General features: G+C 33.4%; 2 protein-coding genes and 1 long non-coding RNA gene across 5 annotated transcripts; all 3 read right to left on the minus strand.

Moving 5' to 3' along the window:
- Nucleotides 1-10864: 10864 nt before the first annotated feature.
- Nucleotides 10865-16032, minus strand: LOC129303860 (uncharacterized). The gene is made up of 3 exons (XR_008591548.1): nucleotides 14821-16032; nucleotides 12577-13617; nucleotides 10865-12487 (listed from the first exon to the last, which is right to left on the minus strand). It is a non-coding gene; the product is annotated as an uncharacterized LOC129303860 (long non-coding RNA).
- A 610-nt stretch (nucleotides 16033-16642) lies between these two features.
- Nucleotides 16643-34994, minus strand: LOC129302304 (peroxisome biogenesis protein 5). Of its 3 annotated transcripts, none has more exons than XM_054941081.1 (16): nucleotides 34711-34994; nucleotides 34399-34527; nucleotides 34125-34296; nucleotides 33546-33739; nucleotides 32193-32444; nucleotides 30096-30212; nucleotides 29001-29168; nucleotides 26820-27010; nucleotides 25985-26231; nucleotides 24944-25028; nucleotides 24486-24595; nucleotides 20664-20888; nucleotides 19247-19312; nucleotides 17753-17847; nucleotides 17504-17622; nucleotides 16643-17120 (listed from the first exon to the last, which is right to left on the minus strand). In XM_054941081.1, exons 1-15 carry the CDS (start codon nucleotides 34831-34833, stop codon nucleotides 17541-17543), a joined length of 2256 nt encoding a protein of 751 aa, XP_054797056.1. In that variant the 5' UTR covers nucleotides 34834-34994; the 3' UTR covers nucleotides 16643-17120; nucleotides 17504-17540. The 3 variants fall into 3 exon arrangements, with proteins under 3 accessions (XP_054797056.1, XP_054797057.1, XP_054797055.1); XM_054941082.1 differs by having other exon boundaries at nucleotides 32193-32393; nucleotides 34125-34305; XM_054941080.1 differs by having other exon boundaries at nucleotides 34125-34305.
- A 25773-nt stretch (nucleotides 34995-60767) lies between these two features.
- On the minus strand, nucleotides 60768-67276 carry LOC129302704 (receptor-like protein EIX2). The gene is made up of 5 exons (XM_054941600.1): nucleotides 66073-67276; nucleotides 65598-65828; nucleotides 62634-62815; nucleotides 61864-61992; nucleotides 60768-60776 (listed from the first exon to the last, which is right to left on the minus strand). Exons 1-5 carry the CDS (start codon nucleotides 67274-67276, stop codon nucleotides 60768-60770), a joined length of 1755 nt encoding a protein of 584 aa, XP_054797575.1.
- Between the last annotated feature and the right edge of the window lie 4813 nt (nucleotides 67277-72089).

Consider the following 72089-nt stretch of genomic DNA (forward strand, 5'->3'; position numbering starts at 1 on the left):
AATGGTATGGTAGCCCCTGTTCCTTATAACTGGATGGCCTGGCTCGGGTGTAGAGTTTACTCTACTAAGGGGAACCAAGAATGCATTGCATGAGCATAATGAGATTGATGAGAATGAATTCCTGTATATGCATATGTTTTTATTTTATGACTATACATGCTACTTTGTTGCTTGTTTATGATTTTGCTTACTAACTGGTAACTAGGGTTACCTCTAAGTTACTGGAACGTATGTCTCGCTCAGTTACTTTTAAACATAGATGAAGAGAGCATGAAAAGGTCGAGAAAGGAAGTAAAGAAAGAATAGTCTTGACAGGTAGTGGTATGACTACCTACGAGTAGACATGAATGTATAAATGTATTGATAGAGTTAAATTGCTAACAAGAATGCATAAATGCATGTAAATCTTGCTTCTATATAATATATGATATTGCATTGTGCCAAGGGGCCTTAGTAGAGGGTACGTGGGTAGGCCTAAATGCGAGACAAGCAAGTGTATGATGTTATAACTTGTTTCACTAATGTATATATGTGTTGACTATGATTGATTATGTGAATTAAATCTATGTTGTATTGTGAAATGAGAATTTGACATAAATGGTATGAACTTGACACAAATGGTGAGACGAAGCCCTATGTGGAAGAGTCAAGTACATTTGTAATTCCCAACCATATGATGAGGTGAGGCCCTATATGTGAGAGTCAGAAGGTCAAAAGTGGATCAAGTCTAGTTGTATTTGTAATTATGTGTTGTGTATGTGTATTCCTCATATAAGATTACAATTGTGTAAAGTGGCTTTGAGAGGCCAAAATAGGCTATTGATGTGATTTATGTATATTATGATGTTAATCAGTGTATGTGGTCCTTTTAGACTTGGTTTAAGGCCCAAAGTGGTCTTGTAACATTCGAGAAAATTTAAGCCTGGTTTATTAACCTAATGAGGGTAATTAGTAAGTTAATGAGGTGTATGGCCAGAAGGCCTTAACTTGGCATAATTGTTGTAATTTTAGCCCTAGAAGTGGGTCCAGATCGAAGGCAGGCCACCCGGGCAAGGAAAAAGGAAGAAAAAGTAAAGAATTGTTCTCTGTGCCATATGCTGCAGTGCATGGTTAGTCTATCATAGCACACAGAGACAAATTTGAATAACGAGCTCCTCTGTGCCATGCATCACGGTGGAAGGTAGCATGCGTTGCAGTGTGCGGCCAAAATTTAGATATATCAATTATGTTCTGTGTGTAAAAATAAAAGAAGAAGAGGAGAGGAAAAGGAAGAGCTTGACTTAGACTCTGCTAAGGCATAGTATTGTCCCCCATTGTTGACATTTTGAAGCTCCCAAACACCCAAGGTAAGTAATCTAAACCTCATTCTTCCTTTCTCTCCCTTATTTATGATGATCTATGGTAGGGTTTGATTTGGGAGATGGATTTTCAGTCCATAGGAGTACGGGTACGATTCCATTGGTTAAAATAACTATAATAGGAGTTGTTTAATGTATTGCAACACCACAGTGATGATTTTAGAAGTAGTTGGTCTATGGAAGCTTTTATTATTCAAAAATTAACATAAATATGATAGTTAAGAGAGGTTAATATGCTTTAATGATAGCTTGAGGTGTTGTTACTGATAAGGTGCACTAATGGAATTTACTAAACCTATTGGATATGAATGGGTAGTAATTATAAGTTGGTAAAATAGAGTGTGTGAAGTTATATTTTCATAAAGCTTCAAGAATTAGACAATAGTGATATTCTTGTGGTATGGATGTAGTGAGGTTTATTTTTGGCACCATTCGAGCTTGTTAAAGCTTTGAAAAGTTAGTGTAGTGAGGGGTAAACCTTTGACTTCTCAAAGGTTTGAGGTAATCAGGGGAAACTTAATCTTTATAGCAGAATGTTAATTGTGTTTGTAAAATGTAAATTATGATTTAAATTAGTAATGCATATTGGCAAAGTGTTTGATTTGTGAAATGATTTTTAGAAAGAAAACCTTGATTATATTACCCTTAGTGTTTTACAAAATTGATTGTGATTTATTACTATAGGTGGAGAATTGTGATAAATTATGTGTTGAGTTGTGGAGTATTTGAATTATGTGAGTTTATGTATTATGAATTGATTTTTAAAATGCATATTATGTGAGAAATGTGCATAGCATGATCATTGGCGAGAGTTTGCCTAGGGAGAGGAGTAGATTGGTTGAAATCCACATAGTATTGGGAGTGACCGTTGAAATCGAGAACTAGCCTTGGCATCGACCATTGAAATCGGGAGGTAGCCCTTGTCCCATGGTTGATTTGGGACTGTCCTACTTGTTTTATGAGGGACTCAAACTTAGCTAATCTCCACCGGTTCATGAGGAGGCTAGATTAGGGGTACGACACCTGATAGTTATTAATATTGGGGGAAACTAGATTATATAAGTGAGTGAGTTCACCCTGGCCCAGTAGCTCCTCACAAGTGGAAGGTTGGGCTAGTCCGTGAAGGACGTAGCCACATAATAGCCACCAATTTCATGTTAGAGATACCAGGAGGATATAAGACTGGCATATGATCATGTATATAAGTTCGGCCACATGGTTATTAGTTTTGTGGTCTGGCATGTGTTGAGGGTGCATGGTTGTTATTTTTGTGACCCTGTGTTATGTTTTGCAAAATAATATGTTAGAGTGTTTGGTAGTAAGCCCGGTCACATGGTTGTTAGTTTTGTGAACCATGGCTGAGTGTTATGTGTTATTTATGCTTATTTGCCTAATTACATCTATTTACAATTAATATGCAACTATATGGGTTAAGTGAAACTTGGTTACTGAGTAGTTGTACTTACCCTCAATTCTTAATATTTTTAGGACCTAGCTCATCAGATCCAAGTCAAGGAAAACATTTAGAGGCCCAGGATTTTAGAGTAATCCTCTATATGTCTCTCTTTTGTTACTTTCATGTGTATTTGTTAATGTAATTGCCAACTAGGATTATTTGACATGATTTATGCTCTATTTACATGATTTTGTGTATAACTAGTGTATTTTTTGCCCTGGGTTAGTGAGTTTTGGTTGTGAACCCGTGGATAAAGCCAAAATACTTGTGCAAATAGAAACATATGTATTTTGAGAAAATTGGAATGAAATTGTTGATTTTGTACAACATTTCCTCCCCCTCTATATTTTGTGAAAATCCAAGTTGAGTAGTGATTTTATGGAATAAGTGTTTTTGATTGTGTGTTGTGAGTTGCACGAGTCCACAAGGGTCCATTGAGTGTGGTCGGATGGTTGGTGTGAGCTATTGGCATGTGTGGTTAAGTTGGGACACTCCATTTGTTTAAATTTTATGAAAAATTGGTCATAATGGGTTTTGGTGTCTAACTTTTTATAGAAAATGAGTTTGAGTATGAAATCAGTGCCATTAGCTAGAGCTAGGAGATAGCTCCATGTAGACACCGAAACCACCTCAATCGGACATTAGATAGAGTTTTGGGACACGTCGAAAGTTTGCTCCCTGTGCTGTCAAATGACAACACTGATGCTATGAAATCTCGTGCAATGCACTATGGTGCATGGCACAGAGAAGACACGTCGCAGCACACATGCCGTAAGCCACGACGTACGTGATACTTTCTACACAAAATCTATTTTTGAGTTTTAAAACTCATTATTTTGGGTCCCAATTAATTTTCAAGCTTCCGATTTACTTTCCAAACTCTGATATGGACTTATTAAATAATGTTTAAAACTTGAATTGTTGAAATCGGGATTCCTTCGAAAGAATTTTGAGAAATTCCTTTTATAAAACTTTACATTTGCTAATCCTTTGAGGGTTAAACCCTAGGTTTCCATGATTTAGAGTCAAATGTGGGTTAATAAGGGAGACTTTATGGTTTTGTCTCTTGAAGGTTACAGGTCTAATGGAACAAAGAATGAGAATTAAGCACTTAGGGTATAAGTTTTTGAAAGAAAAAGTGATTTTTTACACTTGGGTGTCCAATTTTAGATTAGACCATCAAATCAAGTCCAAACTTATTCCATTCGCTAGTATACGTGGTAAGCTTCGTGTGGGCACTTGAATCACTCTAATCGAACGTCAGGTGTAAAAATGGCACACGCTAGAAGTTTGTCATTTTGGTTGTCAAAATGATAGCAGAATTTCAAACAGGCGCGCCGCAGTGCATGACGCATTACAAAAAAGAGCATGTGGTTCTTTACCACATGTCGTGGCATATGTGTTGCACGCCATGGCGTATGGCCCTTTTTTAGGGTTATAAAGTTATAGTTTTTTAAGTTGTTTGATGGTATTATGCTTCTATTAGTCTTTTTATTTGAATATATATTTTAAGAAGTTAGGATCCCGCAATATTGAAAATAAAAAAAGGGCTATTACTTTAATATTACTCTGATTTTGATTTGTTAATTGTGTGGTGTGGAATGATAAAGCTCGAGTTGAGATAGGACTTTATAATCTAGATCCATAGACTTTACACTTTTTACTCTGATTTGAATACAATGAAAGTGAATGTAAGTATTTTAAATGATGAAATCTTGGATTTCTATTTGTAAATTGTTAAAATTTGTTTATCCCATTTGTACACTTGTGAAAGTTTAGGAATCCTTATTGAGTTTAGACCTTTGATGACTTTAGTTTTGTTGATTAATGGTGATTAGAGTATGGAAATTACACTTTCACTATGTACTATTTTTACAACTTGAGTATTTTAGAAATGATTTTTTTCCAAATGCTTTAAGTTGGGATCCTAACACTTTAAATAGATTTTAAATTGCCCATTAGATTGCATGAAAGAATGAATGGTAATGTCAAAAAGGGCATTACACTTTATGACTCATGTTCAATGCCTAATTAAGAGAGTTCAAGAAGATCGTGCTTAATCAATCATTAGAAATTTCTCTTAGAAGCCTTCACTAAAGAAATGTTTGAAATATCTATTAAGGGTATCATCGTTTGGAAAGAAACCATGTGGCACAAATTTTAACGGATTGATCACTATTGCAATTATTAAAGTAACATTATAGGTATTTCTGCCCTTTTTTTGACTTTTAGGTTATATGCCCCTAGCCGATGATTTGTAAGCATTTTTGCCCCTTTTTTAATCCACATCAGCAAAAAATATGGTCAACATCTACTTAGGTATTAATTAAAGGGTCAACATTTGAGGGATTTAATAAACTAGTCACTCTTGCACTTAGATAACATTGTGAGTATTTTTGCCTTTTTTCTTATTTTATGCTATTGGATGCTCCGTAAGTATTTTTACCCATTTGTCCTTTATTGTATAATATTGTATGCAAATTATAATTATTAATTAAATGGATTATAATAAAATAATTATTTAAATATGATGAAATAAAATATTAAATCATTAACAGAGTAGAGAGGTGGTGATTCCAAGCTCAGGAAACATCACCTCTCTAATTTTAATTATTATAAAATACAAATTTAGTAAAAAAGAAAAGAGGTGGCATTTCTCCACCCAAATACTAATTTACTAATTTTAATTATTAAATAAGAATATATATATATATATATATATTAATAATTAAGTAATTATGATAAAATAATTATATAATCTAATTAAAAAATACTTAATTAATGAAAAATTAGAGAGGTGGCATTTTATTACTAAAATTGCATTTAATTGTTAACTAATGAAAAACTGTGGCATTTCATTTAAAAAACACCACTTCTTTATAATTACTAAAATTTAAAATGAGAAGAATAATTTATAAGCGGCAGCATTTAATATAAGAAATGTCACTTCTTTGCTTTGGTTTTAATATTAGTGGCATTTCTTTTTTATTGGAACAAAATACATGCTACTAAATCTCAATTCTGTACTAGTGGAAAAACAATTGAAGTTTGAATAATTTATAGACTTATACTACTGAGTTTTGTGTGAATATTATAGTACTTGTATTTAAGTTTGGGCTTCAAACTTTTGGATGTTGTTGTTGTAGTATGCTAAGAGGAGTTTCTAGATTATGTTGAACTATTTTGGGTTTGTATGTAATGACAAAAAACACAAGACAATCCTAGTTGTAAATAAATGGCTGTATAACTAGAAAATGTGTATGCTTCCATAACAGAGCTTTTTGTGTTGGTATTGATGTTAGAAAATCACAAAATTTTGTCACAAGTTAGAAGACATTCTTAGATTTTAAATAACACCTAGATCGTGTTAGTTGGATTTGTATAGCCTCAGTTATTATTTTTCAAATATGCAAGTCTAGAGATGAGATAAAAAGGGTTAGGTCCAAAACATGGATCAAGAATTAACAGGCAAACTGTATTGATTGGGCCAATACGATTCTTCTAAATATTTTTTTTCTAATATATTAGACTCTTCCAGATTTTAAAAAAATCAAAATTCACACAAAAATGAGTTTTTTAGAATTATTGGTGAATTTTCAAAATTTACATAGATATTCTAGAATAAGCTAAGTGTCCAATATGAATATTTAACTTGCTCGAATTAACTGTATATATTGGGCTTAGTTATGTTCAATTTAATTTTTTTTTCTTTAATTAACAAGACTTTGAGTATTACAAAAAGCTCAAGATCATATTATTTGGAGCTCAACAACTTTAGATATTGTCTAAGCCCATTTACACAATTTTTGTGATTGAGGATGCATGTAGCTTTCAAACTAAACTAAAAGCATTTCATTTGCATAAGTATAACTCAAGTTATATATTTTATTAAACAAAGTAATAAAATATGGAAAAAGGTAAAGATAAATTTAATTCTTTAAGTTCATGGAATAAATAATAAAAGGGATATTTATAACCTAGTTTATTATTTGTCCCTTATAAAGAAATTATAGGTTTGTAATATGATGAGACAAGAATCAACTCAATCCAATATTTATAGACTTAGTTATGATTTTTCTCAAAATAGACTAGAAAATTTAAAAGAATTTATGAATAGTATCATGTGATGCTTTTCATTATTTATTTATAATTATTAATTTTAAAGTATAATCGGTTCCTATATAGCTTAGAATTGTTTTCTATTAGTCTAAGGATGCAAATAAAGTCTTTAAAAATGAGATATGACATAAATAGGTACATTTATAAAGATGTCCACAAAAGAGTCATTGCATGATTTCACCGATTCAATCCTCTACCAAATTTCTATGATCATATTTATTGAATTTGTACTTCATTAATTGTAAATTTACTCTCAGAGAGAGCTTTTATAATGATTGTTGAACATATTCTATTCATCCATATTTTTCTATACTTAAAACAAAGGACTTAAGCTTGGAGAGCTTAAGCGGGATATATCATTATCTTTGTACGGGGGAGTAATACAGATTCGTCTATGATTGTATTAAGGCAACCAAGAGCTCTGATTAATCTTGGTGATCTTAATGGAGCAAAATCTCAAGTAAAGCAAATTGTCTACAAAGGATAAATATCATGTGCACAAAAATGCCCCAAGAAGGGGGTGAATTGGGATAATTAAAATTTAAATGAATTATAGTAATAATAAGTGAGATGAAGGAATAAAATCACCAATCACGAGAGTTAGATGAGTAGAGCTTGACACAAGTAATTTATCCTAGTTTGACTCCTACCACTTAAGTCTATGTCCAATCCCCAAGAACCTCCTAAGATTTTCAACTATATTACCAAGATTAATCCGGGCTCTTGGTTGCCTCAGTACATTAACAGACTTCTCAATAAATCTAAAATTCTCCCCTTACAAAGATAATGATAAATCCCCTTAAACTTTTTAAACTTAAATTCCTCTATTTTGAAGATGTAAAACAAGGATAAATAGAGTAAATTCAAGAACAAACTACCATTACTTTTAAACTCTTTCTAAGAGTAGATATATAATCAATGAAGCTCTCTAACAATAAATGATACACAGAAGGCAGGTAAATTTTAATGCTCAAATAAACACATAATATTCTCATTAGTTCATGTTGTTCTTCTCTTTTCAAGTTTCATAAATAAGTCTATTTATAGTTAGGGATCATAAATGATCCGTTAGACTCACAAATGTTTCCGTTAGAGGTTGCTTGTGATCTGTTTCCTTCTTGTTTCATGTTTCCTTGGATATCTGAGCTTTTCTGAGGTTCTCTGGTGGATGAGGCAATGGAATAGTGCTTCACGGCAAAGACTTTCTCTTTTGTACAGTAACGGCTAAAAACATTAAATGCTTCTAATAAAGGTAGTTGAAGCTTATACATTTTAGTATAACAGAAAGCAAGCTCAGTGACATAATCAAAGATTAGCAAACTGAATAACTTCAAGGAAATACTCATGTTTAAATATCATTTGGTAAAGATATAGAGTGAACACAATTAATTTTGGATGAAAAGAATGATTGAAAGATGAGTTATGGTGACCTTCTAAATTGATATGAAAAACAGAGCATGAAAATTCATAGTAGTACCAGTGTTACAATGTCCTAGCACTGGTGTTACAATGATGAGCAGACTCTGAAAGAAGTTCATAACACAGGTGTTGTTCAGATAGTACTAGTATAGTCCAATATGTAAAAGATGAAGAATTTTTGATAATTTTAAGTGAATAAGAATATTTTTGAGAAGATTACACAGTACAGGGGCTAGAGGGAAATAACACCAAAGTAACTTAATTAATCAAATCTCTTCGTAGGAGAAAACAAGGGATGGTACTGGTGTTAAAGTGTTAGTATAGGTGTTACAAAACTTAGTACAGGTGCTAACTAAGTAACACAGGTGTTGTTTTAATTCAAATAAGGATAAGGAAAGACTAAGACTAAAGTTATTTAGATAGCACTAGTGCAATGAAAAAGGTTCGAATAATAGAGAATCAATTGCACTGGTTTAAGAAGATAACACTGGTGTTAGAATGAAAAAGGTTAGTGTTATATGGAACACAAATCAATAGAACAGTGAAGAAAACTGAAGTAGCACCGATGTTAAAGCTTCCACTATCGGTGCTAACAACACTTAGAAACTCTTTAGAACAAGACAGCTTCAAGCACAAGAATTATAGTTAAGTTAAATACTTAACTAATAAGATAGCATACCTTCTATTATGTATAAACTTACACTTAGTCAAATTTAATTAACATTAAGCCAATTAACTTAGGTTCAAGTTAAGAAATCGTAAAACGCACAAAACTTCTCTTTATTCTTTAATCATCAAAAATAGGGTTCAATAGCGCATGCTTTTCATCCTTACTCTCAGATTACTAGGGGAAATTGCTCCTTCCTTTATCTCATTTTAATTAATAATTATTTGCCAAAAATTTTATTTATTCAATTCACCCCTCCTCTTGGGCCTGTTGGAACTTGCAGGTAGATTTATAGTCTAAGTCATACCAAAGATATTGTCTTTAAGAGCTATTCCGCCATACTATATAAATCGCATGGCAGCTTCCTAGAATTAAATAGACTCGTCCTGCAAAATTAGCACAGACACAGAACAATAGAGACTAACAGATATACTCAAAACTCAAGAGCTAGGTTCTAGATACACATCATTTTAATTAAGTTTTTCAAATACACATCATTGCACATTATTTCTATATACTCCTTCAGTTTTGTACGTTTGCCTCCTTACCACTTGAAGACAATTAGAATATCAATTTCTAGTTTTAATGGAAATAATATAATGCACATTACATAAATCTGTTGATAAGGAATTTAAAATTAAATATTCAAACTCTAAGACCTTTGGGAAGGCATATCCAACAATTTTGCAAAGTAAATTCAATAAGTTGAACCCAATGTCTCTTTAACTCTAAATTCATTTATTAGCCCATTTTCATTCCTTAGCATATATACACTAAAAGCTCTCCTCATGTGGGAAATATGGGACTTTTCCTTTTGACACAATCACGCAACAATTACAACAATCCCCCACATGTGTAATAAGGATAACTATCATTTGAGTTATTTACATGGAAGATAATCACTTAGAATCTGGTGTCTTTTGACTTAAACCAGACTTAGATCAATAAAACTTAGCACATAGAAAAGTTAATGTAATTTTATTATTGAACTAACAGATTTTGGATGTGTACTAGAGGCCTTATTAATTAGATTATACCTGCATAGTCTCCAATGTTAATGATAGTTTTGCGCTTTATCGACCATGTGAGTGCTTGATTTTAACAAATGCTCTAGAGATTTTGCTATGATCTCATAGGAACAGCCCCACTCCACATTCATATAGGTATTTTTATCAAGTGTATTTACAATAAATACACCATCCATAAGGACTATAAAAAACATTAAAACCTTTTGCTCAACCTCCAATTAATGCATTCTAGCACTTTCTCAAGCCATAAGAAGGGATAAAAAAATTTAGTGCTAGCAAAACTAACAAGTGACTTATTCTTACCCATTAAACCTTCTTCGTGGGATCTTCAATTACAAAGGTTAGATTGTCATCACCGTTAATTTCAAATTGGCTCAAGTCTCATTCCTCTCAACATTTTAATAATTAAAATCATCTCCAGGCTAGTTAATGAATCCGTCAGATTTACATCTAATATCACATAATCGATTGAGATAACTCCCTTTCTTTAGCATGAGTAATTGTATCTTAAACAATGTCTACATATGCCATTGTTCTCTTTGCAATGACTATTATCATTTGGCATTTACACAAAGCATTGACATAATATGTGCCAATTTTACTCTCAATGCCATATTATTCACTAAAAATTTTTTCAACTACTTAGTCTCATTACTAGCCAACTTCAGAGTAATATACTCCGGCTCACATAATATCTTATTTGGCTACCAATGAATTTTTTCTCATTTGAATATAAAATTCAGTTAACATCATTATATTGTTTTAATACAATGAAAATTCATTATTCATGATATCAATATTTATGGTATCCCTTAAACAATCATTTGTCTCATCCTCTTAAGAGATTATACTTGATGTACTCAATCTCCACACAATATATATTATGGGATTAATATTGATTAATGCAATAAGCTCTCAAAATTTGTACATACTTACATAAATTGAGCAATGAAATCATCTCATTTACATTCTTTTTCAACAACATGGGAATGCTTATCGACACTAAGTGTCGGATTTACACCAAAATTATTGAGGAGATTCTTCACAACTTAGCCTTCAATTTTAAAGTAATAAACTCTATGGTTCTATTATTATATTTGTTTCCATCACCACTAAAGGTGAATAATCACTAGTGGCTCTTCTCACATTAACATCTATATATTTTATACGCTAGGGATCCACTATTCACAATCCCATAATTTAAAAAATATTCTATTTATCTCATATGAATCATAACTCATAAATAAGTTATTATACACACTTATGCTAAGATAATTTAATAGGTCACGCACCTATTTCAAAATAGATCTATCTACAATAGATAAATAATTAAATAATTTAGGGCACCATCATAATGCTTGTTTCAAACCACACAAAAAATGTCATAATCAACAAACTTTGCCCTTATGCAAATAATAGCATTCTCTTTGTTGATTTTTGCCTTTAAATCACAATACAAAACACCTTGACATTCATAAAATAAGGCTCACAATTTATCACAACACAATATTTAGGATAAACCAAAATATATATATATTTTTTTTTGCTAGACACCCCCACACTAACCATAATTTATTCATATGAAAAATATTTTATACCTTAAATAATTTTAATTAAATTAGAATATTACCGCATAATCTCCTCCTATTCTAATTAAATTAGAATTTTTGATAATTTCAAATTCACCATAATATATTAAGACAAGCGTCAAACTTATGGAAGTCCCATACTTGGGATATTTTAAACAATTGAGCATCATATATCACCATCCATTCTACTCAAATTAGAATTTCTGAGGAAGATATATAGTCAAAATTTTTACAATCATAACATTATTAATTCAAGCAATAACTTATTACAATTTGTAGCCATAAAAATCACACAGTAGCTTTTGGAAGCAATCTTCAAACGATAATTTTAATTTCCTTCCATATGATAACGCATTGACATGCACCCCATTAATATTCACAAAATAATAAAACTCATGTATTAATTAATTCAAGAATACCCATGATAACTAAGAAAGCATGCTCCTCATTTATAACCGCCATTGAACTTATAGTAAATAGTTCACCAAGAAATACACGAATGTTTTGACGTAAAATTGCAACTTCTATTGCAATCAAATAATGAAAACCAGCTATCAAACCTTGATTAACACTATACAATAGCATTTTCAAACAATTGACAAAAGGTTTTGAAGACAATAATCGAAATTCATGCATGAACCATTGCTAAATAAATGCCACGTTTATGGCTAACCCTATATATGTTTTTAAATTCCAATATCAAATCTCCCATAGCTTTTCTTATCAATATTCATAGATAACCAAGTAACGGGACTTTACGGACTTGATCCGTACACTTATGTTACCCCAAGAGTCCGCAACCATTTCCATTCTTATATATTAGAATGAATGCAACCTATGTGTTAAACAATCTGCAACAAATGACCTCATAAGCATGAGATAAAGGAATTCAATACATATACAAAATAAAACTTCCTTTTTAGACAGCAAAACAATATACCTCATATATGATCAACTTGAGCTGTGGGTTTTCGCCATATATCAAATGTATGGCACAAAGAAGGAGTGAATCTGGTTATCGGCCAGCCTAAATACTCACCACGGATTATAATAATCATGGGTGGCCTCGACTGCAAGTCCCACACCAAAACATCATATCCACTCCACATAGGTTTAAGCCCTGTTTCTCAAGATATCTTTAGAAATAAAAATGATTTATTATCATAACATAAACTCAGTCAACCCTTATATTAACAACGCAGAGATCATATCTTCCCGCAACTAAATTATACTTCATTTCCTGCGTAGACCACTCATTTGGGTCCAAAAAATCCAGTCATATATTTATATACATACATACATACATATATGTGTGTGTGTGTGTGTGTGTGTGTATTGATTGCTATGGCACCACACATTTGGATACTATATATAATCTTCTTCCCCCATATGTGTGTGTATTAATTTGCATCTCAACTTTGAATGTCAGTTAACTTCTCACGACCAAAAGCAAATTCCAGAAAGAATATAATATCAAAGCTTCCAGCCTTGCTACGATATAATCATGTCAATTTTAATTTACTATCTTTGACAATATTCATTTCGTTAAAACAAATTTGTATCCGTATACTTTTAACTTGTCAAAATAAATAAGCGAAATTGGTGGGTCATGCCTGAAAAAAAAAAAATATTCTTCCCAATATTTTTATAAAATTATGAGATAAACACAACCAAACAAATCAAACATACTGCTTCAAAATCAATGAATTGAATATAGCATACCTCTCCACCCGGTGACATTATGAAGAATTTTTCAATAGTAAATGGCAACGTAAATTTCTATGATGTTTTCTCTTCAACTTCTAATTATTCAGAAATTAAACTGATTCAAACTATGATTTGATGAACTGAATTAATTAAATAAGGATAACTATATGAACTTATCTCATTTCCTCCATGACCAACCAGATGAGTTTACAAGCACCTTGTCAAAGCCCTTTGATCAACTCATCCAAGTACTAGTAGAAAGATAAAATTTTACCTACAAGTAATGACACTTAAGATTGTTGGAACCTGCAGGTAGATTTAAAGTATGAAAAACATTATCCTTAAGAGTTATTCCGTCACACTATATCAATCGCATGGTAGCTCCCCAAGATTAAACAGATTCATCTTGCAAAATTAGCAGAAACACAATACAATAAAGACTAATAGATATAATCAGAACTCGAGAGATGGGTTTCAGATACATTGCACTTCTCAGGCTATACATAGACACGGAAGAGATGAAGCCTTAAAGCACAATTTTAATTAAGTGTTTCAAATACGCATCATTGCACATTATTTCTATTTACTCCTTTGGTTTTGCAAGTTTGCCTCCTTGCCACTTGAAGACAATTAAAATATCAGTTTCTAGTTAATGCACGTTACATAAATCCATGGATGAGGAATTTAAAATTAAATATTCAAACTCTAGGACTTCTGGAAAGGCATATCTAACAATTTGGCAAAATAAATTTGGTAATTTGAACCCAATGTCTCTTTAACTCTAAGTCCATTTACTAGTCTATTTTCATTCTTTACCATATATACATTAGGAGCTCTCCTCATGTGAGCAATATGAGACTTCTCCTTCTGACACAATCACACAATAATTACAACAGGGCCTTTACAGATAACCCATTGTTTTGTCCTTGGAATGAAGAAGCTCTCTCATTTGATTGTTGATGCGATTAAGGAGGGAAAGTGGAAGCCTTTAAGGTTGGGTAGGCAAGGGGTGCCTATTTCTCATTCTCACTTTGTAGACGATTTGTTGCTTTTCTGTGAGGTTATTATGGAGCAGCTGAAAAGTGTTCTAGATTGTTTGGGAAAGTTTGGTGAGATGTATGTGTAAAGAGTTAATGCGCTGAAGACGTGTGTTCTTTTCAGGTAATGTGTCAAAACAGAAGCTAAAGGAGTTATATGACTTGTGTGGGTTTCAAAAGAAGGATGAACAGGGAAAGTATTTGGGCTTTTATTATCACTAGGGGGCGGAATGACCAAACTAAATTCCAAATTCTTATAGATAAAGTGCAGAATATATTGAGTAGGTGGAAAGCTCAATGTTCATCATTGGCTGGACGTGTGACATTGGTTTAGTTAGTTACTTCTCAAATGCCTATTACTCCGACGCAAAATAGCCATTTTTTGAGTCATACAAAACTTCTCTATCAAAATAGTCAAAGGGAAGATCAGTGAACCTTACCCAAGCGATAATCATGTCAATAACTTCCTTCTTTGGATCAAACTCAGGCTTCCATCTCATGATACTGAAGTAGTTATCAAAATCTGTTCACAGCTCACCCGTAAAAGATATCGCATAATCCTCTTTATGCTATGGGGAAAAAAAAGAGAGTCTGACACCTTAATGTCCCCATTCTTCGCCAATATCTGCCAAAGACGCTTACAAAAAAGCTTGATGATTCTCTCCTCCCCTTCTCATCCAAATCAATCTCAGGGCATAACGGATTCGAAAGATCCAGAATAATTCCACCCATTAGGTCCAAGATATCTTCAAACCCACCCAGTAGCATCATCGAAGAACTTAACTGTACATTCATCTCCTTCCTCCAACTTGAACCAATCCAAACCTTTTAGATCCTCACGCATCAGTTATTTCTCGTACAATTTCACGATGTTGTAACCAATAACCCTCCTTGACACCTGCTCCCGACCGTTTCTCCAGCAGTGGCACATGCGAACACTCACCCAAGAAAGCTTGACCAGCCTTGCTCACCTTCTTACTCTGCACCAACGCATCCAGCTCCTCCGTCGATGCCTCCACCCTCGACCCCTATGCCCTCCTAATGCCATTGCAAGAAGCATCAAAGAGAATTGTCTACGATCGAGATAACTTTAAATATTTTTATCATTTAGCCTATAAGCATCCAATATTAGCATTGTATATGACATGTTTATGAAAGCAAATTCATCTGCCAATTGGTTGGCTTGACGGTTGCAACATTGAAAGGCTTGCATCTCCTATTTGAGTACATCTCTTCTTTAATAAGAACACTTGTTTCGTTTTTCTCTCTGTGCCTTAACTCGATGCTTTGATCCATTTCCAATATGATAATTGCATAATCTTATATTATTGTGTTGGTAGTTTTGACTTTGCTTTGCATAATCTTGTGAGTGAATTCTTGATTAAGTCGCAGTGGTTGGCATAATTTTGTAACCTTCCTAAGCACTTTTCCAAGCTAGGCCGTGGCATAGAGAGAGAGGGAACACATTGGCACACTTAAACTAACTAGAAAATCTAGGCAGGTTTGTTGAGGTTAACTAGCTAGAGACTCTAGTTTAATTGAATCTAGGTTAACAATTGGCTAACGAGAGAAATAAATAAGGGAATTTCATAATTGGACAAGGACATCTACACCATCTAAATCCTAGAGGGACTTACACAAACACTTATACTAGTTTTGGTAAGTCTAGTGCCTTTTAGTGGGTTTAAAACGTGAATCATTCCACTTGGGTAACTTGTAACACTTAGAATAATCTCATAAATAATTGGCTAACTCTTTGGGAGAATGAAGTAGATTGCACCCTAGACTATATTTAGGGTTGATCTAATATTTGATTTTGAAGCAAAGCAATATTGCTTGTCATAATTTGATGCCGTTGCCAAAGAGCAATGCCATTGTTTTTTAAGCATATTTTGAGTTTTTAACTCACATTTTCATTGCTTTTAGTATTGTTGATTTTTCTGCCATTTTTACTTCATTTTTCACTTAGTGAAAAACTGAAAATCCCACAAAAATTGCATTATTACATGTCTTTTTTTGGTTTTTTATAAACCACCACGTGCCTTTTATTGATGTATTATATAGAAACTTAAAGGTAGGGGAGTCCATGATGACAAATAAATTTACTAAAGTTTATTTAATCTTTTAAAAGTAAAAAGTCACGCACATCACCCTTGCAGTTTTAGAAGGATTGTGTTTATTTAACTTTAAAAAAAAAACATGGGTAGACGAAAGCCTATAAATTATGCAATAGCCATATGTCCAGAGTAAAATTCACCATGCTAAACAATCTCTCTCAGATGAGAATAATTACTCGACTTATGTAATAACCATTTCAGGTGAAATTACAGACCTCATCTTATATACATAATCAGTCCAACGCAATAATGGAGCTGCTACAGAAGGGCGGCTGTTTTTCAGTATAAAACTTTTGTTTAACATTCAGAAGTGAGTAATTTGACCTAAATTCGATGAACAATTATGTGCATTAGCATTTTCCCCGCTCACCTTGATCCACTCAAGTGTTTGTTTTTAAATAAATTTTATGAGGATTGAGCAGATTTTATTTAAATATAATAAAAAAATATATGTAAATAATATAAACTTTTAACTGTATTACTACACTGGACTACTTCATGGATCCACACACGACTGGATTCAGATCTCATCCTATGTTCAAAGAGTGATAGATTGCCTTTAGCATCATCTATTCTTGTATGCGCAGTCACTCAGATTAATTGCGCGGCGTCCTTGGAGATTTCTGCACATCCAGATATTGATGTGGGGGATTCAATTTCAAAAAATGTAAAATAAAATGATATTCTATAATCCAATTAAAAGGAGGAATAAGGTACAAAATTACTCAACAATTTTTAGTATCCATAAGTCAACAATAATGCATGAATACTCGTTAACTTTATTAAAGATGCCAACATTTCTCATCGGCCATCCCATTAAGTTCTATCTTTAACATTTAACCGTCAACATCATGCTATTTTGACCGATTAAAAAAGGTTGTCTCATTTATGAACATGCATCATTATTCACTTAAAGATACTGAAAGCTTCTAGAGAGTTTTTAGATATTTTTACACCTTAACCTTTGAAAGAAAAGGAAGATACATATTTCAAAATCTAAACCCACCTCAGTAGTTGAAAACTGAACACATTTGGAACAAAATTTACTGTAGCGGAAACTCTTTCTGGAGAAGGTCAAGGTTTCGTGAATCACAAGCTTCAAGCATGTCATTCCTGGAAGCACAACTGAAAAAGTAGAAAAGGAATGAAAATTCAAGAAGATATGTAATAAGTACTTGATAATAGCCCCTCTGCCGATCCATTTTCACACCCACACAACTTTATTTGTGGATTAAAATGAATAAGAAAGTCATACCTCAGAGAGATCCGTAGATATTGCCATGCATTATCAGCTTTAGGGTTCATGGCGAGTGCTCGAACATAATAACGAATGGATTCATCATACATGCCCTAGAGGACGAGAAAATCACATTCAGACAAATTTGAAAGCAAAGGCACGCCCAAAAAAAATCGTAAGCAAAGCTTCATCCAACTAAGTACGTTGGGTTTTGACTTATTTTTTCTTAAAAAAAAAAAAAAAAAAAAAAACCAGCAACTCGTTCTACTCATTGCATAGCCTCATAGAATTGCAAAGTTCACATGCTGAAAGAGTTAAATCATGCTCATCTTATTGAGAACTTTACCCATTTCGTATCAAACGATAGAATACTGTGAACTCACCAATGTAATTATAGATCACTTAAGTGCAGTTTCTTGTATATTTTCTATCAGGTTCTCTAACTAAAACATCAGTTTATGATTCTCCAATAATGCCATGACAAGTGTGAGGTTTTGGAAAACTGCTCTATTTGCAAAATCCATATTCTTGTCCAAGCAATTATTAAAGAATCATCCACTAAGATTTTAATTGAAGAATTTGATTGTAAATATAACAAGAGACTGCATGTAAGTTTTTTGTTCTTAATAATAAAAAGATGCTGAATGGAAAATACAATATATTCCCAAGCATATCCATTACTACATACCAATTCATTTTGAAGTTTGAGTCTTCAGGACTACTGTCTGCTATGGGAAATAAAGACTAATCACCCAGATAAAGACAAGAAAGACTGTGTTTCAGACCATACAGATTTCTTTGACAACACTTCAGGTCACAAGGCTTATGGCTTCTCTAATCAGAGCAAGGCTTTGTTACTGATTTCAATTAACGTAAGAGAAAAATGGACAAGGAGAGAAGAGGATGATGGGGAATCATCTCTCCCTGTACAGATTATTCAAATGTAATGATGGGGTTCCCAGGGGCAACATGAAGGGTTAGACAGTCAAACTTTTCTACCTCATTTCTTGTGGCACGGGGGAAATTTACTGCATCCGATAAAGTCCTTTCATCAGAGGCATCTAAGATTCCTTCGTCGTGGAGCTGTGTCTCATCTGCAACTCTTTTCATGTTTTATGGATGTGCTTACCTAGTTTACTAGCCAGTATATGTGTTGTTTATATTCTCTTGCCGTCAGCTGTGTCGCTTGTCTGTAATACAGGGTCCAAACTTGGGCCTTACTTCTAATCGTTTTATCTTAATATAGTTTGATCTTAATTAAAAAAAAAAAAATGAAATGCCACAATTCTTACATACACCACTTCCTCTTGCTTCATGGTGAACATGGAATTCTAGAGCTAAAACAAAACAGACCAGATTGAATATTTTCAGCTAATATAGCTGTCAAGGATTTTCATTAGTAAGTTCAACCAATAAAAAGAAAAGCTACAAAGTAAAGACAATCTTGAACTTCCTTCCGACATAGTAAAATTTGACAATGATAGCAAGTGAAGACCCAAGCAGCGTACGCACCTGGTTTGCATAACTGATACCCATATTTGCCCATGCACGAACATAATTAGGCTTCAAATCTAAAGCCTGGAAACCAAGAGAATTCATTATAGAATTCAAATTGAGGATTTAGCATATAACAACAAATGAATGCAATATCAATTCATGCTACCCTTCCTCCCATCTTTTTCTGGAGATAAAAGAAATGTGAAAATTCCATCAAAAACAAAAAAGAAAGAAAAGCAAGATCACCAGAGAAAAGGAAAACTACAAAACAGGAATCAAATCAACCAACCCTTTCCGATATCAATCATACAATGATATACTCGAAGGTTAAAGGCTTATAGCATTTGTCAATTTTCTTGTATGTAATCTGAATTAAAATACAGAAAACTATAATAAGCATTAACGGGGCTCTCTCAGAAGTTTCCGGAATTTTTTCTTGATACAATTTTGTCATGTGCTACTAGCCTAGGATTCAAACTTAATTGAGTTCAATTGGCCTAATTTTAAATCACAAAGTTATTTGAAATTCTAATTTACTGCAATAAAAATTAGGCCAATTGAACTCACCCTCCAAAAGATCTGTTCAAATAAACTACAAAGTATTTTTTTAATGACTTTTTCTATTGCCAAACAGCAGGATCAAAACTCTAACAGAATATTTTAGTGAAGTTAACTCAAGGTAATGAAAACATTTGCCTTGTTGAAATCATGGTTAATTAATAATATGCATCAAAAAATTAAAAGAATTTTGCTTTTTTTTAACCAAATTAAAGACTATTAGACCAATCTTGTTTGTCTGAGAGTCAATGGTCCCCGCTCACTAATTTGGAGACGACCCTAGAAAATGTCTGCCAAAAGAAAATCAGATAGTATGTAGCTTTTGGTTTTGAATTTCATCAATGAAATTTTGGGTGAAGTAATTTAAATGAATTTGATTTTTATCTTTGACGAAGATCTGTTTTTGTCAATTTTATTATTCACATTCACCACAACTTTTCATTTAAAAGTCTCTTCATAATTTTTATTTCTCTAGACTTCTGGGTCTTATTTATCTTTAAACCCCCCCCTTTTTTTCCTGAAGAATAGATAGGTCATTAATGTATTTTGCTTTCTACTGCTGACGAAGTAAATGAATGTTCATTGTATGCTCTTATTCAGTATCTTTGAAACCCGGCCACATCTATTTAGAAGCCTAGAGGCATGAAAGACAAAACCTCCTTACACTTGAACCAGAAAAGATGTTCAGAGTCAGTTGGCAGAGAAATGGCAGACAGGGTATTTATCTAATGACAACTATTAAGAGCACAAGTTGAGAGAGAAACTGATATTAAGTGTTTTAGAACGAGTGTAATTTACAAGTAAGAGTACCTCACTCGAAATGATTAATAGGATAATGATAAAGCCATATGGGGATTAATTCTATAAAAAGCACCTGTTGATAAGCCATTATAGCATCAGCACTTTGAACGCTGTTTGCTTGAGTTGCACCAAGCTTGTTCCAAAGAGAGTAATCCTGTGGTTTAAGTTTCAATGCTCTTTGGAATGATTGAATGGCTTTGTCATAATCCCTAGTTAAGTTGTATAAGACCCCAATAACTATGTGAATATCTGCATCATCAGGTGCAATTTCAGCAGCTTCATTAAATAATCTGGCAACCTGCTCAAGTAAATTAAAAAAAAAAAAAATTAATCTTCCCAACTCCAACCAACAAAACACAAGCTGGAAATAAAAGTCAACTAAGTGCGACATGATGATTAAATTTTTACTCACTTCATTATAGATTGTTTTCAGCCAAAGAAAACAGCAAATAGAATGATGCACAGCCAAAGGAAACAGACTATCTCTAATTATAAACCAAAGCAGCGGGAGAATCAACATAACAGCCGTTGAAGCTCTAACAGAGTGAAAAGAGAACCATGAATGATAGTTGGCAAAATGGCTAAACATACACTGATGGTCTGGAGGACCGGTAAAGATGTTGCAAAACATCAGCCAAAGGAGCAGGGTCCAGAGGTCCCCAAAAGAATTGAACAAAAGCATGGATATTACTCCTTGTGGGCTATGCAGCACAGTGATCGCAACAAGAATGGGGGTCATGTTGACTTGACCAGGAATGTAATCACAAAACAACGTCTTCACTATACCTACTGCAACATATTTGGTTACACCTATGATAGATATTACTCCTTGCATGGATATCTCATGACGGCTGAAACTTGCTTGATAATAGGTTAATGGTCCTCCCTTAGTCAATTTATCAAGGGCTACATATGACAACTTCTCGCAATAATAGGAGACAAAGCATGCCACCACTAATTCCATCGCACAAACCGTTTCTCACATTTGATACTTCTTGCAATAATAGGTTAATGCTCTTGTTGATGGTACCAAAACAATTATTAAAGGTATTGGTCAAGTATGATATCTTCTTTCTTATCTTGAGCTTTTACATTCAAAGTTTTTCCTTTGAAAATTGTGTTGTTAGTAAAGTCATCCAAACAATTAATTGCACGCTCAACTTTTGTGGTTCACCGGTGATCATGCATGATTGGAATATAGGCAACCACTTAGCACTGAGCGTAACTCTTATGGCCTCCATCACCTTTCTGTGTCAACACCTCCAATTATCTGCACCTCCTCTAGCCCTCCAAAACTAATGCATTTTTGTTTCAACCATCCTAATCTCAAAAAATTCTAGTCCATGGTGTCTGGCTTTTCAACTTTGTTACCTTCAAACTTTCAGCCAATTTGATTGGGTAAACATCCTTGCACCACTTTTCCTAAAAGTAATGATACTGGAGTTGTAGCTTCTTTCTCTTGTTCAACTAGATAGGACGAGCTATTCATGGTTTGTTAACAGTGCCATAGATGTTATGATATAAATTTATGTTATTGATGAATACATTGCTCTATATATGAACTCAAGCAATCGCCATGAGTTTGGGCGGGGTAATTCAACAAATTCAGCACTACATATTAATAAGAAGCTGACCGCTCCTTGTTCTGCATGCATTGAGATTATAATATTTGCAAATATATACTTGGCTATGTGGATGGCATTGTCATCACTTGAAATGATTGAGAAGGAATCTTTCAACTTAAACAATATCAACTTGATTATATTTTCAGACTAAGGATTTGGAAAAGTTGAAATGCTCCTAGGGTTTTGAGGTAGCTCAACACAGTTATATGGCTAGGTCAGTCTATTAAAGAAGGTATAGACAAGGTAGTATTGAATAACGAGTAGTCATTGGGCTGCTACTCTCATGGTTCCTGATATCAAACTTATTCCGAGAATTGGATATCTCTTTCTGAAGGAACTTTTAATGGAAATAGATAGATATAGATGAAGCATTGGTTTGTGTTACAAACACTCAATTGGATATCTCCTTAGTTGTAATAGTAAGTCAATTTTTACAATCACCACACCCCAATCACTAGGATGCAATGAAACATTCTCGAATAAGACATTAAGGCATCTAGCAAAGGGTCAGACCACTATTGGTTATTGAATCTTCTTTGGAGGAAATCTTGCATCTTGAAAAAAGTAAAAAGAGAGAGAGGGGGAAAATGCTGTAGTTATATCTAATGAAGCTGAATACCATGCTATGATATTGGCAACTAGGGAACTTGAGTGATGAAACAATTACTTCCAACAATCTGAATTTGGAGATTTAAAAAAAGGGCATTGATATGTACAATCAAGCTCCCCTGCGTACTGTTTCCAATCTAATCTTTCACAAGAGAACCAAACATATAAAAATTTGTTGTCATTTTGTCTGAGAAATGATGCTATCTAGTCTAGCGCCAACACCACTATGGACATCAATTTCAATGGACTGGATGATATTCACATTAAAGCATCAAGGAGACCATGCATTTCTCATATTTGTGACAAACTTGGTGCATACAACTCATGAGCTATATCTTGAGGGAAGCACCAGAGTGTAAATAGATTGTCTAAAATTTAGATTGATTTATTCCTTGATCAACAAAGCTATTATTTAGTAGTTATGAGAGATTATTTTGCAGTTATGAACCCTTCAAGCCTTGCCTTGTATCTTCCCTATAAATAAGAGGTCTCACATAAGTTATGGCTCAGCTACATTTCAAAATATGGCTATGATTATGTAGCTAATAAAGCTATTATTTAGTTTTGAGAGATTTTTTTGCAGTTATGGACCCTTAAAGCCTTGCCTTGTATCTTCCCTATAAATAAGAGGTGTCACATAAGTTATAGCTCAACTACCTTTCAAACTCTTCCCTTAGCTCCATATTATATTTCCAGTACCATGAGAATAATAGAAATAGAAAGAATGTATAGGAAAATCTTGATAAGGGAAGGCTTTTGTAACAAATATTTACAGCTTAATCAAGGTTTCTTAGCTTGAGATACAACCAACATGCAACTTACATAGTGCAACCAACTAAAGAAGAAATAAGGACGATAGTAAAATCTAATCCTAGCTGCAAAATGCTAGCCAATGTTTTCAAAATCAGACCGAATATTGAATTAGAAATGCTAGTGATTCACACTTCGCATGGACCAATTGAGTTAGACCAATAGTTGAATCAGTGACATAATAATTAAATTAAAAAAATTATATATGTATATAATAATCTAAATATAAGAAATAAATATGAAATTGTTACTTAACTTAAAAATAAAACTATATATTTTATGTTTATCATGACTTAACAAGCCACAAGATACAATATAACATCAAATGATTAAAAAAAAATAGGCCATTTTCTTTAAAAAAAAATTGATCAAAAAAATAAAAAAAGGTCATTTTTAAGCCATCCGGTTTTTAAGAAACGGATCCAGTTCCCAATCAAATCCCAGTTCCCGGTCTAGAGCAATCTAATTGGGCCCAACTCCCTAAACAGTTTTTTCAAGTTGACCGAGCCATTAGCCTGACCAGTCAACGGCCCAACTGTTCAATCCGGTCTGGTTTTTAAATCATTGATGCTAACAACAAAGTGGGACTTTTCCAGACTAAACCAACTGTCATACTCTGCAAAGTTATTAAAATGTTAATGTGGCAGTCAGCCATGTTTTAGTCCAAAGAGCTTAGATATGATGAAGCAACTACATAGACAGCAGATTTCTGCCATACCCTTGTACTAGGCTTACATCTTATTATTGTGTGTTCTGGATAATGATTTCTCAATTTGCAAAAACAAGAAAATTAATAAATATATAGATAAAATAATAATGGATAACACGAGGACGAAATAATTTCCACTCACATCATTGTAATACAAAGAATCTGATTGCTCTGGCGGTGCAAGTGCTCTATACTTTGGGTGATTACATAGCCACCCATACAGAAACTTCAAAGCCGCAGCTTGCTCCAGCTCTGCAAATGTGGTTGAATAAATTCAATTTTTTGACCTAAAAATCATAATATAAAAGTCTACAAAGTTTGTTCTCGTCTACTCTTTCAGCTACAAATTAATAGAAACATTTATGAGTAACAAAATAAGGAATTCTCCTGAAAAGTTAAAATGAAAAGAAATGAAATTAAAAAGCATATTTATTATCTTTGTACTCTTAACCTTAAGCCGCTGTAAGAAACCATCCATAGAACCCTAGAAATAGTGGTCCAATCTAAAAGCATGATTTATTAACAAGTTTAAACTTTTGTTAACTTTTCTGCTCAATGTTTCATTATTTATTCAGGTAATGGATACACGCAGTCACTGACCATTTGTATGACTAACACCAAGAGCAAGAAGCACTTCCAGATTTGTTGGATCAGCTTCCTGTGCACGCATCATTGCTGCAATAGCCTGAGGAAGCTTTCACAATAAGTTACCGTTTGAAGTGAATTCTCTGACATCTTAAGCTCAGTGAGATTAATGTAAAACACAGCAAAATTAATAGAACCAAAATAAACACGTTCAACATATGTCCACCAAAAATATTCAACACAATTTTAGCATATAATACATCAAAAAAATGTTCTAAGAGTTGTGTAATTAACAAAGTAGCTTTAAGTGATTCGTACATATTAAATGCTGTTAGACTGCAACTACAAAATAACCTCTCAAGACTTCTGTACTAAGAAAGTGGCAAAGAAAAATAATAAGGAACAGTGTCAACAATTTGGTTGATACTAAACAGGTAATTACTAACAAATACTGTAAACTGCCCCTTAAGAGATGCTTGAGATAAGATCATGGCAGCCATCTACATTATAGCAACGTCTCCTAGCAGGAAATGCCCATTTATGTTAGCTTTCTATATATTATAAACACATCTGCTACTCGTCAAACCAGTGCTTTTCACAAACAAATCAAAGCATGGACAAGATTACCATAGATCTGGAATAATTATTTTTCTGGAATAGAATAACAAGAAGAGATGGTAAAGCCTTCTTGTACTCCCTCCAATTACCATTATAAGGCATATTTTTGAAGGTTGTGTTTCAATTTATAAGGAATTTGGCAGAATGTTAAGAGTAATTAATTAATGTGTTTATCCTGAAAATTCCCCAGATAAAAAGGAAAAATTACTTGAGCCCCATTAATTCGGTTCATTCCCCATTAAGAGAGTCAACTGCATTTTATGAAGGGTATATTCAAAAGATTGGAATGTCTTAGGAACATTAACTAATTGCATTGGTCTATGTGAGTTAGTTAAAAATGTCCTATAAATAATAGACGAAGGGAATAAAAGACTGATGAAACAAAGTGGGAATAATATAACCATAAATGTCATGGTTTATCATCAGCGAGGGCATAACCTGTTGATCATCATCATTTTCAGCATGTGCTATTCCAAGTAACCTCCATGCTTCTACATTCTCAGAGTTTTTCAAGACTTCAGCTTCCAACGCAAGCACTGCTTCACTTAAAAGTCCTTTCCTGAAAAGTTCTTGTCCTTCTTTCAATGGATTGGGGTGGCCAACATAAGGATTCAAATCTGAAAAGACGTAAACACCCCTTGAATCATCTGACCGTTGCCTAGCAGTAACTTGCTCATTTATGTACCTTCAAATGATCCCCAAAACCAATTCTAATCAATTTAAGGGCAAAATCTCCATGATAATATGCAACAAATTGAACAGAAGGGAAGGAAGGTTGGCATAAACCAAGCATTCAGACAACTATGGAAAGCAAAGACAAGCCAAAGAACCAACACAACTTTCAAGTATTATTGATTGATTCACAAAAAGAAAAAAGCTCTGTGATATTTAATGTTGTGTTGAGGGCATAACATTCTACTATACATTCAATACTTAATACTTATTTACTTAAAAAATAGTGACTTGATTTAATAATGATAATTGTTATAAAAAAATTCATTAAAAATTAAGTTCAACCAACTACTAGAAATTCATCATTACGTTTTGACTTCATCAACACAAAACACTGCCTTAAATTTGAAAAAAAAAAAACAAATTCAATGTTTGGTAATCAATACAAAATAAATAACATTGAAGCAAAATTTTAAGAGATACTTTTCTAAAACAGAGTAAAGGTCCACATAATTTGGGCATCTCTTGGAAGAAGGGGGAGTGACTTGTACTTGAGTCCCTCTTTTATGGGGGAAGATATTGGCAAGTTATTTTAACTTACTCATCATATGCCTGCGCCCATACATCAGCAGAATTCTCCCCAAAAGCTCCTTGTCCAACCTGCTCACCAAATTCTTCAGCCCAATCATTAACATGCAACTTGGAGAATTCATTTACCCACTGATCATCAGTTGATATGTGCTTCTCGTTTGTTGTAAACTCATTTGCCCACTGTTCAGGTACATTTGAAACCTGAAACACAAGCGAGTAGTCAAAACTACAGCAATAATTATGAAGAATTTACCATCTCATATTCCAATTAATTTAAATTAAAATATCTTGCAGTGAACTGTTTTATCACTTAAAATTCATAATCAAAAACAGATATTTCAATTGAGCTTCCAAGAACTTGCATGATTGATGGCCAAGAGTTTTAATAAAAGCACAATGGTTTTCAAAACATCCAATACAACACTAAATAACATTCAAGCATGATAATCCTCAAATAGGCCCTGGGAATGAAAGTGATGAAATTACATCCGGTAACACGATCCACTTGGATGACATCCAAACCGCTCTAAGAGAGAACATGGTTAAACCTCCTCTAGGCACAAAATTATTGTAAATTTGTCTTTAAAATACTATTTTTCATCTTGTCTATGTGAGGAGATCACTCAATTCATCCATCATTCTCTACAAACAACACAACACTTTCTAATACATCATCAACAGAAAGGCACACAAAAGTCATCCTGCAAATAAGGATGCTCACAAGAGTTAGCAATCTCTTCAAAAAGAAATAGAATCCTGGACAACCCCTTAACTCATAAAAACACTGTAACCATTTCATGCCTCCTACTCAAACCTGAGAAAGAAAGCCAAAAACCCCATCTAACCCACATAAACGAGGTATCTGCCCCAACTCATTTCTTCCTTCATAAAACTACTTCAAGCTTTGGCATCCCATCGAGACCCAATACTTGCTTTTAGCATTTGTACACATTACACAACTGCCCAATAATCCTATTCTCGTAACAGACTAAAAATGGCTAATGTTTCCCAATACATAAAGACATCAAATATTTCATTTGTTGTGAATACAGAAAGTCAATTTTTTCAACCCCCATAGCATTTTCGTATGCATAAACAGAGGACTTGGCATGGGATTTTAATGGGCCTGGGCCCATTAGATTTCTATGTGAGCATCAGAAACATGCTCTACTAGTCAATTTTTTCAGATACAGACTGGGCTGTTTTTCGTACAAACAGAAGGCCTGCTTAAAGATGCCATATGTGCCATGTCAAGTGGAGAAACTGAGTGTTGTGTCATGACCTTGGCATCCTGTGAACTTATTTGGTTGAAAAAATTACTTGGAGAATTTGGAGAAGCAAGTAATGCACCTAATCCGTCATAATCAACCAGTTTCACATATTTCCTCTAACCTAGAATTTCAAGAGAGGGCTAAAAATGTAGAAGCTGAATGTCAACCTACCAAAGAGAAGCTACTTCTTGGATGCATTGCAACTAGATTTTTCAACCTCAATGATCAATTAACATTCTCATTAATCATTAAGGCTTTTAGCGGTACTTGCATCAACTACATTTGTAATAAACATGGTGCAGATGACATGTATGCTACTACTTGAGGGGAAGTATTAGAATATGTTTGAACACTAACCACGTCTTAATGTGATCATGGGTAGTATCCTACTGAGAAAATAGCTGTCATATTTGTCATTCATATTTTTTCTGTTAATACACATCCTTAATTCTATATAAATACAATAATTACGTCTTATCATTCACGTTCTCAAACACAAGGCTTCTTCCATCCCCAACTTCACATCAATAACAACTACTACTACAATAACAATATCCCTAATCCCATCAAATGCGATCAAATATATGGATTGTATGATGTTATTGGGCTCTATCAACAATTAACCATTTAGAATATAATTTACCATGAGATCCTGTTCTATAACTTCCTTCAGTGTTCATGATTTCCTAATAAATGCCAGTATAAAACAAAAAGTGAATATGAAATTAAGTGCATGTTTACATGCAAAGGAATAGTGGATGTTCCAAAGAAAAGGAAAATGTGTATGAAAACATGTTTAACAACCACCCTAATAAGTCCAAATAAAACTAACTTTTCTAGTTGAATATATGCTAAAGATCTAAACTACTAACAAAAAGACAAGGAAAAAATGGCTGCACTATCACTGTATTTATACATGCCTTATTATTTAAAAATTCATCGGCCCAAGTATGTCGGTTATCAAAATGTTGCTGGAATTCTGCAGCCCAATCACCAGATGCAGGTAATGCAGTCTCTTTAACTTGATTATCATCAATAATCAGTTCACCACGGCTCATCTTCGACACGAACTGAAGAAACTTTGAGTTCTGCTTGACACGGAAGCATGTTGGTCACATTTCTATTCTATTAGGATCAAGGAACAAAAATTATAAACAGGAGGTAATAAACGATACTAGTCAAGAAGGGCAGAGGATATCCCTTTTGATAGAGGTAAAAGAATAAAGCACAGTAAAATAAATCCGATGTTTTCAGCACAAGGTTTCTTAAAAAATTCAAAGCGCATGAACAAGGAGATTCAAGAGATACTTTGCTTTCCCCACTCTGCTTTCTTTAACAAGGCTATACTGTCCAATTTTCATGTCTTTCAATCCTGTTTCAACCCACAACGAATAAATACCTTCCATACAATCTTTGCATTCCCCATCAAATTAATAAATTCAGCCCAACCAGTAACAAAAAACACCAATTCAGGGGGCCGTTTGTATTAGACTTAGCAGGACCAATACACAGCAAAACTCAACAAGTTTCTAACAATTCATGTGACCCAGCCAAGTGCTGCAATGTTTTCAAAATATAGAAAATTGTGGGAAGAAGAAAATGCTTATACTTGAGGGAATAAAGACTTTTTTATAATGAGTCATAACTTTTAAGTATATCAAATAATTGTTCTTTATAATGTTTCTCATTCTTATATGAATTACTCTTTTGTCACAAGTTGGTCATTACTTTCCCGGTCATACAATCTTAATCTCACATAAGATATTGAACACTGTTAGATGAATTAAATTGCAAGAGCTTGGCAAACAAATGGTCAATGACAATCAAAACATGGACTGTACCTTTAACCATTATCAAGAACAAGACAATGCTGCCTACAGCATTTATTTAAGATAAACTTTCCCAATTGGACATAAATTTAGAATCAATGGCTGTCTGACTCTGAATATTTCCATTGACATGTTTTACATGCCCAAGAAATACTAAAATATTCAAGTCATGAGAAGCAGGTAAACCTGAAATTTAGGGTCACTATTTTGTGCCAATGTACTTGCAAGTAAACGAGTCTGTTCCATTGCAGCTAAGTTTGGAATATTTGCACCTCTCATTTGATCTGCAAACGACAACTGATGCTGCAGAATGAATGGTAAGAGAAGATGAATTAGAAAAATTAACAAATCATAATCATATATAAAGTTTTGAATTTTAATAAAAAGACCAGCAGGCCAAAATGGGTGAAGAAAGAGAAGAGAGTTTGTACAATGTAACAATACCTACAAGACATATTACATATTAGATGCCAAACATATCAGTATATATTTATTAGTTTACTTCTAGCACTCAATGTACCCTTTCTGGATGTTCCAATATATATTAGATGGATCCCAAAACAAGAAAAAATATCAAACTAAAAAAAATGTACAATACATATATATAATTAAAACAGATGGTTATTGTTGAAATACTGTGTACTGATACATTTTCTTGGAATGAGTGTAATAATAAGTTACTCTACATCACAAGGGGCAGATTCTAGTTAACATGTAACATATATTAACAAAGTCCAGATGAATTCATTAGAGTCAAAATGAATTATGTTTCCAATATGTAACGTTTAAAACGATTGCAGAAAATAAAAAGATTAACACTACCTGTAGAATTATTTGCAAAAATTTGACGAGCAAACAAGTGCAGTATAGGTTACTTTCCATTAGCTTGGATTTCTTGACTTCTATCGGATGAGAAAAACTTTTTGGGTCATAAGTAAATGTCTAAACTTGAAAGGTTATGAACACTTTTCTTTGGTTTAGGTTCAAATTTCATGACGTAGAATCATTTTTCCCCACTAAGTGGAATCATCATATTAGTATAGATATATGAATATCATTAGGCCTGAGGCTCAGGATGGCAGAATATTAGCTTAGCTCATAACATGTTAGAAAGCAGAAGTTGTTTTATTAGAAGAGAAGTACAAATGAGAAGGATTAAATAACCTCCAAGAAAACAAAAGGCAAATGGAAAAGCCAGTTAAACAAGCAAAATATTCCCCATTCCTTCTGCATATCCAAAATAAGCACACCATTATAAAATCCTAGAGCCAAACACCACAAAGAATCTACAAACAGAATCCTTGCTCATAAGCTTCTTAAAGAATTGAAATCTGTTTGAAATGCCTAGCAAGATTAGGGGTGATGACATGGCTATACTGGTGGAACAAAGAATCTTATTAAGATACAAGTAAGCATGCATTTGGAAATTCATTGCTATTTCATCAAAAAGGTTATATCAGGTATGACAGGACTTTTCTACATTCCTATCAATTCCTATGTGGCTGGTCTGATAACTAAGGCAGTGCCAAGGACTGAATTTCAAGAATTAAGCTCCAAGATGGGTATGATCAATATTTAGTCCTCAGCTTGAGATATGTATTGGAAAATGGAAAGCATGTATTCTTTTCCGATCTTTCTCCCCTGCCAAGTGGCATTGGTTCTGTTTTTTTATTTTAGCAAGTTTGTTAACATTATCCTTTTGTTTCTCCATCTATCTCACCGGTTTAGAGTCAATTTAAGTTAAAAATCATCAGCTGATCTTGCGAGGGATAGCATCATGCATTTGGCAGCTGCTGGGTGTTTACTCCATGCCTTCTGCTTGCTTCTTTTACCAAAAAAAGACCAGATAAAGACTTGAGCATTATCAACTAACACGTGTATGATGTCAGAGGGATTACATAGGTATTAATGCAATCTTTAGAACAATAATTCTCAATTTCTCAATTACAGGTGATCGAAAACAAAACTAAAAACCTGATAAATCAGTAATTCTAAACTTTGAATTCCTGAACAATTAATCAAAGAAAATGCACCATATGAAGAAATCATCAACCAAGAAGCTTAAACAGTTAGGTACTTGTCCGTCAATGGATTTATATCTCAAACTAGTTTAAGTTCACAATTTAAAGTGTGTAGCACTATAAATATAGGATGGTAGCAGAAAGTTCAGCATTCTAATATTGTTGAAAAAAGCATAATGATTAGATGCCATGTTAAATACTTATTTATACATGACAAAGACAAAAAGTTAAGGCAACACACAGAATTGTAAAACTTTCTCACTTGCTCAAATTCAGAGACCCAACCATTTACGCCATGCTGTTGCTCAAAAGAATGAGCCCAAGCATCAGGATTAGCATGAAATTCCCGTTGTTGATGATACTCATTAATCCACCCATCTGCCACATGAGCACCAGGTGGCAAGTTACCTTGGGACTCATTCCAATAGTCCTCAAGTTCCCGAAATCTTCCAGGCACATGTCCCTTATCACGAGCATTAGTTTCAATATCCAATGAGCATAGAAGTGCATTTAACTGAAAAGTAATTTCTCTTGATGAGTAAATAAGAGTCAAGCAATTAAATTAAAAGAAAGGCATGATAATCACAATTATTTTAGTACAACAATGTCACAAATGTAGGAAACAATAACTAAGTAACAGTGGAAATTAGTGCCTTAGACAACATGACATGATTTAAACATGGAAAGTTCACATGCTCCAAAGGAGGCATTTTCTGGATTCCAAGAGAAAAAATATCATTAAGGAGACAAACTATGAGGTGATACAAATTGCCAATCAACTTGGTAATATCATAGGTCAGCTCAATATATGGAAAAATTTAACAAACAAATAATTAAAAAAAAATTTAAGGAGAGAAGGGTGGCAGTGTAAAGGTAGTGCAAAAATTCCTTTTTCTTTCAATATCTCTAAACTATGTCAAACTGGCCCAGATTCACAGGATACACCCAAATCTTACCAAGGGTGCCAAATAACTAGCTCCATCAGAAATGGCCACATTAAAAATTAAATATTCACATGCAGTTGACCATCAAAGATAAAAAGGAAGCACTTCCAATAGTGATCCACTACAATTTTATTATTTTAATTCTGATGAATATTTATTTACAGTTTTACAAAACATCAACTCAACCACAACAGATGCACCAACAAGGTAGCCAAAGGCAAAAGTTTCCCTTAACATGAAGGTCCCTTGGATAACTAGATTATATAGAATGAACTCGCCAAGTAAGAAAAAGGTAAGTAGCAAAAAAATAAAAACACACACACACACATATAAGAAAACTATGACTTGACCACTGTCACATAAAATCATCAACATATCATAATTCCTCAAGGCATAAAATTTAACTATAACAGAAATGGTTCCAAGAAAAAGCCTGATAAAGGCTGCAATAATTTGTTCCAAGAAGCTTCTTGAGAACCTTGCCTTGGTTCCTAAGGAAGCTCATTTCCAACAACATTGAACTCCAACAATCAATCACCTCTCTTTTGACCTTATGCAAACAGTTCAATTTCCAGAGAAGCACTACATAGATATATATATTATAACCAAATTAGTAGAAGAGAAGTCACGAAGGAGAAGATGAAGGCCTGCATGATTATGAACTTCCTTACTTGTGCATTAATAAATTCTTCACTTTTATCTGCAAAAAGATGTCTGGCCATTATACTGCTACGATCACGTATGCATTGTTTATCATCTTCAGACAAACCCAATAGTGGAAGAGAAGTAGGGTGAAAAGGAAATCCACCACGGCCGCTATCAAGAAAGGAGTGCAAAAAGCTGGATAAAACTCTCTGTGGTGTCCCTGATATTGTGACAATAAAAATTTCAATTTCCTATATAGCTATTTAGGGTAAGTATTTCAAAGACCTGAAGCAAAAGATTACAATACACAGGTTATATGCTACCACACACACACACACACACACAAACTCTAATTTAAGCAGAGCTCCAGTTTGACAACTCCAATATTATCCATTCCATCAGAAATTCTCCCCAACCAAACTGACAAGGATATAACAGGAAGACACCATAAAGAACTAATCCATTAGTTTTATCTTATCGATCAAAGCATGGATAAAAGTCGTCTGGACAGTGGGTGATACTTCAAATTACATGTGGACAGTTTAGGACTTTGTTCCGTATCCGTGTCCATGCTTCCAAGGAAGAGATCAAAATACTGGAATTACCGTCCAATGGTGGTTGAAGTTGAACATTTGCCCCCCTATCGTCGAAGCGGTCCTGTTCAGGAATTGGGAATGGACCAACTCTACCCTGAGCCGGAGGACCATGAAGACGCTGTATCTCATCCCATGTATCCTCGAAGCCAGCCCGATCAGCTGAGCGGAAGCTATGAAAAAACTGTGAGACCTATCATAAGCAGCTCCCAAACTTAAGGTCATCAAGAGCCAAAAGAAGACACTTAAAAATTAAGAATAAAACAAAAAGGCAAGAAGATCAAACCTGAGAGCTGCCATCTGCAAAAGGTTTATCAGATTCCAATCCCGGAAGCTCATTCAAACTTTCACGACCCTCTGAGTAAAATTGAAGCCCAGAGTTCGTAGTAGTCGTGGGAATCTCATTGAGCTTCTCCTGTTTCAATAATAAGTCCAGATACAATACAAATAAGGTCCCTAACAACTGCTATCAAAACAATTGACGACATATTCAAATTTGAACAAGCAATCACTCCCTCTAACAGCAAAGTTGCCAAATTGAAAAGGGAAAACGATCACTTTATTGAGATTACATGAACGAAGAATGACGCAACTACACCTGTGTCTTAGAGGAAGTGCCTAAAAGAGCGTTGGCCAAACCACCGAGGGGGTTAGAAGCAGAAGAAGAAGCAGATGGATCAGGGCAAGAGGTTGAACCGGTAACAAGGTCACGCATCGCCATAGCTCTCAGGTTTTTCAAATTCAGTCAATACAAGTTTCTGATAACGATGTGATATCACCGCGATTCTCCTGCGACTCTCTTCAATACGATCCTCCGCCCACACGAGCACCTCTAGTGCGCCCCCCAGAGCCGTCTCGGAATTGTTTCCCCCTTCGTATACATGGTATCATTATCCACATATTATTTTTCAGTTCAGAGAAATTATTATATTTATTTCACAAACGACAAGATCACTTTATTAAATCTGGGCCGTTGAAATTTTAACAATATTGAAATTAATATGTGATGAGATCTGAATTCTGAACTAATGGGATCCTAATTTAAAATATTTCAATTCAAATTTTTATTTAAATTTTTAATTATAATTAATTAATAGTTCTTTATCTACATTACTTTTTATTAAAATAAAAAAACTACAAGAATTAAATTAAATAAAAGATAAAAGATGAATAGTTCTATTTTAATATTCATTTAATATGTATATTTTATCATCATCTCTTTTTTTATAAGTATTTGATTTATCATCATCTCTAAAAATAGCATAAAAGTGAGAATGAGAATGGGCATAAAAACTGAAGTTTGGTTGAATGAGAAGAGCATATTTGACATGTTATTGAAAGAAATTATTATTTATTATTTGTTCAGAAAAAAACGAAAGAAATAATTATTTGTCAAAGATAAGGAAATAATTAATGAAGTTTGATATGTAAAATAGCATGAAATTCAATCTTGTGGTAGCACCAGATTTATTGATTTGTCAAATCTTTATTATTATATTTAATATTTAATTTAAAAGATGATGAAACTTTTAATCATGAGGTCATAGTCACAGTTATTGATTTAAATTCCTCAAACATTAATTTGTATTGATTTGATCTCTTGAGTTTGTCTCTACCATCAATTTGATGAGTTATCTTTATCTTTATTGCTTAACAAGAAGGTAACATATTAAAATCAGTTGCCATGGATGGCAGAGTATTAAAGATGATAAAGTTGATTAATAAAAAATATATAATTATTTAAATAAAAAACTCAAAAAAAAACAAAATATAGTATAAGAGAGTGAATTGATTAAAAATTTGAACTAATTTGAAGGTAAATTTGTCTTCATCAATACTAGAAAAAGCCTATTTTGTGAGGGACAAATCCTTCAATAAATGGCATATATCCCCAAATGAAAATTCCTCCCTCACTAATTTATATCTATATAAAAGTAGAATCACAAGTCACCTCTTAAGCTCGACATGTATACACTTTTAAAAATGATGTTATTCTAGGCTATCCTCAATGTAATGTCCGCCTTAACATTATCAGGACAACACTCACACATCATTGTGATAACTCAGATTAAATAAAATCCTCTAAAAAAGTTACCACAACTCAAGGGTTTAAGAATAATTAATTTAAAACGTTGGGATCCCAAGAAAACGCTTTTAAAATATTGTTTGAGTTCAAACCATAGTTAAAAATTGATTAAAAGCAAATACGGAAGCATGGAAATTAATTCACTTCAAAACAGACTAAAACAAGTCATTTTGATCTTATTTGGTCCATCTACCTGCAGATGATATGCCGTGCTAAATTTCAACTTTGTGCTCATTGCTCTTTGCAACGCTCTCCAGAAATTCAATGTGAACCTCAGATCACAGTCAGAGATAATGTCCTTCGGCACCCCATGAAGTCTTATTATTTACATAGATCTCAGCATACTTCTCAAGTGAATAGGTAGTCTTCACTGCCAACAAATGCGCTGACTTCGTCAACCATTCCACAATCACCCATATTGCGTCATAGCCTGCTTGAGTTTTAGGCAATCCAGTGATGAAATCCATTGATATGCTATCCCACTTCCACTCTGGGATCTTTAATGGTTGCAACACACCACCAGGCCTTTGGTGCTCAATTTTAACTTTTTGACACGTCAGACACCTAGTCACAAACTCTGTCATGTCTTTCTTCATTCCTGGCCACCACCACATTTGCTTCATATCCTGATATATCTTAGTGACACCAGGGTGAATAGTATACTCATTATGGTGTGCTTCCTTTAGGATTGTCTTCCTTATCACCTCATCACTTGGCACACAAATTCAATCCCGATAAGTCATATATCCATCATCATTGAATCCAAATTTCATAGGTCTCCTCTCTTCAATATCCTCATGGATCCCAAGTAGATATTCGTCCTCAAACTGAGCAGTTCACAACTCTTTCTAGAATTCATTGGTTATGACCATAGAATGCAAGTTGCACAACGTCATCTGAGGTGCTTTCCTTTGAGTATCTAAGAAAGTCTTAAGTAATCAATGCTCTTGAACCATCATCTGAGTAACATGCACCGTTTTCCTACTTAGCGCGTCTACCACTACGTTGGCTTTACCCGGATGGTACTTGATCTCAAAGTTGTAATTCTTAAGAAATTCCATCTATCTGCATTGCCTCATGTTCAGTTCCTTCTAATCCACTAAGTACTTTAGACTCTTGTGATCATTAAATACTTCAAACATAGACCCATAGAGATAGTGTCACCAAATTTTCAAGGCAAAAACCACTGCTGCTAACTCCAGATCATGAGTCGAGTAATTCTCCTCATGCGGTCACAACTGTCTTGAGGCATATGCAACAACTCGATCATCTTGCATTAAAATGCACCCTAAACCTTTCAACGATGCATATGTGTAAACTACATATGGCAATCGAGGATTAGGAATAATGAGTACTAGAGTAAACGTCAGTTTCTTCTTCAATTCTTGAAATGTCAACTCACACTTATTAGTCCACATATACGGCTAATCCTTTCAAGTCAACTTAGTTAAAGGAGATGCAATTTGTGAAAATCCCTGAATGAATCACCGATTGTAGCTTGTGAATCCCAAGAAACTCCTAATCTTTGTCACTGAGGTAAGTGGTTCCCATTTCAACATAGCATCCACCTTGTGTGGATACACAGCAATTCCTTCTGCCAACACCACATGACAAACGATTCTTACTTCCCCTAGCCAAAACTCACATTTGTTGAGTTTGGCATATAACTTGTTGTCCTTTAAAAGTTGTAGGACAGTACGAAGATACTTTGCGTGCTCTTCCTCATCTCTTGAGTAAATTAGAATATTATCAATGAATACTACCACGAACTTATCCAGATAAGGACGGAAGATTTTGTTCATATAGTCCACAAACATTACTGGAGCATTAGTCAATCCAAATGACATCACTAGGAACTCATAGTGGCCGTATCTAGTATGAAAGGCACTCTTTGGTACATCCTTGACCCTGACTCGCAATTGATGGTAGCCTGATCTCAGGTTAATCTTTGAGAACACCGCAGCTCCAACCAACTGATCTAGCAAATCATCAATCTTGGGCAAAGGATACTTGTTCTTGACTGTCACTTTGTTTAGCTGTCTATAGTTAATGTAAAGTCTCATTCTATCATCCTTTTTCTTCACAAGTAACACCAGTGATCCCCACAGGGACATACTTAGTCTTATGAGCCCTTTTTCTAGTAATTCCTCCAATTGTTTCTTTAGCTCTGCCAACTCTAATGGAGACATCCAATACGAAGCTTTTGATATGGGTTCTGTTCCAAGTACAAGATCAATAGAAAATTCCACCTCTCATTCAGGCGGTAATCCAGACACTTCTTTTAAAAATACTTCAGGAAATTCATTCACCACTCCAATTCTCTTAATTCCTCCGTCATAAACGGCATGAATGGAAAAGAACACCATATATGCCTGACAACCCTATTGAATGCAATTTTCTGCTTGCATTACAGACAAGAATCTTGACTGATTAGATTTCATTATGGGTATAGTGTACACTGGCAAGGATATTATCTTTCTTGCACAATGTAGTGTCGCATTATTTGCTGACAACCAGTCCATACCCATTACTACATCAATCCCAATCATGGGTAGACAGATCAAGTCGATGGTAGTTGATCTATTCTCAAATCAACACCTAGACAAGCACAGTCGGTTCTCACAGAAATTCCCACTAACGTAAACACATTAATCACATATGGCAAGGCATGCACAGATAATTTCAACCTCAATACACGATCATTAGAAATGCAAGAATGGGTAGCACCCAAATTAAATAAAGTATCTATATCACATTTGTGTAGTGAGATTTTACCTCTAATCAAATTTGGAGATGCACCTCCCTCCTCCTGGGACAACGCAAATACTCTCCCAGGAACAGTTGATCTCTACTCTATGGTACCCACTCTGTCCTCTTCACAATATTTGGCTATGTGCCCCAACCTGCCACACTTGAAGCAAACCCAACACTTCCCCACATGATATCTCCCACACTTCAAGCACTGAGGGGTTTTGGTTGTACTAAGTGTAGGCACAGGCATCGTGGAAGCCTGCTGAGATAGCTGTGCACCACTGGCACTATTCCTTAGTCCACTACTTCTCTGGAAGGAACCTCAGGACTGTGATCCCTTTTGAAAGGTCTTCTTCCCAAAGCACCCAAAACTACCAGAGCTAAAACCAGATTTCTTGCTAACTCCACTAGTAAGGCCAAGCGACTGTGAGAATCTGCCCTGGCTATCCCTTCTCTTCTCAGTCTTTGCCTCTCTGCCCCTTCTCACAGTTATTCTCAGCTTATTGCACATCTCATCATAAGATGTGATCTCAAACAAGGCCAATTATTGTTGGTACTCAAGCCTCATCTTCTCAAGTAGCCTCTCAGCCTTCCATTTCGAGTCATCATTCCTTATGACATAGGTAGAGTACTTCAACAATTGATTGAACTTGGCAATAAAAGCTTCTTCATCAAGATTTCCTTGCTTAAATTCATGAAACTCACCCTCTTTTTCTGCTTTAAAGGCCACTAGGAAGTAAAAATTGAAAAACCTTACTTTAAATTCCTCCCATGTCCACTTGACTCCACCTGTCGGTCTTACTGACTTCCACCAATGTTTAGCCTCTTTTACAAGCAGCACTGAGGCCAAAGTCACCTTCTGCTCCTCTGAGCACGGCACCACTTCAAATATTGTCTCAATTCTTTCAATCCACTCTGCAGCTTCGCCCTCCTTCATTGTTCCATCAAAGATAGGCGGATGAAACCATGAAAAACTCTTCCATACTCGATCCATGGAATTTTGTGAACCACTACCACCCACAACTCCAAATTGCTTGGGAATGCTCTCTTCATAAATTTCATCTTCTTGCTCATACATCTCTTCTTCATTCTCAATTGTTCTACTGTCTCCTTTTGCCCTATCATTCCTTGGTGCACCTTGTCCCTGCGCCAAATTATGTATTTCTTGCATCAAATTCCTTATCTCCAATAGCAACGCTTCATTACCCTGCAGCTCATTCCTCAGTTGTTCTAAGTTCTGACCAACCGAAATATGATTCTCTGGCGATAGTTCATTAGTCTCTAGTATCACATCCGTATTAGATGGGTTACCACCCATAGTTGTTCTGGCGGTTCTTCTTCTTGCCATCCTCTCTCCCCTCTTAAAGATGGAAGTAACCACACAAAGAGCAAGTGGTAAATAAGATAACTATGCAAAGAAAAGGTAAGTGTAACGAATATATATGCCAACTTCTAGACATGAATGCAACAAACAAAACCATCCAACACAACAACCACACATACCAGTCTCGAAATGCTTGAAACTAATACTAAATTGTAATGTCCACCTTAGCATCAGCAGAACAATACACATGCATCGTTGTGATAACTAGGATTTAATAAAATCCTCTAAAGAAGTTATCACAACTTAAGGGTTTGAAGATAATTAGTTTAAAACATTGGGATCCCAAGAAAACCCTTTTTAAAAGATTGTTTAAGCTCAAACCATGGTTAAAAATCGATAAAGAGCAAATATGGAAGCATGGAAATTAATTTACTTCGAAACAGACTAAAATAGCCCCAATTTAGTCCGTTCGTTGCGGCGCAGGCTAAGCCTGCAGCGGTGGATAGCACAGAAGGACAAATCCCTCGAGAGCCTCTTGAGCCATGGCGCAACAATCATGCACCGCGGCACGCACCTGCTGTCATGACAGCAGATTGTTGTCATGACTTTTCTCCGAACTTCTAGAGTGCACCGTTTTGCCATCCGACATCCGATTTGAGCAGTTCAAATGTCCACATGAAGCTCTTTGAGCCCTCTAGCTAATGGCACTAGTTTTATACCCAAACAATCATCCATTTAAAAGATGGACATTCAAACCCAAAATGGTTCATTTTCACAACAAAACACATACTATGGTATTCAACTCACAATACATAATGCCTTTAGCCTCAGAGACACCTTGACCACCTCAAATGGACCACACGCCATATAACAATTCATTCATACCACACAATTAAGCAATCACACTCAAAATGACCACCAAACCCCCATTGGATAATAACACAACGGGGTGAATAAAATTCAACACATAAATCAATTGGTCATTTTGGCACTCAAAACACTTGACATATATATCATATATAAGTATAAATTGGCCAAGCACACACTTAATCCACAACAACAATCTTGGACTAAGATTTATACACTTATCACAAGATTCACACAAGTAATATCCAAATAATATCATGTTCCTAAGTTGGCAATATATAGTGGCTATATTCGTTACAAAATCAAAAAGGAGAAAGGGAAGAGCTATACTACAACACTCTTTACTCTTCAAATGCTCCTTCCTTTCCCTTACCCCTATTGAAGCCCTTACTTATAAAATTTAACCACAGGGTGAGATAAATATCTTAGTAACCAATATAGTTCAACAAATATTTATTATCACAAATAATCATGACAAAGTAACATAACTATAGTAATTTTAAATATACCATATTTATGAGATAAGAGTAACTTTTCATAACAAAACATAATTTTCACACTAGCATGATCATCTAACCACCGAACCTCTAATGCTTCCCGACATGAAACCATAGGCTCTCTTGGATCAACCATTTGTTAACCCGAGCACACTTTCAGTGGTAGAAATACTTGGCTAAAGGCAATCTAACCTGCCTACAGACTATGGTTTTTTCCTCTTTACACACTTGTGATAAAGGCATCATTGACTTTTAACCGCACCCTAACGGGTACCAGGGAGTTGCCAAACTGGCCAAATGTCATATGATAACAGTCTTATATAATGCTGCACCGGATGTCCCATGGTGTCAGCCTAACCATATAGATTTTTCACTCACATATCTCCCTACACACATATCCCCACATATCTCGGGTGAACTCCCACCCCCTATGATCATGCTCTTTCATAATTTTCACTACTTTTCATCACACTTCCACATCACGAACTTATATGCATAGTATATACAGTTCAATTAAAATCAATAACCATTTACAAATCAATTTTTCATGCTAAAATCATTTACAATATCAAATTATGCACAAAACTCTTCAAAACCACAACTTTACCATTAGTAATTACTTCTATACAGTTATAATAGCTAATAAACATTATAAACTATATGGTTATCTTAGCCTTTTGTTATACAAAAAGGTTACCGTGGCTCAATGTTAGCTCTGCATGTTCTATATGCACGATATGACAATTGTCAATTATCACTCCGAATAACCTTGAATTCTCTAGGATCTAAGTGTCTAAAAATACTTAAATTCCTTTTCTAACAATACCAACTATTCCCACACACTCTAACCATTCTATTAAACATTCCAACACGCCAAATTCACTAATTAATATCCCCTACAGTCTCAAAATTCTTAAATTATACTTAGGGTTCGTCCAAACCCTTACCAAAAATTCTCAATCACCACAAAACTCATAAACTTAAGCTTAGAAACTTGATTTAACTCCCCAAGATCTTAAATAAATCAATAGGTTCGGTCTAAACCTAAGGGAACCAAAATCAAAGCCCCTACTACCTCAAATATTCAGATTTTTGCATAAAAGAGGGAGATGAAGGAATATACAACTTACTTAATAGTAAATTAGGCTCCAAATGCCCTCAAAGTAGCCTAGGTATCATGCCCTAGCAGACCAAAAACTCTCCTCCGTTGCTCTCTCATTTTTCCTTCTTCTCTCTTCTGTTTTCAATCTATTTTCGCAATCTAATAAGTGCTTATTTTGCTCGTGCACTGTGGCGCATGGCATAGAAAGTTCCACATTATTTTAAACTCCCTTTCGTGCCATGACCTGCTTGAACCTCGACCTAGCCCTCTTCTAAGGCTGTCCAAGGATCCAAAAACCATATTAGTCTCCCGTAACCCTCACTAAATCAACAATTTATCTAAATTGACCAAATTACCCTTGAAAATATTGATAATTACTAATGGGAAAACTTAAGATGTTACACCCAACAACATCAATTTATATAAATAATTTTTTATTAATAATAACAATATTATATTTAAAATTGTTAGAAGCCACTTTCTCTTATCCATAAAATTTCTCTCCTACGATCTAATTTATTATCATAACTTCCCAACTTCCCTACCCCTTAAAAATATACAATTTCAACATGTCACATTAGATTTTTTTCAAATTTTTTTAGGTATGAAATATTATTGTATTTAAAATAAATTATTGCAATTCCTATTACCTATCATTTTTCTCTCATTATTTCTCCCACTTTCCTTTCAAATCATAACTTCTCATAATATTTTTTTATATTTTTAAATGCACAAGCCCATGATTGAATTGAACAGTTACAAAGCACATAGAGTTTTCTTTCCCTTCTAATATGATTTAGATGTTTCATTTTCTCATCATGAAAAAAAAAGAATCATACAACTCTCCTCCTCTTCAGCTCTTTTCTCATTCACCAATCTCTTCTTACCTCCCATTTATGTCATCATTCATGAAGATTCTTCATTCTCGAGCATGATGAAGTTTGTCAAGTGCTTATAGGTGTTGAAAGAGTGATTCACTTTTTAATAAATCTCACCTTCGTCATGTTGGATGCAAAGTAATTGAACGTGAAGTAATATTAAATAAAAAATAAATTGAATAAAAGGAGTTGGGTCAAAGTATTACTAGATTCAAGAGTAACATAATTTACCTGACTGCCCATACAAGTTGAGACTACTAGAGTTAATATGGTGCACAACAAATGCATTGAAAAGAGAAAGAGAAGGAGAGGAAGAACAAGCTAAATAACTATTTGTTCTAAGATGTATTCTACCTCTAGCCACTTGTCTCTATTTATAGTGGAGGGAGACCACCTCTGAAAAGGAAAATCTAATCAATAATAATTTACCTCATTATGGAGGGAATACATTAATTGAAATAGTCACCATTATTGCATGAATTTTATTTGTATTCGGCCCAAGATAAGATTGTTGTGACCAAACATAGTGAATCTTAGTGTGACAGCCTCTTATTCGTTGCCAAGCATTCTGTCTACAACCTTAATCTAGCACCAAACAAAACATTGTTCAACATGATCTTTTAATCCAGCACTAGACAAACGTAAGGTTGTGATCCAAAGGAAGAGGTTTCCTATCTGCCGTGATCTGATGGTACTAGTGGCTCTATTAGTTATATCTGCTACTTGCTAAGATATAGGTTTGTGTTTGAGCTTTAAGGATCTGAACTTCAAATTTTCAAGCCTCAATTTGCCTCAATTTGTCACAAAATCTCTGAAATTGTGTAAAAAGAGGTAATTTAGTGAAAAAGGTATTGTATATATTTTCTATGCATAATTCAAGCTTACTAAGGTGACTTTAAAAAAGAAAAATTGCAAAATTTAAACACTTCTACATAAATTGAATCATTTTATATGAAACCTAGCTATATTATAAATAAGGCATTTTGCAAAATGGCACTATAACGATGCAAGAGAGTTCACTAATAAATAAAGCCACGAGAGATTAATATCCATTTTCCCATTGCAAAATCTTGATAATTTTGGTCATAATGGTTTTTTCAAGAGTAGAAGTAGAGATGAAAGAGAAAGTTGTGCTTATATATCTTCAAAGCTAGTGCATCAATATCCTTTAATTAAGTTTAATTTGTTCCTACCTCTTTCAATCTTTGGATACAAATAGGGATGATAACAAATTTTTTTAAGAATACAATGAAATGATGAATACTCTTGAGAAAGAGTAAGACATTAGGAATATATTATGAGGTGTGTGCAAGTGATTGCTTTGCAGATATCCTCCTTAGTCAGTGTTAGGAGGGTCGGTTATGAGTAAATTTTGCTGTACAGAGTCTCTACCTCTCGCGCACAGGGACCTTGTTATTGTCTGGTTGATTCTATTTTTCCTTTTGATTTTCAGTATTTAATTAGCTAAAAAGGAAAGAATTGAAATAACAAATAGTTCATTGTCAAAGCTTGTATTGATTTTTTCTTGACCATGTATAAGAAATCATGAAATGGGGAATGTCTGGTGGGTGATAGTAAAAGAGAAGAATATGATATTCGTATGTTTATTGGAAAAAAGATATGGAATTATATAACAAACATAAGGAATGAAAGAGGCTTTAATTAATGTAATGAAGTAGATGAGAAAAAGGGGAGGAGGCGAGGTCCAATGAGCTACTTAGATTTATACATCTATGTGTATAATTCCAAATGCAATTTGTAAATTTATTGGCTTCTTAATTATATTACAGATTCACTTTGTGATTCTCATCAGTAGACAAGGGAAAGTAAGGGTTACTAATGGTATTCACCTTGCTCTCAAAAGGAGAGATCCAAGGTATTCCTCAGAGTTAAGGCTAACAATCATTATACCAGCACTGATTCTTACTTCTTATGTTCTAAATTCCAAGTACTCTATAATATATTTTTTTTGGTCAAAACACTCTACAATATATGCTATTTTTTCATTTGAATCATCTAACTAAGTGCCTCCATTATTATTAATGGTCTTTAATGAAGTTAAATTAAAGATATTGTGTGATTGCATAGTTGGTTGTGTCTTTTCTTTTGTACTCTGATATTCTAATACATACATTTTTTCATTTAAAATGTATGTATTTTAATTTGAGGTATTTGGTGAGAAGAGTCATCTTTATTTTGATAGGTTTCTTTGCTTGAGAGGAAGTTGTTGTAGTAATTGTCTGTATGTTAAAAGAAGTTTGACATTGCCTAAATGAAGAGTGCTCCTAGTATATAAATACTAAGAAATAAAATGGGTTAGTAAAATGGGTTTGGAAGAAAAGTGAATTTGCACACATGAAATAGACCAACTCAGGGCAATTGTAGTTGAAAACAGTTGATTCGCCTCCAAGAAGTATTGGGTTCTTTTTACCAAATTATTTTTGTGAAAAGATAAATAATTATTTTTGAGCTTACCAGAAAACTTGATATTTGACTGATTCAAATTCAAATTCCAACCTCAAAACTAGAATTCTTAAATAGATTTTTTAATCAAGCTTCATTACTGTGCTGTCTCTCCAATGGCTCAGTGCTTAATGCAAATCATGTATGCGTAACTGAGGTTTTGTGCTTAATTGAGAAGTTGCCAAAATCATGAAATGATTACAAACAATGGCTGAAATACAAATAGAAGCAATTATCCTTGACTGACATGATCACTCATATTATAATCGAAGACACCAACTATAAGGTAGTATGTGCAGATCGAACCAGAGAAATGACATCTAAAGCTAATCTGGTGGAGACAAAACCTCATAATAAGAGATATGACACTAAAACCATAGATAACAAAAATAATAGGAAATCTAATCACAAATCCAGTTCTTCTAACCCCTCTTTTAAGAAAAAAGGAGACTATTTTATTTGTAATAAACCAGGACACTATGCAACATAGTGTTGCAAGAGAACAAACCGTGATAAGCCTCAAAAGCCAATTGTAAAATTGGTATAATGAGATGATGATAGTGATGATAACATCATTACTGCAGTGGTGTCCCAAGCTCTCTTAATTTCTGATGTGAAGAAATGGGTGGTAGACTCTAGAGCTACCAGACAGATATGCACTAATTGAGAGATATTTACCTCCTATGATTCTATAAAGGAAGGGGAAGACCGTGTTTACCTTGTTGATTCCCAAACTGTCAAAGTTCAAGGAAAAGGAAAAGTGGTCTTAAAGTTCACATCAGGGAAGACTCTGGCTTTGAGTGACGTTTTGCATGTGCCTAAAGTTAGAGCAAACTTAGTTTCAGTTGCTCTGTTAGGAAAAGCTAAGGTTAAAGTGTCATTTGAATCTGCTAAGATTGTAATGACAAAGAATAATGTATTCATAGGGAAAGAGTATTGTAATCAGGGACTATTTATTTTGAATGTTGATGAAATGAATAAAATTGCATCTTCTAAGTATATGCCTGTTTATATGATTGGTTCCTTTGATTTGTGGCATGCTAGACTAGGTCATGCTAGTAAATGTTATATAAATAGGATGCGACAACTTGGTCTTCTTTCATAAATCAAAAATAATGATTTTGGAAAATGTGAAGTATGTGCAGAAATCAAATAAAGTAAAAAACCTCATTTTTCTAGTCAAAGAGAATCTGAATTACTGTCTTTAATTCACTGATTTGAAACAAACTATGACTAGAGGCAGTAAAAATTATTATATCACTTTTATTGATGACTTTTCAAGACATATTAAGGTATACTTGTTAAGAAATAAAGATACAAAAGTTGAGAATCAATTAAACAAAAAGATTAAAAGAGTTAGATTTGATAGAGGTGGAGAATATGTTTTATTAAATAATTTTTGTCAAAAAGAATTTATTATTCATGAGAAAACATTTCTTTATTCTTCCAAATCTAATGATGTTGTAGAAAGAAAAAATAGAACATTAAAAGAGATGATGAATGCTTTGCTTGTGAATTCTTCTGTACCTGATAACTTATGGGGTGAAGCTATTTTGTCTACATGTTTATTACAAAACAGAATACCACATAAGAAAAAAAACACCTTATGAATTGTGAAAAGGGTTTACCCTAAAGTTAAAATATTTGAGAGTGTGGGGGTATCTTGTAAAAGTTTTATTGCCTGATCTTAAAAAGAGAAACATTGGTTCTAAAACTTCTAATTGCATGTTTATTGGGTATACTGAATGAAGTGTAGCTTATTGATTTTTAGTTTTAAAAAGTGATGTTTTAGATCTCAACACAATTGCTGAGACCAAGGATACTGAATTTTTTGAACATATTTTTCCCTTGAAAATTGAGCATGTTTCTAAACTTGTTGAGAATTCTGAGGTTGAACAAAATTTGAATGAGGATTTAGTTTTAAGGAGAAGTAAAAGGCAAAGTAAAGAAACAAGTTTTGGAGATAATTTTTATACTTATTTAGTAGAAGATGAACCATTAAGTTTTTATGAAGCTGTTTCTTCTCCTGATGCTAAGTTTTGGAAAGAAGTAATTAAAATTGAAATTGAGTCCCTAAGGAAAAATAAAACTTGGGTTTAGCATATTTGCCTCAAGGAGCAAAGGCTATTAGGTGTAAATGAATTTTTAGAAAAAAATATTTTTCAGATGGTTCAATCAATAAATATAAAGCAAGGCTTGTCGTCAAGAGTTTTACTCAAAAGGAAAATATTGATTATTTTGACACATTTTTCCTGTGACTAGAATTTCTTCTATAGGAATTCTTATTGTTTTGGCTTCGATTTACAAACTTTTTGTTCACTAAATGGATGTTAAAATAGCATTTTTGAATGGTGATTTGGAAGAAGAGATTTATATGGTGTAGCCTGAGGGATGTGTGATTTCTAGGTAAGAAAATAAAGTTTGTAAACTTGTCAAATCTTTGTATGGCTTAAAACAAACACATAAAAAATGGCATGAAAAACTTGATCATGTTTTGATAACTGATGGATTTTTTACTATTGAAGTAAAAAGATGTGTTTATAGTAGCTTGTGAATATTGATTGTGTGATTATATGCTTGTATGTGGATGTGAAACAAAAAAATTTCTTTCTTTAAATTTTGATATGAAAGATATAGGTAAGGCCAAGGTAATCTTGGGTGCAAAGATCATAAGGAATGATAATGGAATTTTACTTTTTCAAGAACATTATGTTGAGAAAATTCTCAAGAAGTTTGGACATTTTAAAGATGCTCCTCTGAGTACTCCTTATGATTTGAGTGTACAATTAAAAAAAATACAAGGGTGACCCAGTTGGTCAATTTGAGTATGCACATATTATTGGGAGTCTGTTACATTTGATGAATTTTACTAGGCCTGATATAGTTTATGTTGTAGGCAGATTGAGCAAATATACCCACTATCTAGGCAATAAACATTGGGAGGCTTTGGTGAGAGTCTTAAGATATTTGAGAGGTACCATGAATTATGGTATATTATATGGTGGATTTCCCACTGTATTGGAAGGATACAGTGATGCTAACTAGATATTGGATTTAGAAGACACGAAATCCACTAGTAGTTATATATTCACTCTTGGTAGTGGTGCAATAACCTGAAAGTCTGTGAAACAGACAATCAATACAAAATTCTCAATGGATTCTGAATTTATTGCTATAGAGCTAGCTGGACTAAGATTGAGTGGTTGAAAAACTTCTTAGTGAGTATTCCAATAGGTAAAAAGCCCATACCATCAGTGTCTTTACATTGTGATAGCTAGTCTATAGTACCAATGGCTAAAAATAAGACCTTTAATGTCAAAAGTAGACATATTTGATTGAGACATAATATTATAGGGCAGTTGCTCAAAGATGGGGTCATCTCAATTGATTATGTAAGATCAGAGTTAAATCTGGCGGATCCGTTAACTAATCCCTTAGGGAAGAAAATTATTATTGAAACATCGAGGGGAATAAGACTTTAGCCTATTTGAAATTAACAGTAATGGCAACCTAACCTTTGTGATTGGAGATCCCATGAAGAAAGTTCAATGGCTAAGAACAAATCACTTATTAATTCTGTTAGCACTGAATTTTTGTCCCTTCCTATAGCTTGAGAAAGTGCTAGAATGCATTGAATGAAGGTTAAGGAGTAGCTCTTAAGGTTTTTATAGTCCTTATGGATAGTGTATTCATTGCATATATACTTGATGAAAACACCTACATAAATGTGGAGTAGGGCCGCTCCTATGAGATCATAGCAAAATCTCTAGAGCATTTGTGTTAAAATTAGGTGCGCACACGATCGATAACGTGCAAAACCATCATTAACAGTAGAGACTGTGGGGGTATAATTCGATTAATAAGACCTCTAGTACACACTCAAGATTTGTTGGTTCAATAATAAAGTTACACCAACTTTTTTATATGCTAAGTTTTATTGGTCTAAGTTTGGTTTAAGTTGAAAGACACCAAATTCAAAGTGATTATCCTCCGTGTGAATAACTCAGATGATAGTAGATCATTTTGACACATGCACAGTTGAAAACAGTTGATTCGCCTTCCCTACACGCAAGTTCAAGAGGCTCTGAGTTTTTTTTACCAGATTATTTTTGTAAAAAAAATAATTATTTATGAACCTTGATAATTGACTAATTCAAATTTAAATTTGAACCTTAAGCATTTTTAGCCTTTAACGACTCAGTGCTTAATGGAACTTATGTGTGCATAACTGAGGTTTTATGCTAGTTTATGAGTGTGTAACCGAGGCTTAAGGGTCCATTATTCCAGTGCTTGAATGCCCAACGTTCATGTCTAAGACCTTAGCCTATATATAGGCATGCAGGAGGATAGAACGAGAGTGTGCCTGCCTTTTGAGTTTTCAAGGCTCTTCTCTCCTTTTCCTCCTTTGACTTCTACTGTCTTCTAGTTCTTTTGGGTTACTTTTCTAGTGTTTGTTGTTCTGTGTGCTTGCTCACTTGCAAGATGTGCTTTTTTAATCATGGGGAATTGCTGGTCCACGGTACCAATATGCCGAAATAGTTCTTAAGGACAGTGTCCTCTAGCATGACTTAAGCAGCGTTTGTTTTCCTACCTGCCACCAACAAAAGTAATCATGCTTAGAAATTTTTTAGCATATCATATCATTCACAATCTAATATACACTAGTACAAAAATGACTTTTTACAGCGGTTAAAGAGATAATGTTGTTCCAGGGGATGTAGAAAGTCCCTCTTTTTACATCGGTTATAAACCCGATGTAAAAAATTTAATTTTTACATCGGTTATAGAGCCGATGTTGAAAATTATATATAAGAAAATAAAAAAAATTTTACTTAACTTTTTACATCGGTTCATATCCTAATCGATGTAAAAAGTGTACTTTTACACCGGTTATTACATAACCGTTGTAGAATATAATATTTTTTACACCAGTTAGTACACTTTTTACACCGGTTATGGTAATAACTGGTGTAAAAAATATTATATTCTACAACGGTTGTGGTAATAACCGATGTAAAAAGTATTTTATTTTTTTTGTACTATATTTATTTTATCGATTTTACCCATTCCTGTGCATAGAAATTGCCAAATCAGACAGCCCAATTAATTTACAATTGTTTATCAAGTATTTATCAACTATTGTCGCACCCGGAAAAATGCGACGCAGACGGCGCGCGAGCGGAGGTCCCGGCCTTCACGGCGGGAACCGGATAGAATGAGGAGTCGCCACTAAGATTTTGAGGTAAATCTTGGGAAACCGATTAAAAGGAGGATAAGGGTGATCTGCGAAATCAGAGAATAGGTTCGGGAGTCGGTTGAGTGTAGGGAAGGTGTTAGGCACCCTACAACACCCGTTCGTGAGAACGGTTACCTGAAGTTTGTTGTGCTCTATTAATATGGTTTTAAAATTATTTTAATTATCCCTTTTATATTCATGTGTCTGATATAAAAATGATGATAATTGAGTGAGAAATGTTTATTTATTTATGAGGGAGGACGGACTTGACTCAGAATCTGACTCTGAGGCCTACGTACCCTGTGATGGGGATCAAAGTCCACGGAGTTCGGACTTAAAAGTTTGTCAGTAAAAATATTTTTTGAAGAGAAATTAATTAGAAATAACTCACCATTTTGCAAATAAAATAATTTCTGAAATTTTGATATGTGTGTTTTAAATTGCAAAAGGTAATTTAATTTTAATTATTTTCTCAATTTTTGAATTTTGAGTTAAAGAAAAGAAAATGGTTTAAAATTATTTTTTTATATTTTGTGATTAGGAATTTAATTGCAATACCTGCAGAACCTTATTGATTCATACAGTAATGCAATTGCTCTAAATATCTGCGGAGATTCCGAAATCTCACACGATAGAAGAGTTTGGCACTTTAATTTATTTATTTATTCTTATGTATATTTTAAGTGTTAAAAATATATTTTAAGTGTGTATATACATATTTTAAAGGTTCTTAATCATCATACCTGCAAAGCCTTATTAACTTATACAGTAATATGATTATCCTAAATATCTGCGGAGATTCCAAAATCTCACACGATAAAGGAATTAAATTTATTTAAATACATCTTTTTAGTTTAATTAATTTAATATAATATATATATATATATATTTTAAAAAGCTTAATCGTTATATCTGCAGAGTCTTATTGACTCATACGATAATATATTTATTTTAAAAGTTTACAGAGATTCAAAAATCTCACATGACTAAGAGATATAATTGGTGAATATGGTTACAATTTAAATGCATTAACTTGGTTAATTAATTTTCTAAATTGTGTATTATATGATTGTTTACAAAAAATCATTTATTTATTATAAAAATTAAAAATCACTATATCTGCGAGGATTTATTGTCCCACACGATAATGTGATTAATTTAAGTCCTTATGAAAATTCTTGAAATCTCACATGGGACTTAAATAAATTACTTAGATTAAAAGAGATAGTCATTTAAAACTATTGATTATACATATAAATTGGATCCCTATTCCTGCGAAATCTTATTGATTTACACGAAATGAGATCACTTTAAATGTCTGCGGAAATTCTTAAAATCTCACACGACGAGTAAATAATTAGAGATATATTTTCTCTTATTCATTTCATTTTTCAATTAGGTAAAAATCGAATTCTCTCCCATCTGCCTTTTATAAAATAGGCTTGTCATAACAAATAAAATCGTACATGGAATCATGATGGAGAGTGCCATACGATATGAGTGTAGCAATATTATTGACAAGTAAAGGACCTTAGGATTAATGGAGATAAAAAATCATGCCCATACATATTAATATGCCCTTTCATGCTAAAAACACATTTAAAGACTTTGCTTAATAGTTACACTAATTCTTTATTTGAAATGACGTTATGCCTAAAATCAAATTAAGCTTAGTTATGATAGCAAGCAAAAGTTATTATTCGCAATCTCTTTATCCCTTTTTTTTTCATTCTCTTTTTTTTATTTTAAAAAAATGATAATTATGTTGATTTTCATTTGAAAACTGAAAAATGTGAGACAAATATTTAAACATGAAATTTATTTATAAAAAAAATATAAATCAAACATGTGTATTTCAAATTCAGAACCAAAAAAAGCAAGGCAAATTATATGCATAATATACTGTTCATTCAATAATACTAGCAGTGATTATTAAGAGAAAGAAGAAAAAATAGCTATACCGGATGACGTGTCTTCCTCCTTCAAACTTTGACTTGATCAATCTTGGGTTGCTTCTTCTGCTTCTGGCCGGATCACGCTCAACCTCAAAGAAAAACCATTTTCCTCATCTCTTTCTTTCTATCTTCTTCTACCCGCTCTAATCAGTCTCCTCTGTCTCTCCTTGTCTCTCGTGATGCTCTCCTCCTCCTCTCTTCTTGGTTTTTTCAGTAAACACGCTCAAAAAGGAAAAGCTTCCCCCCTCGGTTTACTCAGCCTCTGTTTTCCCAAAAAAGGCTCTCACTCTTTTTTTAATCTTCCTTGCTGTGTCTATTCTTCGTCCAGCTTCCTTCTATCAGTCTCTATTTTTATTCGTTCAGTCTCGCTCTTCTCTCACGCTGAAACGTTCCTATTTTCTCCTCTCTGCTCGTTCTCGGCCTCTTTCCTCCAGTTTTCCTCTCTCTTCGTCTCAATCTCTTCCTCTCTCAGCCTCTCTTTCAGCTTCTAATCTCTGTCTCTGTTTTGCTGCGTTTTTTTCGTCGTCCCTCCTCTCCTAGTCTGAACATTCCTTTATACTCTCAGTCCTTTCCTCTCGGCTTCCTCTTTCTCTCTTTTTCTGCTGTTTTTTCTCTGCTCTGTTTTTCTAGCGTCTTTCCCGTGCATGCGTGGCTGCCTTTTGCTTTTTTCTGCTACTGTGTTTTGTGTGTGCTCGCTGCTTTGTCTCCTTTTGTGTTTGCATGCACTTTTTCTGTTTTCTTTTCATGTGCTGTAATGTGCATATCTGGTTTTGCATCTCTGGCTCTGTTTTTTCCTTCTACTGGCAGAAAAGTGTATGTATATGTGTTCTGGTTGCTTGCTGCGTTTTTTTTTTCTGTGAAGCTTTTTTCTGCAATATGTGTTTTCGTGTTTCTATTTTTGCTGTTTCTACTCATGTGTGCCTTTCTTTTTCTGTGTGTGTTTCGTGTGTTGGTGCTGTGTTTTTCCTTCTGCTCTCTCGTGTACGTGCATGTTTCTATTTCTTTTCATTATGCGTCTCTGCTTGTTTGTTTTTCTGTGTGTGTTCTTTTTGCTTTCTCGTGTGCGTGTTTGTTTCTGCTGTTTTCTCCTTTTCCTGCTGCATGGCCAAAAGTGTGTGTGTGTGCGTGTATTTCATGAGCCCTGATGCTGCATGTACCTGTTCCTTCTTCTTCTTTTTCTTCTTTTTTTTATTCTTTAATGCCCCTTTTTTTATTAATTAAATTGAGGGGGAGAAAGAAAAGTTTAATTTTAAAACATATATTTTTAAATGAAAAACAAAAGATTTAAGGAGAAAATTTAAAAATAGTTGAGTCTTAAAGATTGATTCCCAATATCTTTGAATTCTTTTTGAAAAATATAATCCTAAAAAAAAGATTAAATTTTATTTTTGTATTTATTATATTTTTTTGATTATTATTATTAAAAAAAAGAGTCCGGACAAAATACGGTGTTCACAACTATACAAAGCTATTTAACTATTAAAAAAACTAATAATTGTCTAAATTGTCAAAATTGCCATTCCTGTGCATAAAAATTGCCAAATCAGACAACTCAATTCATTTACAATTGTTTATCAAATATTTATCAACTATACAAAACTATTTAACTATTAGGAAAACTAATAATTATCTAAATTGTGTCAACTATCAAAATTAAAACATGTCTAAAAGTAACAAAAAACCTCACAAGTTCTCCACAAAATAGGTTGCCCAACGTATGCGGATGTCTTTAATTTCAGCTTCAGAAAATGCATCCGAATTGTCGAACATCTAAAATTTGATTCATAAAGTAGGCATATTAATCAATCTCAAATAACATAATAAAATAAAATTTTTAAAAATATATATATTTACCTCTTTTGTAAATTCGGTCATGCCTAATGTGATAATATTGAGCATGTGCCTCATGACATATAGACCGCACAAGTTCGTCCTCACCGGTTGTCTATGACTCTATATAAGAACAAATCATAAAAAATTAGTAAGAAATCTTAATAATTGAACATATTAATAAAGTATAGCATCACCTTTGGCTCAATCCATGTGGGATCCTTGAGCTCATGTCCATGCTTTTGTAAGACTACATTTTGATATGTTCTCATTGCCTTATGATCAAGATTACCAAGTTAGTAAAAATATTCAAAAAAAATTAAATTAAATAGTTTAGTAAAAGTATTCTTACAAGTCTATCGTCTTCTTCATTTCTTTCCCAAGTTTGTAATGGAGGGAGCATAAAAAGACGACAGATAACAAACTTTGGTCACTCCACCCAGCTCTTGCCTTTAAGGTAACTAGTTTTAACACCCCAGATAACAAACTAAAATCAGTGCACCCGGGTATAGAGGCTTCTCTGCGTCAGTGCACAAGTTATCATACACATGTGCTCATTCAAAAGCCTCTTCCCTAACATCACGGATCATGTCCTCTAATTGATCTTCATTCATTTCTACTTCATCATCAAGATTATCAACTCCCACACATTGAGATGTGTTACTATAATTTTCCAATCGTTCACTATACCAAATCCATATTGTATAATTTTTGCAAATCCCATCACAAACTAAGTGCTCTCTTATTTCGACAACACCTAGTCTCCTCTCATTCAAAAAATTAACACAAGGACAATAGAACCTTTCACTATTGTCAACAGCATTTTTCTTAGCAAATTCCAAAAATTCTTTCACCCCATTATCATACTTGTCACTCGTTCATCTAACATTCATCCAACTACGATCCATGTGTCACCTCCTAAAGAATATAACTAATGTTATTATCTTCAAACTATTTTAAGAAACTAAGTTCCTAATTAAATTAAGATTTGAAAAAATTTCGGCAGAATCTCCCCTGAAAATTGGATCTCCCAAGACTTTTTAAAAAAAATTTACAAGAGAAAATTGACAATTTTAAGCCAAATAAATGATCACATACAACAACCTGAGGCCTTATGAAGCCACTAACAGCACTCCTAGCAATAATTAATATCATTAAAAACTAAATTTAAGAAAATTAGAGGAAAGATTAAATTCAAAAAAAATTTTGACAGAGTCTCCCCTAAAAATTGGACTTCCCAAAAGTTTTAGAAAATTTTACACGAGAAAATTAACAATTTTAAACCAAATAAATGATCACATGCAACAACCTGAGGCCTTATGAAGCCACTAACAGCACTCCCAACAACAATCAATATCATTAAAAACTAAATTTAAACATTATAAAATTTAAAAATTTATATTCAACACATACCTGGGTGGCGGCAGCTGTAGCAACGGCTCAACACTGAGAGGGAGGGAGAAGGAGTGGTGGAGGGGGGTAAGAGGGAGGGAGAGGGGGAGGGGGGTGGGAGAGGGAAGGGGTGGGCAAGGGGAGAGGGGGAGGGGGAGTGGGCAGCAGGACGAGGGGGAGGGGGACGGCCGAGGAAGGGGGAGTGGGAAGGGGAGGGGGCGGCGGGACGAAGGGGAGAGGGAGGGGGTTGGGCGGACCTAGTGGGAGGGGGGGCGGCCGGGTGAATCGAGGGGAAAGGGGAGGGGGCAGCGAAGGGAGGAGGGGGAGCGGGGGGGCGGTGGGATGAGGGGGAGGGGGCGGCGAGGGGAGGAGCTGGAGGGGGCGGCGGGACAAGGGGGAGGGGGAGTGGGAGAAGATGAGGGGAGACGAGGGGGAGGGGGAGTGGGCGGACAAAGGGGAGACGAGAGGGAGGGTGCGAGAAGGAGGAGAGGGAACTGATGAATGGAGGAAGGAAGAAAGGATTTTAAAAAACACTTTTTACACCGGGTGTACAAGCACCCGGTATAAAAAGTATACTTTTTACACCAGGTGTCCCGGAACCCGGTGTAAAAAGTTATATTTTTACACCGGGTGGGGGCACCCGGTGTAAAAAGTGACACATAATTCAATATAATTGCAAAAATGCTACCGCCTTTATTTTTTACACCGTTTGCCTTCCAACCGATGTAAAAAGTACCCCATAAATTTTATATTTTGTACTAGTGATATTTTGTTTATGTTAGTTTTTTTAAATTGTTTTGGTTTGATTTTTGGTATCTGAAATTATTTATTAACTTTAATTGTATAAATAAAATTTCTTGTACAAATTGATAATATATCATATTTTTTTATTATCATTTATTTGTTAAAAAATATTTTATTTGAATTATTATTTGAATTATTATGGCATTTAAAATTAAATATTAAATATAAAGTAGGCTTGCATGAGGGAAATAATTTTTTTTTAAAATAAACCTATGGAAGTGTTCCTAGAAAGAAAGAAAGGCTCTTGCAGGGGTAACATACAAGAGCTTTGTAGGGAGACAAGCTCTGTAGGGTAGGCCCATGTCAACATTTCTAATTAGAAACACTCCTATAGATTTGACTTTTCTTCATATAAAAGCTATCATAGGATAGAACACTCACCTATGCCTACCCTATGAGAGCATTTTAGAAGTTTTCAAAATGCTTCAAAACAGTAAAAATGAATGCTCTAAAAGGCGATTTTTGTTGTAATCATATCTTCAAAGCTAGGGCATCAATATCCTTTAATTAGGTTTAATTTGCTCCAACCCATTTCAATCTTTGGATACAAATAGAGTTAATAACAAATTTTTTAAGGATAGAATGAATACTCTTAAGTATGATTTCATATTCAAACCAAGACAACAATGGTATTGACAAAATGATAATTTGACTTTATTCCTAATAAGTTCAAAGGTAAAAGACAATGAGTTTAATTTGGATTTTAAAAATGAGTAATGGATCGATGAATTTAAAGATAATAAAGTGATGCCACAAGAAGCAATATAACTATTCAATTAAAAATTCATAATCCCATGTTGCTCACGAGCCAAAATATCTTTGATAACCAATGGCAGTATACTGATGCGACAACATTAACCAATAAATGAGCTGGATGAGATTAAATTAAGAGAATGGTCAAATGATTGCCAAAAAAAATTGTCTTTATTTCGAATGGTTGTATTAAATTCGTTAACTTGGTTGTTTCCAAGTATCCACGTAAATACTTTCTAACAACATAATTTAGCTAGTTTTGAGTTAACATAAATTGCAAAGTATGTTAAGAATAATAAAACTAACTTTTAAAACTTGGTGAGTTTATATTTAGAGAGTAAACTTGTAAAGGAACCTGAATTACATAGGGATGGAAAATTCTTTTGGAAGTCATTAGATTAAAATATATATATATATATATATATTTGCAGCTTCTTTTCTTTTATGATTGTTTTAATATATATAATTCAGTGTCATGTTCTTAAAGAATATGAATTAGTTACTTTGCAATGAAAAATTTAAATATAAAGTAAATATAATAAAGAAAAAGAAAGAGAAAAGGCACATTATCAATTTATCCTGGTTTAGACCAAAATGTCCTACATCCAGTCCCCAAGCACAAAGTCAGGGATTTTTATTATTGTAGGCAATTACTGAAATAAAAAGCAGTTAACCTCAAACATAGACTTGGTTTTACAACTTTTACGATCTATGCCGGTGATAAACTAATAGGACTTAACACTGCATTTTTAGATCTAAAGAACTATCAGCTAGATTTATCCAACCACTGTACCTTTTTCTCCAATATAAAACTCAATAAACAAGGCCATCAAATTTGGTTTAACACTCAAATAATAGCTTCAATGTAATTAATTTATGTTCCTCGTTCTATTTTCAATACATAGCTTCCATTTCGACCGACCTATGACCATGGGCAACAATTCCTTTGAATAATGTGCCAAATTTGTTCATCGACAAAAAATGTGTCTTCAGCGCTCTGCAAAATAGCTCAATCAAATCAACGTATATGGACTAAATTTAGCAATCTTCAATATGCAACAAGTTGAATCCATTTGATGCATCCTTCAAAGTAAGAACAGTAGAGCGAACCTTCATACTTTCTATTTTTTTTCTACATATTTCATAAAATCATGGACTGTAATTTTTCATTCTTGATCATATATAAATTTGATCAACATATAGCTCCAGATAATCCTATCAATACAAAGCTGATCTATAATATTTTCTGATTAATATTTTCTCAAATTTCATTTCACAAACACAATATTGTTTGGCTTGAGTTGAATTTTGAATTATGATTACCACATTTATGCCAAAAGCTAAAGGATCACGCCAAAACATGAAATCATCAATTTTGTAAGTATAGCTAACATGAATTGAATATTAAAACAGATAACATAACCACACCCCTAGATTGTCGATTCTTTTTTTTTTTTTAAAGGACAACACAAAGTAGTAGAACATACCTAATTTCATACAGTACTCGTATATTTAGCTTATAACAAGTGTATAAGTTTCTCCTTCTGAAATTCAGAGCACAGTTATATAACAGAATATCCAGCTAGCTATCCTTTCTATCCAATAGAGAAAATATTTACAAGGCAATAAGCAAAATTTACCTGTTCAATTAAACACTAATGTGTAAAACAATACTACAAAATAACCTTACAGGAGCGCTTTTTTTTTTTTTTAATTTTAGGGAGTGCTTTTAAAGCACTCCCGTATCGAGCGCTCCAAAATATATAGGAGCGCTTAAAAAAAGCGCTCCTGTATGTATGCTATACAGGAGCATTTTTAGAAAAACGCTCCTGTAAGAGAGCTCCGATTTATAAGGGCACACGACATATACGGGAGCGTTCTTTAGAAGAGCGCTCCTGTATGTGGCATATAGGAGCGCTCCTCTAAAGAGCAAGAGTGCTCCTATATGCCCACATACAGGAGCGCTCTTTATAGGAGCGCTCCCGTATGCTGACAACTTACTGGAACGCTCTTTTAAAGAGTGCTCTCGTAAGTTACTTTACAGGAGCACTCTTTTATATTATATTTATTTTTTAAATTAAATTTTTTAAATTTCTCCTTTTACATATATTTAACAATAGCAAATTATAATATCAAAAACTAATTTAAAAATAATATCAACATAAAAATTTATATACAAGAAAAGAATTTGAAACTGATACAACAATTTCAATTTTCTAACTAACCTAGTTTAATTTCTGACAAGCCTAACAAATGAAATTATTGTTATTTTTTTAACATTGAAATCTAACTTCCTATCACAAACAGCCAATAATACATTCTGACCATTCTTTAACTAAATCTTCTATTTGCTCCGTAGTAAAATGTGAATATCTTGCTCCAACAAAATACTACACAAAATATGAAAGTAATATATAAGTAATTAACATTATATTAACTTAATTTCAAAGCTTTTGACTTACATTTTCAGGAATGATCAACTCTTGTTGTGTGATTACTTCTCTCATAAACTTCATAATATAGTATCCACACTCCCAACCTTGTAATTGTGTAGGTACCTATAAAACAATAAAAGATGTCATTATCAAAATATGGTAGAAATAAATTTTAACTTAATTTAAAATACTTTAGTGATGAAGTTATATATATATGATATAAGTATTTGCTGTTGAAAATCTGACAGAGTCTCCCTTATAACTTGGAAGTTCTAGAATTTTTCAAAAATTCTACATCAATCCAGAATAACATATTCAGAATAACAAACATAAAATATCAATCAAACAATCATTTAGATATATACTAACTTATTTTATTAAGAAAATAATACAAACCTCTATTCTTTTTCATGAATAAAACTCAACAGGATCAGGTCTTTTGGTGTTTGGAGGGAGACCTTCACCTCCTCGATAACGTGCTACAGCCTTATTATATAATGATTAAGCATACCAAGTAAAAAATTAATTGTTATAATAAACATATATAAAGAATATAGAACTAAAAACTTATTGATTAAATAATATCCTCATAGATTTGTAGTTCTTAAAGTCACTATCTCTTAATGAATCAAGATAATAAATCACAGGGATGAATGGATTGATACAAACAAGCACCCAATGTTGCTTGAAAAAATAAAATATTTCTTTAACTAAAATATCAACTAAAGTTAAAAATAAACAATAATAACAATTTACCCTAGATTGTGAAGAGCTAAAAATAACATGTTTCTTTTGCCTTTGGCTTTGAATGTATCAGTAATCTTTTGAGAATGGTATTCAACACTATAGGTACTAGTGTTGTGCGGGCTAATAAATGAAAATTTTGTTATCAATGAGCCCGACACTACAAAAGTATGATATAAGTACCTAAAATGAAAACAAATAGAATCATTCACAACTAAAATTAAATAAATACCAGAATAAGTAATAAAATTGAGAAAGTACCTGATGTATAAACTAATTTGTATAGTTTGTAGCCAATCCTTGGTCAGAATTTCATTAATATTTTTAGCTGCTAATTTTTCGCTAATTATTTCACCATAAATCTCCTTTTCAAATTCTACTTCACGGATCTCATTTTTAAATGTTGTCCGCATAATCACTTCAAGTGCATTTTGATGAGAATATTTCAATTGAGTAGATTCTGTGCTGGTCTTCCCTGCCTTAGTCACAGAAGTAGATCCTTTCTATGGCTTTCCTTTTGCTTTGATTGGCTTCTTTACAACTTCTTTAAATTTTGAAGACTACAAGATGTAAAATGGATTGGTAAGGCCGTAAGAAAACATGAATGATTTCAAAGAACCATCAATTATTATACCTGTAACTTAATGAGCTTTAAAGGCCAAGCCATAGAAGTTCCAACGGCATCAAAAATCGTGAATATATCCTCATCTTCTATTTGCACTGGCAACTCAGCATTATTTTCTATTGGAATAGTTATAGTCACCTTTAAGTGATTAGCAGGCAATGGTCTGGAGTGTATAGTAATACTATTGTCATTATACACAGATCCGAGTGCCACAACACAACAATGTGGTGATTATAACCATAATTGACATTGAGACTCACCTTAAAAATTAAAAATTAATATTTTAAAAAAATGTGAAACATAATTTGTGAATAAAGAGAAGATAATAGAAAGAAAAATTATAACCTTAGGAAAGTCTTCTTTAGTATGGAAGGAGCAACTATCTTTATCTCTGGGGCTACCTTGTGGCATATTCAACAGCATCTTCCTTAAAAGAACAACCTCCCAAATGATCAAAAAATCGAATTCTACAACACAATACATTTAAACTAAAAAAAATCAATTCATCCAAATAAAAATTTAGTAGCATAATGCATCTAAATTCTGTTAATCAATTGTAATTTAATTAATAACAATAATCTCCCTTAAAAGTATATTTCATAAATAAAATAAAAATGTTCAAGTAGTTTCCTCAACTTTAATCTAAATTATCAACTACAAATACTCCATAATTTTAATATAAATAACTTCAATTCATATATTATCTATAATATTGATTATTAAAAAAATATTTGAAATTTATTCTCAAATATATATAAATTAATTATTAAAAAAATTACCTTCAAAGTGTAATCTTCACGGCAGAAAATGGCGGTATTCACTGCAGTAGTGACATCGCTTCCTCCGCTGTACAGTAGTGACGCACAATGGCAACGGAGGTCTTCAAGGCATCGCTTCCTCCGGTGTACAGCAGCAGCACAGATCTGCAATAGCAATACAGATCTGGAATAGAGATTCAGATCTGGAACAGCAAATAGCAAAGACAGATGGACAACAGCGACATGGAGACGGCAAAATGAACGGCGACGGCGACGGCGACACAAGATATGGACGGCGACGGTGACAGCGACCAGGAGACAAACGATGATGTGGCACAGAAATAGAGACAGATGCACGACACAAAGAAGGAATGATCGACAAAAAAGAGAGAGACGTTTGAAAGAAATTAAATGGAGAAAAGAAAACTAACGAAACATAAGTAAAGCTGGAAAGACTCTTCCGAAGCGCTCGTTAAACGAGCGCTCCGAAAGACTCATCTTCCAGAGCGCTTAAGTACGAGCGCTCCCGAATGTATTTTTAAATTTTTTTAATAATTTATATATATTAATTAGGAGCGTTATTTTATGAAGAAGCATGACATACAGGAGCGCTTATTTAGAAAAGCGCTCCGGTAAATTCCACATTCATATTTTAGAGCGCTTATTTAAAAAGCGCTCCTAAATACCCGCTCCTAAAGATATATTTTGTAGTAGTGAAAGATTATTTTAAGTGCTTTATTATGAAGCATAGAACTAAATTCATCCAGCAAATCATCATTGCTTGGATTACAAATTCTTTGCAATCCAAGACGATCTTGCATCAAACCAAAGGAGTAACAGATCTTGAGAGAAACATCGTAGAATGTTATGCATTTCCATGTAATTCTAGAAATATGATTAATTGATTGTTGTTATCTGTAGTTTTAACGGGACAGTTAAATGGTTGAAATAGAATAGTTTTATAACATAACTATCAATTGAATGTTTTTCTCTATCAACTCACATAGCTAGTTTTATTTGTCAAATGATTATTATAAAAAAATAGAGTTGAATGAAAAAATAAGACTAAGAGAAAATAATATATTTCATTACCTTCCAGCTAGTCTCTATTAGTGAGGTATCTTGCCACATGAATTGCCACCATGACTTGGATTCTATTTGTAACTCTGTTCACAAAGCTGTAGTAAGAGTGCCTCCAAGAGTGGCTGAAGAGTAATGGCCCTACAAAGGCCCAACAATCGGCTGCAAATCCTAAGCCTAAGCTCAAGTAAAATCCTTAGGAGAAAAATGAGTCAAAATCTTCATCATGAACAAATGCTTGAGGTGAGAGTTTCCTATCTTCTGAACACTTTCTGTCAAGTGGCATTCCACAAAGATCAAAATTTCCATCATAACTTGAGACATTGAAACTCTGCAACTGCGTTCCTATTGGGATTTTTCCAAATAGATGATTGTTTGACAAGTTTAAAACATTGAGGCAATAAATATAAGCAAGACTTGGGGGGATTATGCCTGATAATTCATTTCTTGACAAATCTAGAATTCAAGTGATTCTAGGTCCCCAATTTCAAGTGGGATTTTTCCACTCAATTTGTTTCTTGATAAATTTAGTGAAATCAATGCCAACAAAGATACTAATGCTTTTGGTATTTCACTAGTGAGAGAATTGCTTGAGAGGTTAATGCTTTTTAGTAGGAAGTCAGGCCTCTTGAATAAGTAATCATGACCCTTCCATGTCAATGTTATGTAGAAATCAAAACTATAATCATTATATCCTAAACCATTTAAAGAGAACAAATGTGCATACTCAATTACTTTTGTTGAGCCGATATGCTCCTGTGCCATAACACTTAAATTGTGAAGACAAAATGGAATTTTATAGGATAAATTATTGTGTGAGAGATCCAAAAACTGAATTTGTATTAAGTGGCAGAGATGCACATGTAGACTACCATATAAACGATTCATACGTAAGCTTAGAATTTGCAATCGTCCAAGGCTTCCCCCAATCCATGAAGGTATTGGTCCCAACAACTTATTCTCTGACAAATCCAATAGTTTTACCTTAGAGCAATTCATCAAGGAGGATGGAATTTCTCCACTCAAGCTATTGGTTCTCAAAACCATAGCCTCCATGTCCTTTAGGCATCCTATGGAGGGTGGGATCTCTCCTAACAAATAATTATTGCTTAAATTGACAAACTGTAAGTTATTTACATTACACCAACAACAGGTAGTTGCCCCTCTAATTGATTGTTTGATATATCCAAAATGCCAACACCTCCATCTTCAAGTTGGCCACATACATGTGGAACCAAATTTGAGAATTTATTGTTGGCAAGGTAAAGTGTTAATGCTTGTGGGAAAAATGATGGAATTGTACCTTCAAAGTTGTTTGAAGTCAAAATTATTTTTCTTATATTCTTAAACTTGAGTGGTAAATTTGGAATTTCACCAGAAAAATGATTGTAAGAGATGTTATATCTTATATATTTTTTGCTAGTTTCCAAAACCACTTTGGTACAAGACCTAAGAGCGCACAATTAGAAATATCAAGTGAAGATAACCCATGTTGATTATGAAGCCAATTTGGAAAATTAGAAGCCAATTTGAAAAATTAGGACCCAACTCACAAGAAGTCGTTCGTAAAATTTTCAAATGAAAAGGAGGGACCCAACTAGTGCTAATTCTGAGTGTCAATAATGAATTTCCATGCAGTGCAAGTATTCCAAATTAGGAGATTACTTAAATGAGAATCATATATTATACCACTCAAATTATTCCCACCTAAGTTTAAATAGTTCAACTCGGTTAATAATCCAATGCTTTTGGGTATATCTACTTTTAATTGGTTATTAGAGATATCCAAAAATTATAAAACGGAAACAATTGAAAGATCAGGTAAGAAGCCTGATATTCGATTATTAGATAAATCCAACCTTCGTAATGAACGACTTGTGCACTATGAAGTGTCGTGAATGAAACTTGAAAGCTCCCCGCTCAAGCTATTATTTGAAACAAGAAATTTCTTCAGTGTGCACATATTCCCCAATGATGTTGGGATTTCAACTTGCAGCTTATTAGAGGAGAGATCAAGAACTTCAAGTGATGTCACCATGTTTCCAAAATCATGAGGAACGGGACCTTTCAGTGAGTTATCAGAAAGGTCAATTTCAAGAAGGTTGAAGGTGAAGTTAGAAATCCAATAGAATATGGCTATTAATGTCAAATGATTGAGAGACAGATCAAGCTGCTTAAGAGACGTGAGATTGGGACTGGAAGATGTAAAAATCTAATTATTTGATGAAAGGCTACAATTTCTCAAATGAAGCTCTTGAAGATTAGAACTAATGTTCAATGCCCATGCTAACATCATTATTACCAGAGAGGTCAAGGATGATGAGGGAAGAAAAATGAAAATATGAATTTAGAAAGTTAAGGGTATTAGCTGAAAGATTACAATCAATAAGAAAAAGCTTCTGAAGGTTGAAGCTCAATTTGAAGTCCCCCTGAAATATTGTTGAGGCCAAGTTGTTGTGGGACAGATCAAGAGTGATAAGTGAAGAAAAATCAAAATTAGAAAATGAAAAATAAACATCATGGGTTGAAAGATTGCAACCACTTAGATAAAGCTCTTGAAGATTAGAGCTGAAATTGAAGGGCCATTGAGATAATGCTAAGTTCAAGATGTTGTAGGAGAGATCAAGGATGACAAATGAAGAAAAACTAAAATTAGAAAATGAAAATTCTGAAAGATTGCAACCAAGTGGATAAAGCTCTTGAAGATTAGAGCTAAAATTGAAGGGCCACTGAGATATTGCTGAGTTCAAGTTATTCGAGGAGAGATCAAGGATGACAAGAGAAGAATAGTTTAAGGGAGAAGTAGTTAGAGGAAGGTTATGAGCATAAGAAATGCCACATCCTCTTAGTCTTAATTCTCTTAGTTTTGGCAGTTGAACAATCATCTGCAGCCAGAGATGAGAAAAGCCAACGTCACCAATATAATCCAAGTCAAGAATTGTTAATGAATAGAGCCTAGATATCCACTTTGCATCATGACTATACTGGTCACCTATTGTGAGATCAGAAATGTCACCGCCAAGCTTTAGAGTGTGCAACATGGAGAGATTCCCAAGTTGATGAGGGATCACTCCAAACAACATATTGGAACTCAAATCAAGATATTCCAAATTTGAAAGCATTCCCAATTGATAAGGAATACTCCCAACAAAAAGAGATTTAGAGATGTCGAGATATCTCAAGTTGGTGAAGGACCCTATGGACTCTGGGAACTCACTTGGATAGAAAGAATTGTCACTGAGATCTAAATGTTTTAAATCATGCAATTCAATCAATAAAGTAATATTGATTTTACCTCTCAAAGAAAGTTGAGTTGAACCATGAAGATCAAGGACTTGAACATGACCTGTTTTATTGCTGCAATATACTCCATTCCAGTTGCAGCAATCATCATCTCCATCTTCCCTCCACGCAGATAACATTGCGAAGTCATCTTGCACGATGCCTTGCTTGAACATGAGCAAAGCTTTTCTCTCCGTCACTAAGCACTTCACTCCTTTGCCACTAGTGGCCCAACTGAAACTTAGATGCAATGAAAACATCAATGTCAATAATGCATAGGAAAACTTCGAAAAATTGTCCATCTTAGTGGCAAATATCATCAATACAAGCTGTTGAGAGAAGCAACTAGCTAGAGAGAATTGTAATACACAGTTTTTTGAGATGTGAGGTATAGAAGAGGGATGGATAGTGATTTATAGGGTTCATTACGTACAGGAAAATACTTGAAGGATAGCTTGTAGACTTTTTAACACGCTATTTCAACAACTTTTGACATTTCAATTCGAACTGGTGAACATTTGGAATTTTTTTTGGCCAATGTGAACATTTGGAAATTGAGTGCTGGTATATACAGTGTGCTTTTGGCTAATGTTATTATACTTGGACACTAATATTTCGTATTTTCATATCATCTACTCCCTTAATTTAAAAAATATAAGATATTTTCAACTAAATCTTACCCATAGTAAAATTAGTTAATTGTCTTTAAACTAATATCGTCTTTTTATATTTACCCTTATTTATAGGGTGTTTAAGTTAAAAATAAATATAAAGTGATTTATTTATTAAGGATACTCTTGAAAAAAACACATTAATTATACTTAAAAATTACTAAAAATACTTTACATTTTTTAAAATTCAACCCCTTAAAAAATTCCTTGTATTTTTTTAATGATGGGAGTAATGATTTAAAAAATTATTATCTCTCAATTGCATTGATGAAATTGCCCGTTTGAGATGTGCTGTTGCTGACACTAATATATGAAAATCCAAATAATGTTGACGAATATTGATAAAAAATATTGAATATATATAAAGAAATAATATGAGGATTGAACTTATTCCATCATAGAGAAATTTTTGGATGCAGCTGTCCGTCTCATTTCTATTTCTATCTAGGTCTATTCCATACATATTGAGAATCAAAGTCTCAACAACTCGTTTAATTAAGAGCCGAAAGCCTACATATCACTCACGCCCATTTGAAATGTTTAATTATTTTAAAAAACATATTGAAATAGCTGCATATATATAAGGTAGCAAATTATTATGAGTTTACTCTCCTATTTATGGAAAGGGAAAAATACAGTAATTAATTCGCCTAACAATATTGAAACCAAATTACACGGTTGTTCACTTTTCGAAGGCAATTTCGCAAGGCGGGGGCGTTCAACCAAAGACTGGGACGAACAAAGTATACGGACCACGGAATCAAAAAGCAGTAAAGTTGTTATGATTGTTTGACAAAAAAGGATTTTTTTAATTTTGCACCCTCGTAAAATTTGTATTAAATTTATTATTTCTTTCATTTTAAATTATAAAATATTTTAAGATAAAATCTCACGTATCAATAAAATTCATTAAATATATTTTACAACTTTATTTTTTTAAGATAAAAATATAAACTTTTAAAAATACCCGTCATTTAATATTCTATTGATAAAAGAATATTGAAGAAAGAGAATATATGAAAAAGATAATACTAAAAAAGTATCATTAATGAAATCTTATTTTTATCAAAATATTTTATATTTTGGAACACTCAATCTTCTCTAAAAGTATTTTATAATTTGGGATGGAGGGAGTATTTATAGGTACATAGTTCTATTTCAATATAATTAACAATTCAATTCAGTGATGGACCAAGAAAAATTAATTAGTGCTAGCAACAACATGGATAAGTAATTAAGAATATTAATTTTTAAATAACATCTTATTAAAATATTAATACTTTAGTATTTGAAAATTTAAATATTATTATTTACAAATCTTCATACACAATTTGTTAAAATATCACCGACAAACTCTCTCCCTCTCCCCCCAAAATTTTCTCCACTGATTTGGTCAAAGAAGAAAGAAGCAGAGGCGATGAAGAAATAAAATAAATCAACAAAAGTCTAGATGCTCTCCCTGCAGCAAAAATGGCGGTGAAAGATTTTTCCTGATGCAAGAGAACAGCATAATCAATAAGGTTTATAGAGGATTTTTGACCGACATCCTTCAAATATAAATATGTGAAAGTGTGTGCCATTGTTTGTGTAGCCGAGTGTAAGTGTGAATAGAAGAAGAAGAAGGGGGAAAAAAAAAAAAAAAAAAGTGTGCAACGTGAGAGAAAGGAGAGGGGCGTAAAAGTGCCAGTAAGGAAAATGAGAAAGAGAAAAGGAGTGAGGAAAAGATTGCAAGAGAAAGATAGAAATGTTTGTATAAATTATAGATTGAGTAAGTAATAAAAGTTTATTTTCAGTTCAGTCCCTCTCTTCTTCTATCCAGAAATCCCAACAAAATTTACAAGTCTACATTTAAGATATACAAATTTTTTAAGGAGGACTTATAAATTTTAGAGGATAAATTATAATTTGTCATATTATTTTAATTTACAAATTAAGTAGTGTGAAAAACACATTCATCTATAAATTTTATAAGAATTAGTTGAGTTGTTAATATTTAAAAGAAGATTTATAAATTTCAGGTGAATATTGATAAATAGTAATATTCAAAATATAATTGACATTGATGTTTAATGAGAAAAATAATAACCCATCATATAAATTATAGATAATTATTTTTGGAGGCTTAAGATGACAGACTCATTGGCCTAACAGTTCACACGGCCTTGGAGAATACTCAATAGGCATATATTCTACATTGGCATTTTGCAACACAAATATACTGGACTTACGATGTTGTTTCACAATGTCGTTGTGTTTCGGACACCTTTTCTATTTATAAGGAGCAGGTCGATCTAGGCTGTATCCTTTTAATCATAGAGCTTCACCAGTTATTTACGGAAGAGGGAATAAATTTTCTACCCGCAAGTGCGTTCAAGTCTGTTGAAGAAGTTTCATCAGAAACTTAAAACTGAGATCATGCTCTTGGGATTGACTAAAAAGCTGTACTTTGACTTCGGGACAGATATCCCGCGGCTTTTATGTGCAAAGTGATGACGAGGAAAGTGCTTCGAAACTAAAACCTCTTAATTAACATTGATCTAATATTCAAAATATTGCTATTGCTACTTATTTAAATTAAATTAGCCATTTTTAAATTAAAATAAAAAAGATATCTTACCTATAAAGAGAGGTGTGTCATCAGCATATTTATTTTTGAATTGTTTAGGTATTCAAAAATGGTTAAATTTTCAGGATAATATAAGTTTAGTTCATAAACTATTTCTGAATTATCAATTCGTGAATCTTGATTTAGTATAACTCAGTGTTTGTAATTTATTGAGTTAAGAAATTATAGGAATTAAATTCTATCAAGTCAAAAGACTACATAGAACAGCAGAATTGTTTTGTGTTAACAAACTATAATGATTATATTGTTTTGGTTCAAAGTTCAATCAATAAATTGATAATTGAAAAAAAATTAGAAATTAAAGGTTATATATTTTTTTTAAAAAGTTTTAATCTTATAAATGAAAAATAAAAAATATAAATGATAATATACTTGAGAAATCAATGTATGTATATGTATGTATGAGAGCCATATTTAATGTTGGGAAAGTTAGAAAATATTAACTCCTAAGCGACCAGTGTGACTAATTACTCATTAAATATTTAAAAGAAAATTAATCTACAGATTCTTGTAGTTTTCCTCAATTTTAATTTTTAGTTTCTTATAATTTATTTTTATTTTAATTACACTCTTATAGTTTGATCCATAAGATATGTTAATCCCTAAAAGTTAAAATTAATAACAAATTATTAACTTTCTCAAAACAAAAATACTTTTGTAGTTTATAGAAAATTTAATTTAATACTTTTATTAATTTTTTAATGAAATTCTATATGTATGAAAATTATTTAGAAGAAAACCTAAAGTTATATAATCTTATAATATAAATATAAAAGTTCTTAGTTTTGTGTTTTTAGAGGAAAAATTCAAACCTTTAGGAATTAGAATGTCACCATTAAAGCATGACAAATAAAGTACATATGCTTTCCTTTAATTATTGAGCTTGACCAAAAGTTTGAGTAAACCATATAGTGTAATATTTATTTGTTCTTAGGAGAATTACAATCAGGTCCCATATAAGAAAATTAATTACTGTAAGGTCCATTAACAACTGAACTAAACTAAACCATATTGTATTGCCAATGTAGTTTAGTTCAGTTGTTAATGGACCTTGCAATAATTAATTTTCTTGTGTGGGACTTCAATGCAATTCTCCCTTTATTTTACTTTAACATGTGTTTGTGGCAATATTTAGGCCCATCATGACCGAACCAAGGTGCTGCAATTTAAAGGCCTTTAAGTGCTTGAAAGAGAGAAGAATTAGTAGATGATAGGTGTCATCTTGTAGAACACTTAGGTGATTATGAGGATGAATTAAATTCCTCTATTTAAAGGCTTAACCTTTAGCAATTAAAGCTCATCTTGGGATCTCCTTGTGGTTGTGAGGAAGAGAGAAGGGAGGAAGAGAGAAAGAAAAGAAAGAAAAGTAAGAGAGTTTGGTCTTCAATCAAGAACAAGAGCTTTTGCTACCTAGGAATTAAGGTAAGGACTTATACTTTACTTGTTATATTATTATTTACTTGAGTACATTAGCATGTTTTTGTAAATATTCCCTGCTTATGTGCAGAACAAAACTGATCGAAACTCTTCTCCATATTCAAGGTTGCATGTAACTTCAAAGTGAAGATTTGAAGTTTGTTACTTGCTAGTTTGCTGGTTAAATGGCTGTTTTCATGATTGCATGTTGATTTGCATGGGTAAATTTCTATATAATATGTGAAGTATGAGTTTCTATTGATATTATCATAATCTCACTCCCTAAATCATTAACTAGCATGCTAGGTCCAAGTTCAAGTAAATGTAAAGATGTAACATCCCAAATTTTAATCCTTAGATTACTAAAGAAATAATCAAGTTTAATCATGGTAATTGAATGAT

This window comes from Prosopis cineraria, unplaced genomic scaffold, assembly GCF_029017545.1.
Source record: "Prosopis cineraria cultivar Desert tree isolate PC_DT_omini unplaced genomic scaffold, ASM2901754v1 PC2, whole genome shotgun sequence".
NCBI classification, from domain to species: Eukaryota; Viridiplantae; Streptophyta; class Magnoliopsida; order Fabales; family Fabaceae; genus Prosopis; species Prosopis cineraria.

What these genes read in the sequence shown, in the direction of transcription:
- LOC129302304 (XM_054941080.1), bottom strand. Translation starts at nt 34,833, where the DNA reads ATGGCGATGCGTGACCTTGTTACCGGTTCAACCTCTTGCCCTGATCCA. An exon ending in TGGGCGCAGGCATATGATGA is followed by an intron (nt 26,232 to 26,819) that starts GTAAGTTAAAAT and finishes GATCATTTGAAG; the next exon opens with GTACATAAATGAGCAAGTTA. An exon ending in ATTCTTTGTATTACAATGAT is followed by an intron (nt 20,889 to 24,485) that starts GTGAGTGGAAAT and finishes TTACTTGAGCAG; the next exon opens with GTTGCCAGATTATTTAATGA.
- LOC129302704 (XM_054941600.1), bottom strand. Translation starts at nt 67,276, where the DNA reads ATGGACAATTTTTCGAAGTTTTCCTATGCATTATTGACATTGATGTTT. An exon ending in GAAGCTTTTTCTTATTGATT is followed by an intron (nt 65,829 to 66,072) that starts GTAATCTTTCAG and finishes TGACATTAATAG; the next exon opens with CCATATTCTATTGGATTTCT. An exon ending in CTTGAGCGGGGAGCTTTCAA is followed by an intron (nt 62,816 to 65,597) that starts GTTTCATTCACG and finishes TTGCTGTTCCAG; the next exon opens with ATCTGAATCTCTATTCCAGA.